Source organism: Poecilia formosa, unplaced genomic scaffold, assembly GCF_000485575.1.
Source record: "Poecilia formosa unplaced genomic scaffold, Poecilia_formosa-5.1.2 Scaffold209, whole genome shotgun sequence".
In the NCBI taxonomy this organism is placed as follows: domain Eukaryota; kingdom Metazoa; phylum Chordata; class Actinopteri; order Cyprinodontiformes; family Poeciliidae; genus Poecilia; species Poecilia formosa.
In genome coordinates this window covers 1-56,869 of record NW_006800148.1, presented here as the reverse complement: position 1 = coordinate 56,869, position 56,869 = coordinate 1, and the positions used below count along the sequence as shown (strand labels likewise).

At 38.3% G+C, this 56,869-nt stretch overlaps 6 protein-coding genes and 1 long non-coding RNA gene across 8 annotated transcripts in view; 5 read left to right on the top strand and 2 right to left on the bottom strand.

Annotated features, from left to right (window-relative positions):
* The window catches only part of LOC103148621 (uncharacterized), a 7,433-nt gene extending 3,253 nt beyond the window's left edge, over positions 1-4,180 (top strand). The window contains exons 4-6 of one of the 2 annotated variants that reach the window (XR_001664142.1): positions 303-600; positions 1,854-3,607; positions 3,690-4,180. Coding sequence is in view for 1 of the 2 variants with exons in the window: in XM_007567467.2 (XP_007567529.1) it covers positions 303-600; positions 1,854-2,224 (669 nt within the window). In the remaining variant the exon portion in view is untranslated. Of the gene's footprint in view, positions 1-302; positions 601-1,853 lie in introns of both variants that reach the window. The other variant, XM_007567467.2, reaches the window with a different exon arrangement.
* Positions 4,181-4,736: 556 nt separating this feature from the next.
* On the top strand, positions 4,737-12,317 carry prdm11 (PR domain containing 11). Its single transcript, XM_007567466.2, has 7 exons — positions 4,737-5,394; positions 6,539-6,702; positions 6,772-7,031; positions 7,112-7,179; positions 7,799-7,986; positions 8,300-8,713; positions 9,180-12,317. Exons 2-7 carry the CDS (start codon positions 6,675-6,677, stop codon positions 11,321-11,323), a joined length of 3,102 nt encoding a protein of 1,033 aa, XP_007567528.1. The 5' UTR covers positions 4,737-5,394; positions 6,539-6,674; the 3' UTR covers positions 11,324-12,317.
* Positions 12,318-16,039: 3,722 nt separating this feature from the next.
* Positions 16,040-19,533, top strand: cd59b (CD59 molecule (CD59 blood group) b). The gene is made up of 3 exons (XM_007567465.2): positions 16,040-16,241; positions 18,106-18,207; positions 19,165-19,533. The coding sequence occupies exons 1-3, from the start codon at positions 16,187-16,189 to the stop codon at positions 19,362-19,364; spliced, it is 357 nt and encodes a 118-aa protein (XP_007567527.1). The 5' UTR covers positions 16,040-16,186; the 3' UTR covers positions 19,365-19,533.
* A 2,057-nt stretch (positions 19,534-21,590) lies between these two features.
* Positions 21,591-27,245, bottom strand: kcnj11l (potassium inwardly rectifying channel subfamily J member 11, like). Its single transcript, XM_007567463.2, has 6 exons — positions 26,902-27,245; positions 25,741-25,903; positions 24,428-24,667; positions 23,277-23,546; positions 22,997-23,204; positions 21,591-22,147 (listed from the first exon to the last, which is right to left on the bottom strand). The coding sequence occupies exons 2-6, from the start codon at positions 25,897-25,899 to the stop codon at positions 21,717-21,719; spliced, it is 1,308 nt and encodes a 435-aa protein (XP_007567525.1). The 5' UTR covers positions 25,900-25,903; positions 26,902-27,245; the 3' UTR covers positions 21,591-21,716.
* A 1,121-nt stretch (positions 27,246-28,366) lies between these two features.
* Positions 28,367-42,331, top strand: LOC103148616 (uncharacterized). The gene is made up of 13 exons (XM_007567462.2): positions 28,367-28,827; positions 28,898-28,991; positions 29,593-29,680; positions 33,490-33,826; positions 34,588-34,681; positions 34,752-34,839; positions 35,225-35,531; positions 35,625-35,718; positions 36,029-36,116; positions 36,811-37,123; positions 39,271-39,364; positions 40,113-40,200; positions 41,368-42,331. The coding sequence occupies exons 1-13, from the start codon at positions 28,761-28,763 to the stop codon at positions 41,860-41,862; spliced, it is 2,247 nt and encodes a 748-aa protein (XP_007567524.1). The 5' UTR covers positions 28,367-28,760; the 3' UTR covers positions 41,863-42,331.
* Positions 32,249-33,118, bottom strand: LOC107838079 (uncharacterized). The gene is made up of 2 exons (XR_001664141.1): positions 33,026-33,118; positions 32,249-32,585 (listed from the first exon to the last, which is right to left on the bottom strand). It is a non-coding gene; the product is annotated as an uncharacterized LOC107838079 (long non-coding RNA).
* Positions 42,332-44,817: 2,486 nt separating the features above from the next.
* LOC103148615 (protein FAM3C-like) lies at positions 44,818-51,622 on the top strand. Its single transcript, XM_007567461.2, has 10 exons — positions 44,818-44,924; positions 47,081-47,119; positions 47,635-47,718; positions 48,522-48,578; positions 48,653-48,761; positions 48,942-49,000; positions 49,797-49,847; positions 49,918-50,002; positions 50,826-50,952; positions 51,044-51,622. The coding sequence occupies exons 1-10, from the start codon at positions 44,906-44,908 to the stop codon at positions 51,131-51,133; spliced, it is 720 nt and encodes a 239-aa protein (XP_007567523.1). The 5' UTR covers positions 44,818-44,905; the 3' UTR covers positions 51,134-51,622.
* The last annotated feature ends 5,247 nt before the right edge of the window (positions 51,623-56,869 follow it).

Genomic DNA, 56,869 nt, shown 5'->3' with positions numbered 1-56,869 from the left:
GATATCTGATAGTAACACCGGTATTATGCCAGATTTACCAATATTTCATTTTATAATTTTTTTTAATCCGATTACTCGATTAATCGTAAGAATAATCGATAGATTCCTCGATTACTAAAATATTCGTTTACAACAGCCCTACTTTGCTGTCTCTTTGGTTTGTAAAGGTTGCAGAGCCCAGCGGACGATATTAGTTAATCGATTTGCAACTAATCTTTATTATCTAATAATTTGCATTTCTATTTTAAACTGATATTTGGGGTTCTGTGAAAGAGAAGAATTAATCCTGCATTTTTTTGCAGGACTTCTTCAGGAACACTCTGGAGTCGTCTCTGGAGGCCTCCATCCAGGCCAGAGCTCTCTCTAAGAGTCGGCCGCCGTCCACAGAGTACGAAGTGGAGCTGAACTTCAAGCTTCCATCCCTGGAAAAGCCGTCCTCCTCTTCACCGGCGTGTGCGAACTGCTCCACCATGCTGCAGAGGATTCGAGAGCTGGAGGAGAAACTGTTTGAAGTCGCCAGCAGACATAAGATCAAAGTGCTGAACAGACCAAGGCAAGCGATCACAGAGGAGACCAGAACCTCTGGGGAAGAGGGTGAGGGTAAGTTTCAGGAAGCTGAAGAGCTGGAAGTCTTTATTTTCTCTCTTTTATAATTTTAACATACAGGCAGAAACTAATTCAGCTGTTGGAATTAGAATCTGGACCAAATATTTCCCAGAACCTGCAACAACAAATGCAGACTTTAACAGTTTTTTTTTTTTAGTTTTTTTTATTCATGAAATAATTCCTGCATTGACTTTTCACAACACAGTGACCATGACAGTATCCAAGATATTATTTCTTTCTTGTCATTTTGTTAGAAATTTAGTGTTTTTGTTTACATTATTTTGCACAAACATCAACATCCAATAGACACTAATTTAAACATATGGTTTCTGTTGATATTTTGTTTACATTTATTATAAAACCTAAAAAAATAAATGAAATGGTGGTTCTTCAAAAATAAGCATACATTTCGTAAAGCAGATTAGAGCTGAAATAATTATAGCTGGATTGTTGTTTTAACCTAAAGAGGGGCAAAAGTCTAATTTTTCTGGAGAAAAAGTTCTGACTTTATTATTATATTTTCTAAAAAACAAAAAAAGTTTGTTTTTTTTGTTCAATACTAAAACAACGCAGAATATTAACGTTGTCATTCTCCACCTCTTCTGTTCACTGATTCAGTAAAAATTCTACAGAGAAATCCAGCTCAATGGGAGAAATCCCAGATGGGAGTTCTGAAGCGAGATGAGAATCCAGTGGCAAAAGCCAAGCTAGTCGTATTCCAAATTAATATTTCCTCAAAATTCTCCATTCAAATACCTCATTATGATTTTCTATCCAATTATTAATCGGTTAATCCAGCAAATTATTAACATATTAGTCCTACACTGTATTGATGTTAAGCAGAAAGGGATAAACTTCTCGCACATTAGAAGTTCTTTTTATCTGGAGATGCATCTGTTGCTACAAATGACCAAAACATTAACTAAAGGCAATAAAATGTTTATTTTCTCATGTGAAGAGAAATTTAATTATTTGCTTAACATTTTTTAATGTATTCCTAATATTATGTAAAAATTCTTAAGCAGTTAAGTAAAAAATGTGAAGGATGTACCAATTTTATACGATTAATCGATTAACCGTGAGAATAATTGATTAATCGATAACTAAAACACTATTTCCAGCCCTACAATAGACAGTTGTGTGCCTTTCGGGTCAAGGATGAATGATCAGTGGAAACGGCTCACGTTTGAGTAATAAACCCATTTTCCAGTTCCAGTCTCATGATTCTGATGGTTCTGTCTCCGCAGCAACGGCTCACGTCGGACCAGTTCAAGGTGAACCGGACCCTGAAGCCACTCCTTCCACCTCCCGCCCTCCTCGTCCTCCTCAGCGCCGCCGCCACTACTTCAGGAAGGAGTGGCTCAACGTCTTCCCGTTCCTCCGGTACTCCCCAAGGCTCAATGTCATGTGGTGCCACGTCTGCCGCGTTCACGCGGACTCATTCTGCCAGAACCACCGTCTGATCAAAGGCTCCGATCATTTCACCAAGTCCAACATCAGGAAGCACACCAACTCCGTCTACCACCAGCAGAACATGCAGCGCTTCCTGTGGAGCAGCCGCCCGCCGTCCGAGGAGCCGTGGGATCTGTCGGATCCATCCGCTGAGCCACAATCATAACAAGAAGCGAAAACAAAGGCTGCCGATAAGTTTTTACTGAATAAGCTCATCAGAATAATAGACAAAGTGTTAAAAATGGCTCCTACGTTGGTTTGCAATTGTTGTGCGTTACATTGGTGAATGTTTTTCCTGTCATATCAGAACCTTTTGGAGGCCTGAAACGTCTACGCCCCGAAACAACATGGCCTCCATCGATTCGCTACTTTCTGATCTTTCTGGTGGCTCTACAACTTCTGAAAGAGAGAAACTGGAGCTGGGTGGCTTTTGACGATTGAAGTTTTGGAAAATATGTTTGTGTTTTTTCACCAACACACTCCTTTGTTTACATATTCTAGAGTGATGTCAGCGGACCTAGAGCCGCCATCTTGTTTGAGGAGCGTGTTTGACAGCTCTGTTTTTATTTGGACATTGAATTCAGGTCAACTTTACAACAGAATATTAGTATGAGGCTAAGATTATTTTTGTTTTAATTATGATAATGCCATAATATTATAGGATTCCCATATTTTTGAGTAACGTCAGCGCGCCATGAGCCGCCATCTTGTTTGTTAAAAGATGCAGCTTCTCTTTATTTGGACTTTGAATTCAGGTCAATTCTACGTCAAAATATTTTAGGTCAGGCTATGATATTTTTATTTTAGTTATGAGAATAAATATTACAAAAATACAGTCAAAATAATACAAAAATGTCATGCTACCATAATAAAGTTGTAATTTTATGAGAACTCCAACACGATAACAAAAAGTTAAAATGACGAATGTTGAGTATCTTGAGAAGTTGTACTTTAGCATCGGTTTTGCAGATAAGAACAGAGGCGGTCTTAGCCTGCCTGGCTCCCCCCAAGATGTCGCCCGTATCAGAAACCTCCACTGGATAAGATAATACTTCACTTTTTAACGCATCAGCGTCAAATTGTTGGGACTTTGAAACAATTGTACAATGACTGAGTCTAAGAAGAAAGAATAACAAACTGCATTGGTCACGTCAGATAACTAAGCTAATTTTTGTCATTTTAAGAATTTGTTTCTTTTAAACTTGTCTTTTTCTGCTAATATTATGACTATATTATTATTAAACAAAATCCCTCGTAGATGGCCCTGATGTTCGTAGTACACTCAAAGAAGAAAATATATTTTCTATCATTTGTAAGTTTTTTTTTTCTTCTTTTTAGAAAAGAAAGCAGTCATTAAAAAAATCAAGTGAAATCGGATCTGGTATGAAAAAATGTGGAGATATTATTTTTAAACCACAGAAACATTCCTGAAATCGATCAGATCAACTTTTGAAACGTCACCAACTCTGGGCCAGTTACCATGGTAACAAACCCGATAGGAGCCGAAGCAGGTTGTTACGATACTGCTGAGCAGGTATCGCTTCTCGTCGTCTTAGCCGGGAAGCTAAAGCACCCGTGGAAATATACATTTTGATCAAATCAATGGAGATTAAAAGAACCGTATCCAAAAGGCAAAACAAATGGTTCCGATTGGAGCCGCCTGTGTTACGAGCTAGTAAAGCTAACTTCTGTTTCTCACAATGACGGCTACTGCTGCCGTTTTTCAGTTGCATCCCCGACTTTCGTCTTCTTTATGACTGTTTTTGTTTTGTTCCGGAAATAAATTTCCCACTTCCGCTTATGATCCTAGATTGGTACAATCTGTGAACTGCTGCTGTTTTGGTGAGAAAGTTTATATTTTCTGACTAAATCTGTGAAATACGGAAGCATTCAACTGTCAGAGCTTAGAAATAAATTCTGGAGCACTAAGAATAAGAATGGTAGTAACAGTAAAACAGAAATACCTCCTGTGACATTTTTTTAACAAGTTACTTCAAGATACTTCACCTGAATTTATTTCTAAGCTCTGGCAGTTAAAACTGTTAAGCTGTGTATATATGACACTAAACCATTTATTTTTTTATTTTAAAAGTGCATTAAAGAAAGGCCTTAATGAAGTTGATATTTGTGTTGCCTTCCTCTTTGTGTCAATTTCTGATTTTTATCACTACTAAGAGTTAAGAAAATTGTTCTTGAGCTCAGATTAGTTCTTGTGGATCAGTTCGGATGAGTCAAAGTGAGCCAAGTTTAAATTAAGAGAACCAAACCAATCAGAAACCACAAGCTCACACTTTTGCTTTTGCTACATGATCAAACTGATGATTCATTTGAAACACCAGCAGGGGGCGCAAAGAGTCAGGATATATCTGCACTGACATCGGTATCGGTCCAATAAATAAAATTGGTCCAATATTAACAAACGATACTTATTACCATCTTGTTGCCGTTTGTCATGTGGAGTTTGGTCATGTGACACTATCTGGGTTTACTTAAATTGGAAATACAAAAATACATTTCCTTTATAGAAACACACTAATCTCCTTGAGGAGGAGCTTTTTCTTTGAGGGGGGGGTTGGTTCCCCCCGGTTTTTTTGCCCGGTTGGTTGTTTTCCTTGGGGTTTGGTTTTTTTCTCCATGCTTGATGGAATCATGGCGGCACTCCTGGTGTTCTTTTTTGATGGGGTCGTATTATAACATGATGTGAAGCTTAAAAAAGTCAATTTTGCATCATTTTAATGCAAACAATAAATTTATGTTTGAGGGGCCCCTAAACCAAGTTCTGCCCTGGGGCAGACATTCTCCTAATTCCGGCCCTGCAGAAGTGCTAACATGATCAAATAGGATATTTATTACTGTACCTAGAGGCTCCTTTTCAGTTTTATAAATCATAGAAGGGCTGCAGGGAAAAATCCAGATGTGTTTATCTACCCCAGATGATCAGGAAACCTCAGCATAGTTTGGGGAAATTTACAGATAATTTTCTTGCTGCAGATCAGTTTAGAGTCTATATTTAACCTGCAGGATATAAATCTGTTTAATGTCCATTCACAGCGGGCGTTGGAGCCTCGTCCAGCCGCCGCCCGGTGCTCTCCGACAGGACTCTGCATCGGATTCTCCCCGTTAACTTTAATATTCGCGCAGCTGCTTTCTTCCGCCTCTCCATGTCATTTCCTGTGATAAAAATGGTGGCCACAGCTAAAGAAGGCGACTGAGTCGGTGCAAACAATTTAACGCAAACTTTGCCACCGCAGAGCCAGCGGCCGGAGGAGGAAGAGGAGCAGTGAGGAGCTTCAGCCCGGGGAGAGGCTCGGCGTCCCCGCAGCTTGTCTGGTCCAGGTGGGTCCGGGTCTGTGGCCACAGTGGCCACCGAAAATGGCTTCCGAAAACAGCAGGCAGATCGCCAGCAGCCTGCAGGTCCTCTGGTGTAGGGGGGGAGAAAGAGTGGCGCAGATCTGCGCTCAGCACAGCCGCAAAGTACGCAGTTGTCCGTGGATTTGACCGGAGGTGACGCACAAAGTTAAAGAGAAGTTTTAGTTTGGGAATGTTTTATGCTGCAGAGATTATTTCATCTCTCACAGCTTCACACAGGGGAGTAAAACTCGTTTTCATTTTGGGCCATTTTGAGATCCTGGATGTCATTAAATGGCCGGTTGAACAAAAATATATCTATAAAAACCCTTAAACAGACTTAAAATATTAATAAATCACTGCTTCTGCATTAGATAAGTTCTTAAAATAAAAACAATGATTAATGTCTTTTCACATTAATCAGACCGTTCATTTCGTGATTGTTTTTGTGTGTGTGTTTTTTTTTTGCAATCAGAATCACATTTTTGTGATCATTTTTAAAAAAGGAATTTCGCAATTTTTGCACTTATGGGTAGCAATAAATCTGACTTTATAACTCAAATTATTAATCACCACTTGTACTAGGGCCATTGTGAAAAGGCAATTTTTAGATAAAGGTCTGACATTTTCATAAAAATAAAGGTAAGTTTATTTTTGTTTATTCAATGATTTGTTTGTTAGAAACTCCTCTTTTTTTTTTTTTGATTCTTCCTATGTTTTTTTTAGACAACCACCTTTCTTTCTTTGCTTGGTCAGTCCATTTTTTTTGTGGGAAAACTAATTTTTTTTTTTTTTTTAAAAAATTGCAATTGCAGTTGATTTTGTAGATTTTTCTGTACAAAATCTCAGAAATTTTGTAGAGAAAACAAGAACATTTCTGAGCTTCCAAAGTCGAATGAAATGAAAATTGACGTCATCGTAGAAAGTCGCGGAGAAATCGACTTTAATGGGAGGAAGTCCAGAGGAATTGCATCAGTCCGGCTGACTAAAACCCAATATTACTGACCACAGTGTGTATTTATCTGTAGTGTCTAAACTTATCTTTGAAATCTGACCAGCAGGGGTCGCTGTTTATCCACTTTACCATTCTCGTAAATGTTTCCTCATCTGTGTTTATTTTCTTAATTTGCAGATTCAGGTTTCTGTACCAGAAACCAGGAAGACGTTTCCTGTGATGAAGATGAAAAATCAGTTTTCAGCAGGAGTAGCAGTCCTCAGATGTCTAACACCTGAACCATGAGCTGGATTTCTACCAACATGGTTCCATCATGAACGAACAGCCATCGGACCTCTGGTGTGAGTGTCTTCATCCTCTCTTCCCTTCAGTGTTTAGGTTCTTCTTCTGATGATGTTTTCGTCCTCCAGTCTGTGAGGACTGTTGGACGTATTTCCAGGAGGAGTGTCCGTCCCACGGGCCGCCACTCTTCGTCCCCGATTCACCAGTGGCCCCTGGACTGGCCAACAGGGCGGCTCTCACGGTCCCATCGGGCTTGGAAGTCGTCACTGAGGGAGGCCAGGTAGATGTTCGCTGCGTGGATGCAATCTTCCCAAAGGGGGCGCTGTTTGGTCCGTATCAGGGTGAGCTGGTGTCCAAGGAGGAACCAGCCAGTTCCTTCTCCTGGATTGTAAGTTCAAACCAGTCTAGCTCCAGTTTGTGACCAGTTTAGGATAAAATGAAGCCTAAAGTAGCTGTTTGGTGTTCCAGATTGTTGGTCTGAACAATTCGTCTCAGTCCATCGATGGCGGCGATGAGACCAAAGCCAACTGGATGAGGTAAACATTTCTCTGAATGTATAAAATGACTCCATATTAGGGCTGGGCAATAAATCAGTTTTGACGATTAATGAAATTTTTGGTTTTTGAAGATTTAATATTTTGAACATTTGAATTATTATTATTATTTTTTTTTTTTTTTTATTTTTTTTTTTTAACAAATGCACTCCTTGGGTTTCCATAGTTGATGTCAATGCGCCCAGAGCCGCCAGCTTGTTTAACGAGCTTATTTTTATCTTACAGCTTCTGTTTATTTACACTTTGAATTCAGGTCAACTTTACAACAGAATATTAGGGGCAGGCTAATATTTTATCTTTTTAAATTACGAGAATAAAGTCGTAATTTAAATAGTAACTTTATGAGAATCCCAACATAAAAAATAACAAAATTTTATTATGAAGAATATGTCATGTTTTAATATCGGTTTTACAGATAAGGAAATTAATTATCAGAATGGAAATTATTGAGCTTATTTTCATTTATCATGCGGTTAATTGATTAATTGTTTAGAGATTTTGTCCCTCTTGGATAAAACCTGGGAGCTGTTTCCACAGGAGAGTCTGATAACTCAAGCCTCCCATTTTACATCTTAAATAATCATTTTGGGCTGATCCACAGGTTTGTTCGTACCTCATCTGAGGACAGTGACAGGAACCTGACGGCCTTCCAGCACAACGGAAACATCTACTTCAGAGTCTGCAGGAGGCTGGAGGCCGGAGAGATACTCAGGGTTTGGTACAGCGACGACTACATCCAGAAACTCCAGTGCGTCTCTCAAGACAGCATCAATCGCAACCTGGACACAGGTAGGACTCCAGCTAATGATTAATTTAGTAGTCAGTTATTCTGATGATTAATTTGATTTTTAGATTAGCCCTAGACAAAGGAGAAGCACGCAGCAGATGAATAAGAACTGAAACTTTGGTCCCTCTTGTGACCTATGAACGTATTTGTCCACCAGATGGTGCTGTTTTACCGATTCTTTGGGGGATTTCAAACCATTTTGTACCATTACAGCACTCTGCCCACATGTACTGTAGTTTGCCTTTTGTCCCCTATATGAACAGCTGAAGACCTTCAGACTTTTATCTGAAAACAATGGATCTGGTTCTGTTTCAGGTCCTGAGACGTCAACAGTCCCCCAAAGTTTTCATAAGGAGCTTTCAGTTCCTAAACTGTGCACCGGCAAGCAGTCCTGTGAAGAACCAGACGGTCAGCCTCCTGCCAAGAAGAAGAAGATTGACCTGATTTTCAAAGACGTTCTAGAAGCTTCTCTGGAGGACTGCACTAAGCCCAGGTCTGGATCCAGTGTTCCCAACTTAAAGGTGGAGAAGGCTGAGGATAACCTGACCAGCGGAGGACCGTCCACCTCCTTCTGCCCCAACTGCGTCAAACTGAAGAGGAGGATTCTGGAGCTGGAGGAGGAGCTGTCTCATCTCAGAAAACAGCAGGGGAACTCGGTTGGTCCATCAAGTTCTGAACTCCAACCGGATCTGCCTCATCCCGAACAGGCTCCCATTGAGGACTCTCAAGGTGGGTTCATGTACATGTGCTGTACGATGCAGCTGGTGAGCCACAAATTATTTAGACGTGGGAAGAAGTTTAGGCTTTAGAGGTGAAGATAACTGAGCAGCAGTTTGATTTCGTACAAAGTTCTCTACAAACATCAAGTCTGAGATATGGACAAGAAGAAACTTCCTGGCTCAGTATGTCAGTTTCTATTAACCATAAAATTATGCAAATTGGAATTGTAAAAATAAATTTCCTAACTGGAAATACCAATTAAAAAATTAAAAAACACACACATTTTTCAATGTGTTCATTGTGCAATGAATATATTTGTCCACCAGATGGTGCTGTTTTGCACTGGGATCTGGTGTTTTGTTTTTTATTTGTATGTTTCATACGGAGTCGTTGGATCAGATGCTAAAACGGGTCCAGTGTGTTTTGGCCTTGACACTTTTTTTTCAGCAACGGTTAAACAAGTTTGTGTTTACAGGGATGGAACCCTTGACGCCCACCCAGATTATCCTGGATGAAGATGAGCAGGAAGTGGACTCGGCTGATGAGTCGGTTTCAGCCGACCTTGTGATTTCCCCAGAGGATTCATCAAAGCCTTACTCTGGATCAAGCAGACGAATTCGCCGCTTCAAGCAGGAATGGCTGAAGAAATTCTGGTTTCTTCGGTACTCATCAACCCTTAATGAAATGTGGTGCCACGTCTGCCGCCAGTACACCGTCCAGTCATCTCGAACGTCAGCCTTCATCATCGGCTCCAAGCAGTTCAAGATCCACACCATCAAGCTCCACAGCCAGAGCAACCTCCACAAAAAGTGTCTGCAGCTCTACAAGCTGCGGATGCATCCTGAGAAGACGGAGGAGATGTGCAAGAACATGACGCTTCTGTTCAACGCGGCGTACCACCTCGCTCTCGAGGGACGGGCCTTTTCCGACCTACGTCCTCTGGCTGAACTACTGAAGAAGTGCGAACTCAAAATTGTAGATCAGTACATGAATGAGGGTGACTGTAAGATTTTGGTCCACCACATCGCTCGAGCTCTGAAGGAAGAATTGGCTGAGAAAATGCGTCTGTCTCCTTTTCTAAGCGTCATTATGGATGCTCAAAATGACGACCTTTTCTCAGATTTGGTGGCAGTTTATGTCCAGTTCACAACCAGTGACAGTTCCCCACAAATGGAGTTCCTGTCCTTAGAGAGAGTGAGCATGCCTAATGTGGATGGATACCTCCAGCTTCTGGATCGGGCCTTCAGCGTACTGGGACTCCGGTTTCAGGACTTGCTGGTTGTAGGTCTCGGAGTGGATGGCACCAACATCTCCTCAGGGATTAGAGGAAGCCTGTACATATCTGTCCAAAAGACTTTTCCTTGGATCCTCTGTCTTCCCATATTGATCCACCGGCCTCATCTGGAGGTACTGGACGCCATAAGTGGGAAGGAGCTCTCCTGTCTTGAGGATCTGGAAAACAACCTGAAGCAGCTCCTCAGTTTCTACCGCTACTCTCCACGCATGATGGCCGAGCTGCGATCCACCGCTCCGACTCTGTCCGAGGAGACGGAGTTCCTGGGTGACATCAGAGCCGTACGATGGATCATAGGAGAACCAAACGTTCTGAATGCACTCATCAAGGATTACCTGGAGGTTTTGGCACACCTGAAGGAGATCAGCAGCCAAACACAGAGGGCTGACGCTGCAGCCATAGCCCTCACACTCCTCCAGTTCCTCATGGACTATCAGTCTGTGAAACTCATCTACTTCTTGCTGGACATCATAGCTGTTCTCTCGCGACTGGCCCTCACCTTCCAGGGGGAGCACCTGCTGGTGTCGCAGGTGGAAGCCAGGCTAGAGGAGGCGATTCAGGAAATTGGCCAGTTGGTGGATTGTCCTGGTGAATATCTCCAGGAGTTTGAGGAAAACTTCAGGGAAAGCTTCAATGGTGTCGCTTTGAAGAACCTTCGTGTTGCAGAGTCCAAGTTTCAGTCCATCCGGAAAAAGATCTGCAGCAGAAGTCAGGGGATCCTGTCACAAAGGCTGGACCTGCAGAGCCGCTCCTTCACCAAAGCCTGCCAGGTGTTGGACCTGGACAGCTGGCCCAGCAACCATGAAGACCTGAAGACGTTCGGCGAGGAGGAAATCCAGGTCATATTCAACCACCTGGACTCCATTCCTTCTGCAGGTCAGGACGACCGGATGGAGACCAGGAGCAACCTCCTGGTGGAATGGAAGGAGCTGAAGGTGGACTACTTCAGCATGAACAGCTTCAAAGACATTCTGATTCACATCTGCAGGTACAAGCAACGTTTCCCGCTGCTGAACCAGATTTTGCAGGTCGTCAGGGTCCTGCCCAGCTCAACGGCCTGCTGCGATAAAGGTAGAGGCGCTTTGCAGAGGATTTGTAAGAACAACCGCTCCCGGTTGACCCTGGAGCAGATGAACGACCTGCTCACCGTGGCCGTCAACGGACCGCCCGTCGCAAACTTTGACGCAAAGCGAGCGCTGGACAGCTGGTTTGAGGAGAAGTCTGGGAGCAGCTACTCTCTTTCTGCCGAGGTGTTGAACAGGATGTCGGATGCTGATCCAAAGTCAGGCCTGCACAGCGGTGACATCAACACAGAGTATCTATAGCAAACAGGATAGCAAACCACAAAAAACTAGAAGAAAAGTTCAGGAAAACCTTTATGCACTGGAAAGTGATGAGAGGAAAAGAATTTATCTCAGATCAGGAAACAGCTGTGAAAGCTGTTAAGGTTCTAATTAGGGATGCAAGTTATCGACTTATGAGTTAGTATGAAGTTGATTGATTTTATGTATCAATTTATGATTAATTTTGAATTCAAAGTCCAAATAAATAGAAGCTGTAAAAAACAAACAAGATGGCGGCTCTGGGGGTGAAGAGTGGTGAAAAAACCATCCAGATTTTCCAAAAATTAAATCTTCAAAAACCAAAAATAATTAATATAATCAATTTATCGACCATCCCTGCCTGGAGGCAGCTGTAGATTCTCCTCTTGCTCCTCTTCTAGATTCTCCTGTGTCCTTTTCTGGATCTTACTGGATTTTTCTTGGGGGTTTTTCCCCACTGTTTCCTCCTGTTGGTTCTCCTTTGGATTCTGCTCTGTTTTCTGGATCCTCCTTTGGATCGCTGAAGTTTTGCTCCGAGCGGCACGTGTTGGCAGAATAACACGGTCACACATGAGGAACAATGAGTTGGTGTCAGAGTGAATGTCTGCCTCTGTTTCGGCTGATTTAACAGCAGGACGCTCAGTCTCAGTGACTGACAATAACACAGTGTATGGATGTATAAAGGCTTTATAATTCTGCATAAAAACGGTGCAACTGCTGCCGTCTCTCGTTTTTAAAGAGAGTATTTTTCTCTGCTTTGTAAAGATTGTCCAACTGAATGAATGCTAAAGCTGCACTGAGTGTCTTCTGCATATTTGTTTAAATTTTCACAGCAGTGAATGATTTGAATTAAAGCTTTTTCTTTCAGTGATGCAAAGGCTTCCCAGCTGCATGATCAACATGTTTAATGCATCAGTGAATGTTGGAATAGAGGGTTTATTTTTCATTAAATATCAGTGATTTCTTTTGGTCAAATAAAGGAATAATGTGACATTTTTTCAATTCATTCTGAAGTTTTTTCAGATGTGAAGCGCTGTTTGTGTTTCTACTGCTTCTAAAAAAAATACAGCCATTTGGTTTTTGGCAATAAGTTAATGCACTGTTTCAAAACCTCCCAACCTCCGCTACCTAGCAATCCCAGCCAAGCCCAGTTCATTGCTTAGCAACCCAACCAGAGCTCCAGCACATTTGGTCAGCAGGTCTTACCGCTGTGTGGAGTGTACAATTGCTGCAGGAAAAGACAACTGTTTTGTTGACTTACCGTTCTTGTTTGTTGTTTTGCATCAGTTGGCAGCCATTTTGTGAGTGTAAATGTTGAGTTTGTGGGCGTGGCCAGAAGCAGCTTCTTTAGATTTAAAGTGACAGGAGGCCCTAAAACAGATCATTCTGAGAGGAGCTCTCTCTGAAACCTCATTATCTAAGAATGATTTTGTGCAATAAATGTAATAAACATGTATTTTATGGCCCATAGATGTATCCTAACCTGTTCAACGAAGCATAATAGATCACCTTTAAGACGTTGGTTTTCTGGCTTAGACTCAGATTTTAACAAAGTTCACAGCTTAAGGTTGGAGCTTTAGCTAATCTGTCCCATAAACCTGTCATTCTGTTTCATCCATTCAAAAACCAGTTTGGGATCCTTTCCCTGTTGGAAAACTGGTTAGGATGTTTGGGATCATTAACTCAGAGTCACATGTTGTTCTGCTCCTTTGCAGTGCAGGCTTTAGTGGAACCCAGTGGGAGGGCAATGGGCCCAATTGGGTCAGAGGTTCTGAACCCTGCCACCATTCAACAAACAGTTTACCCATCAGCATGTCAGACCACAGCTACAGAAATGAAATTAATACAAGGAGTTGTTTGTCGCCAGGAGACGGCGACCAGAGGAGATTTAATGAGAGCACAAAACGACTTCCTGCCAAGTTTTCCAACCATCTGGACTCCAGTCTGCAAGAGAAAAAGGAAGTGGAAGCACTGGGGAGAATGGGTCAACAAAAAGAGACAATGGACAAGAAGTTCTGTGTCACAATGTTCTCATATGAAATATGAAAGAGACGTTTATTAGCTTAAAACACCAACAGAATAATTTATTTTGCTCAAATATCAGAAAGGAACTTCTCTTGTATTTACAGCTCGTTTGCATGTGTAACTGGTTAGAAACTAGTTACATTTACTCAGTTACATGTACTTAAGTAACTTTTTGGGAAAAAATTATTATACTATTTACTTTTAGTGGAATAATATTTTTATACATGTTATTGTTACATGAGTAAACGTTTTGAATCTTCTTCACATTGAGAGCAAATTCACTGAATAAAGAAAAAAGCAGGAGATACAAACAGCTAAATTTAAAGCTAAAGCTTCTGGTTTGTTGACAAGGTTTGTTTTTCTAAAGTTATTTTCTGCCTGTTGATCCATTTGGCAAATACTTCACCCTGTTGTTTTTTTCCCCCGTTTCACTTCTTTTTACCCCCTTTTTCCATTTTTCTTTTTCTTATTTTCCCTTTTTGTCTTTATTCCATTTTTTCTTTTCCCTTTCTTCCTTTTTTCTCTTTCTTTTGTTTTCCCTTTTCTTTCCATTTTTTTCTTTTCCTCCTTTTTTAATTTTCCCTGTTTTTCTTTTTTCCCTTTTCCTTTCTTTTTCTCTTCCTTTCTTCTGTTTCTTTTCCTCTTTCTTTTTCTTTTTCTCTTAGTTTTTAATTTTTTCTTTTCTTTTTTCTCTTTTTTCCTTTCCCCTTTTCTTTTTCTTCTTCCCTTTTCCTTTTTTGTTTTTTTCCTTTCTTCTCTTCACCCTGTTCTAACAGACATGCATTTGAGTTATAGATTATAAGCATAATAAGATTTTTTTTTACAGATTTATAAAAGTGTTGCCTGAATCTGTTATCTTTTAATCATGTCATTTATTTGTATTCTTTTTTTTAAATATAATTTTAGTCCTTAAAATACCAAAAATTTGGACATAACTTTAGATTTTGTCAGTTTGATTTTTAAATATTATTTTAGACAGTTCAGATTTGTTTCCTAGAATCAAATCTGAACTGATTTCATGTAACTGGTGGGATATCAGGGATTAAATGAAACAGAATCCATTTGTATCCATCAGATTATTTCTCCTCTTTTAGCTGCCGGGACGTTTTTACAGTAAAAGGAAAATGTTGTGAGTTTGTCTGCAGCAGCAGCTGGAGAACAACAGTCGCCTTTCTGTGAGCTGCTGCAGACGGTCCCGTCTGTCTCCAGACCGGACCTCCATCCTGAACAGAGCTGGGCCAAAATGAGAGCACAAATAATTAGCAATAATAATTATAATTCATTATAATTATAATAATTCAGATTAGCAAAATCTGAGTAATTAGATTTTGCTAATTACTCAGAGGAAATCAGATTTCTGTTAATCTGATTTCTGTTAATCTGATTTCCTCTCAGATTAACAGAAAACCATAAGACTTTATAGATTGACAGCTCAGGTATTTGACCCTTGTACATTAATTAATGGGGATTAATAATGTTAAACATAAGTTTACTTTTTGTCTTGGTGTATAGTGATTGCAGCAGTGGTGTTAAAACTGCAGCGCATGGGCCACTTTAAGCCCTTTGGATTATTTTCTGGGGCCAGCAGTCACAGTGCAAGAGTCCTACAAGTCGGACATTTTTTTAAATGAGCTGATTCAAAACCTCAGTATTCAGGATTCAGTTCAGCTGACAGAAATCAGATATTTACTTTCTGACTTATGACTGCCTTTTAATGTCAAAGTTAACAATATATTTTTTAGTTGAAAATTTCAAATAAAATAAACATAAAACATTAGGTGATTTCCTAGGGAATTTAGAACTATAAACCCAAATCAGTCCCACGTTCCTGGAGAAACCTTTAGACGGCGTCTGGACGTCTGCAGAAACACAAAGCCCTCATACGGAAGCAGAGCCAGTTTCTCCCACGTCACAGACTGACTGCAGACTGGCAGTCCGTTCTCTCTCAAAACAAACCCACTCAGTTCTGATGACACAAAACCCTGAACTTCTCCTGCCAAATACAGACACTTTGACCACCAGCAAGTCCGTCTCAAACTTTTTAACACGTGGGCCAAAATCGTCAAGTGAAAGGTACAAATAAATAAATAAATAAATAAATAAATAAATAAATAAATAAATAAATAAATAAATAAATAAATAAAATCAAGTAAATAAAAGGAAAAAAAACAAATAAAACTCTTTTTTTTATTTAGGTGTAGTAGTTTTTTAATTAGAGCAGTTCTAATATGAAAGAGATGCAAAAAAGGGTGAAAATCGAATTTTATTGAGTTTTCACAAATCAGAAAAATGTTTCACAAATCCCAAACATGGTTTTGAATATCCAGCTTGAAGAGGAGAATAATCTAGTCCAGGTTTCAAGTGTCCAGGTGTAGTAGTTTTTAAACTAGAGACGATTAAAAATGCGGAATGTAGTGAAAAATTAGGTGGAATCGCCCTTTAGCTATTAGAAGCTAGACATGGAAACCAACTTCAGCTTCGTTTGTATAATTTGACACAGTGCAGTGTGGAAAAATGAACCGTACCAGTTGAAAATGTGACAAAATCACAGTTTTGGACCGTAATCGAACCGAGTCTAGTGGACTACCAGGTGTAAAAACAAAAAACCCAGTTGGAGCAGGACCTGGGTCAGTATGAACGCAGATAAACAGTCTGACCAGCTGCAGAGTGGTTGTTTCAGAGGAGGAGGAGGTTTCTGAACACAGGAGGAGGTTTCTGAACACAGCAGTTCTTTGTCCAGCGGACAAAGAACTGTTGTTCGGCATCCTCTGCGGGTCACAGCCGAACAGACCGACACCGAGCCGGACGCTCCGCTAACAACTGCTTCACTTCAGCTGCGACATGAAGCGCTGCTTCGGACTGGTTCTGCTGCTCTGGTCCGGGATGCTGCATGTGGGTGAGTGGAACTGAACCCGGCAGAACCTGATATTTAGAGAGAGAGAAGGAAATGCTTTAAGGGAGATGTTCACAGTAGAATATCAGTTTTGGATCAACTACCTTTAATTTTGTGATTTTGTCTCTAAGAGAGAAGCTGTGAAGAGATTCTTCTTGCCACAAATTCACACATTTCTGACTTTGAGGTTGAGCACACTGCAAAAACACAAGTATTTTTGTTTAGTGGAGGTATCTTTACACACTTGAAATAAGACAAAACTAACATAATTAACTTTTCAGCAAGATATAGGAACTTGTTTTAAGTCAATAATTCTTTAATATGGATTTTAAAAAGTCATTATTTTGACTTTTTCACTCCTATAGAAACTTTTAAGTAAAGGGAAAAGGTGTGTGTGAGCGAAGCGGCTTTCACACCTGGCTCAGGTAAACCGGTTCTGTCAGGAGGAATGGGATAAAATCCCAGCAAACCCAAAAGAGTTTGACTTAATTGAATGTAGTTGAGAGGTAATATTGTCCACTACTAGAGAAAAGTGTCATAATCTATAAGTGTTTGGACTTTTAGTTTCATCTGTTTATTCAGTTTTTTTTTGTTTTTTTTTACAATTTCTGTGTTGCTTATTTTGGTTTTAGATTTTAGTTCTTTATTTTATCTCATTGTGTGTTTCTTTAGGTTTTAGTGTGTCGTTTTTGTTTATGATTCTGTTTGGATTATTTACTTTCTGTTCATTCACTTCCATTGTGCCGTCATTATTGCGTAATTAGCTTTAGCTTCTCTTAATGTCAGGGTTTCCCATCGCGTCATTGCTCTCTCTTTTCCAGCTGCCTCCACTCACCTCTGATTAGCTGAGTCATTTGAGGACAGTTTTATTCAAAAATATAAAAAAACACACCTGTCTCAGGTGTAATGTGCCAGAAAAAAAGAGAGAATCTCTCAATATTATTCTGGCTTTAGGCAGATATAAACAAATGTGTTAATACCAGCTGAAACAGGAAACATTTTATCTAATTTAACATCAGAGAAATGAAAAGCTCACAATTTAATTTTGCTATTGATTATTGTGTCAATAATGGATCTGAAACATAGCTCCCCTGAAATAAAACTTTTTAAGATTTATAAGACGCTATGACTCGTAGCTGGAAGTTTATTCAGATTATATAAAAAATCTGAATCAACTTTAAAATTTTCTGTTCAGGGCTGGAATTACCTATCAGTTAATCTATTGATTATTCTGACGATTAATCGGATAATAAATTTGGCAGATTCTGCAGATTTTTCATTCAGCCGTTTAAGCCTTTTAATACAAGATTAAAAATACATTAGAAGACGCGAATAAACAAATAATTCACTTCATTGTTTAAATGAGAAAGTAAACATTTCAGTGCCTAAAGTGCAATAAAATCCTTCCTTTAGTGAACGGTTGATCATCTGCAGCTAAAACATATTTCCACATGACAGAAGCTGAGCTCTTTCTGCTGGACTAACTTCAGCTCAGTGTTTGTATGATCTGCTTTTGGATTAGTTGATTAATAATTGAATAGCAATTTGGTGCTGAACAGGAGATTTTTTTTTATCTTTAATGCAAAATGTTTATATTTTTTCCACAGCTTAGTCTCAATTACTGCTCTGAGTATGTTGCTTTTCAAGAAATTGACTTTTTTTTGAGCCTGAATTTTAACTGATTAACGATTAATCAATTATTAGTTGATGATTATGTCAATAATCGATTCATTAATCTGAGTAATCGTTTCTGCTCTGCTAGTCAGTCTGATCATTCAGATTTTTTTCTAAAAATCACATCAGATCTATGAACAATGGGAACCATCACCTTCGATCTTCCTCCTGACTCTCTGCTCCTCTTCCTCAGGTTCTGGGCTTCGCTGCTACAAGTGTGCTGATTACACGGGGCGCTGCGAGAACGTGCAGGAGTGCACATTTGAAGACTCGTGCATCTCTCTGATCGATCAAGGTCAGTTTAACTAGACTGTACTGACATGAACTTTCATATCACAGAGCCTTCATACCTCAGAGGGGATGTTGGGGTTTTGGAGACTTTTCTCAGAATCCTGTGGTCTGATTTAAAGGGGAACTTCCTTAAATGACCAACCTGGGCTCTTCGGCAGCTGTTTGTAACGTTTAACCTTCTTAAAATCCTTTATCAGACGAATAAGATTCTACAATTCATTTTCTTCAAATAGCTTTTTGGATCATATTCACTCTGACTTCACACCAACTTAAATTTGAAAGTATTTTCAAATACAGTTTTTAAACCTACAATCTCATATTAAGACCAGAAAAGAAGCAACCAGAACAAAAAAATGAAGCTTAAATTTCATCCAAAAAAATCAAGACATTTTCTGGAAAAAAAAAAAAAAAAAAAAAAAAAAAAAAAAAAAAAAAAAAAAAAAAGGAAATTTTTGAGTTCCAAAAGCCAGAAATTTGCTAGAAAAAAATCTGAAATTTTAATCCTAATTCCAGAAATTTTCCAGATCCTGGTCCTGGTTCTGCTGTGAAAAGTTTAAAATTTGACAGACAAAACTCAGAAATTTTGAGATATTAGAAATTTTCTAGAAAAAATAGGAAATTTCTGACTTTTAAAAGTTGCCAGTCTTGACTTTTGAGATTCTGAAAATTTGCAAAAGTAAAACATTTGTCACTTTCAAAACTCAGATGTTTCTGAGTTTTTCCTAGAAAATTTCTGAAATTCATATTAAAACTTCAGATTTTTTTTCCTAGCAAGTTTTAAAGTTTTTTGGCAAAAAGTTTACTCCTTTATCTACTGTGGCCCTATAAGCCATCATACAAACCTCCACCAGAATGTTCCCATCAGGATTTTATGACTTTTCTTTTCTTTTTTTCCTCTCGTTTAAGTTTAATATTCGGACTCTTTCCAGGCTCTCGGGTTCTCAGGTGTTCTGTGTTGCAGGTGGGAAGACGATCCGGCAGTGTATCCGGTACACAGAGTGTGATGTGTCCCGCCTCACCCAGATGTTCCCGTCCATCTCCAGATTCACATACAGGTGCTGCAACAGTAACCTGTGTAACTCGGGCTCCACAGCCCCCGCGGCCGGCCCGGTCCTGGTTCTGCTGTGGTCCCTGTTGAGCTTTTGGTGGTTCTGGTTCTGAATCGCTGCAGCTGTTCTGGATGTAAACGTTAAGTTGAACTAATCTTTGGCTCGCTGGTTGTTTTCAGGCTCCTGTGGCTCCTCAGGTCTCTTCTGTAAATCTGATTTTACTCATTTAAAATGTGATTTTCTGTTGGTTTAGCAGGAAATAAAATGTTCTGGCTTTTAAATTCTGGTTCTGTTTTTTTGTTTGGATCTCGGGACCATGAAGTTGTTGCATCCTTGAATCTGGTTCAGGTCAAATTAGGTCAAGTCGGGTTTTTCTATGGTGCTGTAATTCCCCAAAAAATTTTTAAGCTGAAAAAAGAAAAATTGAAATGTGCAAAAAAATTGCAACTAAAAATAAAAAGATTTGAAACAAAGAAAAAAATAAATATGAAAAATAACTTGGAACTTTTTTTTTTTTTGCAAACAAAAACTTAAATGTGAAAAATAAATTGAAAATAAAAATATCCAAAACTGTGGGAAAATATAAACATGACAAATAGTTTTGAACTCTTTTAGTTTCAAATCTTTTTTTCAGGATTAAAATTGTTTTTCAGTTTCAAAAAAAAAAAAAATCACAAAAAAACAAAACAAAACAAAACAAAAAAACCAACTACAAACATTTGAGCAAACTTTTTGGCCCCAATTTAGCACCATAAATCTCCTGATAAAAACCTTAATTTGACCTAGTTATAAAAGCAGGCTGCTGAGTTACATTTAAAGGACTATTAATTCTGGTCATAAAAAACACTTTAACACCAACAAATGTTATATAAACTTTGATGATATTTTAGTGATTATAGTTCTTCCATAGGGTCGAAGTCTGTGTTGACCTTTGGTCCACTCTCTGACCAGTCATTACCTTCTGCTACTAAGGTCTAGACTGGAATCAAACTAATAAAAATACAAGTAGATATCTAGTGCAGTGATGATATTAACTATTTATAACCTTTCAACAGAACTTTCCTTCAAAAATCCTGAAGTACAAGAAGAGGCAGCAGCTCCCCCTGCTGGACGAACATCTGATCTGTCCACAGAGATCACAGATCACTCAAAGAAAACCTGCTTGCTTACAAATATCCTCTATCTCCCTTAAAACTTTTTTTCTGTATGGATGTCCATTCCTGCCATGAAAGAAAAAATAAAACCCAACAGGAAATCATGATTTATACTTTCAGAGACATAATTATGAGATATAAAGCCAAAATTTCAACTGGATTTATCTCAAGACAGCAGATGTTTTAAAGTGGATAAGTTATACAAAGAAGGTGCAGACAAAAAAATACAAAACTAATTTATTTATACATTATAAATAACAAGAACAACAAAGACTATTTTTAATCTACAGAAGGTAAAATATCCACAGCAGTCCTCTGGATGTCCTTTATTTATTCAGTAAGTAATCTGGATATATGAAAGTCATCAATAATTTACAAAAACAAGAGAAAAGCACCACAAAAACATGACAAATCAACAATAAAACAGTTAAAGGTGACCTATCATGCTTCCTTGAAATGGTTAGGATAGATTTATCAGCTATATAAAACATGTTCCTTTAATTTTTTTGAACAAAATGATTCTTAATTTATTAGATCTTAGTCTAGTCAGTTCTGCCTATTTTGAGCTGTTTCGCAGCTTTCTGTCACTTTAAATCCAAATAAGCTGCTGCTGGCCACGCCCCCCCAACTCAACGTTTACACACGCACATGAAAATGGCTGCAAACAGATGTGCATTATACAACCATACATCTTTGAAAAGCAGACGTGGAGCCTCCTGCACAACCAACAAGAATGGTGCAAGTGGTTTGTGGATGGTAAGTTAAGAAACAAACACTTGTTTTTTCCAGCAGCCATTGTACAGCACATACAGGGGTAAAGCCATCTGACCAAACGGACTGGGGCTCTGCTTGGGTTGCTAGGTTACAGGTGGAACAGGGTTGCTAGGTAACCCTCGGTGCCCATGGAATCTGACCTAATCTAAGGTTTTTAAAATGACTCATTTTCCAAACAAAATACCCACTAACTTTGCTTGGAAAGTGTTTTTTTTAAACAGTTGGGCTGTTTTAGAAGTAGGAGAAACCCAAATTGAAAATAAAAATGTGAATTTTGTATAATAAGTCCCCTTCAAAGAGAGGAATCAGAAGCAGGATAGAGTCTGTTCTAACTGCCAGTGAGGATTCACAGATGAAGTCTGGTTTCATCTCTTTGGACCTTCTCCGTCAGACTGATGCTCTCTGTCTTATTTTTTACGTCTCTTTGGTCCTTATGGGTCTCAGAGGATGTTTGAACTTTGAACAGCTGGAATTAATCTAAATTTAAAGACACATTTGAGTATGAACACACTGAATCAGGAATCAGTTCTGTTCGTTCAGTCGCTCACGTCTCCGGGTCCTTCCTCCTCAATCTGCCGTCCAATCACCTCCAGCTGCACTTTCTTCTTCTGCCCCTTCTGCTCTGCATCCTTCTCCTGCTTCTCTGATTGGGCGTACCACGGCTGGGGGGTGGAGCCGTCGCAGGCGCGCCCTCCTCTGCGGAAACCCCCCCTGCCGGCTCTGACCAGTCCCCAGCCCTGCAGGTGAGTCTCGGACGTCCCCTCCTGGACGCCCCGGGTCTGGTCCAGCTCCTTGGCGCTGAGCGACGACATCCGGACCGGGACCGTGTTTCCGAACTTGGAGTAGTCCACGCAGTAGCGGCCATCTTCCTCTGTGATGATGGAGACGAAGCGCCGCCCCCACAGGATCTCCTCGGGAGTGTAGGAGGTGCGAGCCTGCATGGTGATGCCCGTCGTCTCCACCACACCTGAAAGAACAAAAATATCAGAACCGGTCTGTGAAATCAGAGATATAAACCCCCAAATGCTGCATCAGAACCACGTGGGTCAAGAGTCTGCAACCTTTAGATATAAAAAAGTAAGGAGTTAATTTCCACTCAAAAAAAACTTGGAAATGTTCAGCTTGGTAATTTCTGAATTTGAAAAGTTGAAAATGTGTTAGAAAAAACTCTGAAATTTTTAGATTAACCTCAAAAATATCCTAGAAAAAACACTGAAATTTCTGAGTTAGACATTTCCGTCAAACAATTTCCAAAAGTCAAAATTTTGCAACTTTTCAAACTCAGAAACATCCATTTTTCTAGACATTTTTTCCAGAAATTTTCTGATTTTTTTCTAACAATTTTCCAACTTTTCAAGTTAGAAGGCAAAAATTAACTAGAAGAGCTCTGAGTTTGAAAAGTCAAATATGTTCAACTTTTAGCACATTTCTGAGTGTGAAAAGTTGAAAATTTGCTAGAAAACCTTAGAAATTTTTAGATTCATCTTAGAAATTATCTAGAAAAAATTTGGAATTTTTAGTTTAAAAGTGGAAAATTTAAAACTTTTCAAACTGAACAAAGTTCTAATGGTCTAACATTTTTGACTTTTCAAACAGAAAAAATTCTGACATTCCCAAGTTATTTCTAGAAAATTTCTGAGATTAATCTATACATTTCTGTTTTTTGTTCCCGTTTCTTAAATTTTACTCTTACATAGTACTGCCCCTTTAAGAGCCATTGTGAAAGGTCCAAAGAGCCACTTGTGGCTCAGGAGCCTCAGGTTGTAGACCCCGGATGTACTGTGTCAGGTGGAACCAGGTGAGGGCGGGGCCTGACCTTCCAGGATGACGATGATCTCCAGGTCCTCTGCGGACAGAGACTGGGCGGACAGGTCGTACAGCGGACTCCCTCTCTCGATGGTGTGGCTGATGATCAGAGGAGAAACCAGGAAGATGCCGTTGCTCCTCAGAGGGTTCTCCACCTGGATGTCCAGCTGGCACACCGGGATCACCTCCCCTTCAGTCGTCACGGTGCGTCGGATCACCTGCGGGAAACAGCGGCGCTCCGATTAGCATCATATCCGGTGTTGGTGGTTCGAGAGGAACTGAAGTTTCACCTGCAGCTGTATGGTGGCGGAGATGATCATACTCTTCCTCAGGTCTCCGACTCGGAACATGAAGGTGGGTCGGCCGTTTCGAGTGGCGATGACGGCGTTCCTGGAGAAGATGAGCGTCTCCGCCCTGCGGTTGGCCTGCGCCGTCTTCATGAAGACGCAGCCGAGCATCACGGCGTTGATGATCAGGCCCAGAATGTTCTGGATGATCAGCGTGATGATGGCGACGGGACACTCCTCCGTCACCATCCTGCCGCCGAATCCGATGGTCACCTGGAGTCGGAAGGAGGGCGTTACCAAATAAGGACCAATTAATGGTTTATTAGATTAAAATTAGTTATATTAACGTCTGCTAGACTGTCTTTTAGTGTTGTGGTTCGGCCACCATCCAGTAGAGGGCGCCGCTGGTCATTCTTAAGTGAGCCGTTAGTATAGAAACAAAGATGGCGGAGCCATATCAGAACGGTAAAGAGAAACGGTCCACAAGAGTCCAATTTGGGGTACAAAAAGTATTTTATACGACTTTGTTTTGAAATATAAACGCTCGACAAGCTCATTTGTTACCACTTTAATATTCTAATATTCTGCTGAGCTACATGACGGAGCAGCGACAACTTCTCATTCAAAAATTACTGATGCGCTGTGAAGGTGAGAATGTAAGAAATGTAAGATGAAAGAAAAGTGGAGGCATAACGGAAAAGTTGTAACATTATGGAAAATCACATGATCCCAAAAAGTAAGGTTAAGTTTATCAGTTGTCATAAGTTAAACTTTCTGGAGCAAAGTTTTAACATTCTTTCAAGAGAAAACACAGACGATACTTCAACATGAACATCTCTCTGTAAATGGGGAGTTTAATGTTTAACATAATTTATTCTTTTCAACTTTTATTTTTCTATTCAGCAGTGTTTCCTGTTTTGTTATTTTGTTACATAATGTGAGAAAACCACAAGTTTCTCTTTACTCATCCAGTATTAAATACAAATGACACAAACTGTTAAAATTCTAGGATGTCTTGTTTAAATTCAGCATATTATGACAATCAACTCAAATTTTTAAGAAAGCAGACTTTTATCAAGCTTAGTTGATCGTTAAGATCAGTCAACTTTAGATCAGATCATTAATCGATGCCTTGCAGCAGCAGAGACGCTCACCTGGACTTCGATGGAGAAGAGGAAGGCTGAAGTGAAGGAGTGGATGGCGGTGACGCAGGGCACCGGACCCGGGTTGTTGTCTGGGTCACGGGGCTCCAGGTCTCCATGAGCGAAGGCCAGGAGCCACCAGATCATCGCGAAGAGCATCCAGGAGCAGAGGAAGGCCGAGGTGAAGATGAGGAGGGAGTGCTGCCACTTCAGGTCCACCATGGTGGTGAAGACGTCCTGCAGGAAGCGACCCTGTGAAAGAAAACAACCAGAAAACATCAAAACATGGCTGACCTCTGACCCCGCTGAAGGCTCATCTGTCTTCTTCGTCATCATCATCTGTTGGAGGAGGATGTGGAGTCATCATTTAGCAGAAACACAAAGAAACGGAGGAAAATCAGGGCAAAAATGTGCAGATGAATGAGGTTCTGGTTAACATCAGGCTAACAGAACCCTGTTGATGGACTGAAGCTCAAACCTCCATTAGTAAAGTTACACAGTCAAAAATTAATGGCAACATTTTCACTCATGTAGAACTGTCAAGAGGGAAAAATGGGGATTCATTTTTCAAAGTCATATTTTCACCACGTTATTCATAAATGTTAGTTTCACACTAAATATTTAGTTAAAGCCATATTTTTAGTTTGAAGCTAAATATTTAATTTATCAACTAAATATTTTTGCTCCAAAATCAATATTTAGTTAGTAAACTAAACTAAATCTTTAGCTTGAAACAAGAAAGTTAGCAGCTGCTAGCCAGAACTATATGTTTAGCTTGCTAAGTAGTTAGTTTGGAGCAAAATATTATAAACAATATTTTTTATAAAGCTAAAGATTTTGTTCGCAAAGCTACTAAATATCTAGTTAGCAAGCTCAATATTTAGTTTGCAAATAAAATATTTAGATCCAAACTAAATCATTAACTTTAAATTACATTTAGTTATGTTTAGTTAGCAGCAACATATGTCTGTAGAGACTGGAACTAAATGTTTAGCTTTCTAATGAAGTAGTTAGTTTGGAGCTAAACATTTACTTTATGAACTAAATATTTCGCTTAAGCTAAATTTTTAGCTTGCAAGCCACTATATGAGCGACATGGACAACCGCCCACGGTGGCATCTTGTGGGGGGCACCATAAAGGCAATTTGCCCAGAGCACCAAACAGGCTAGGACCGCCTCTGCATCGAGTCCAATCTGGTTGCATCTTTATAACAGAACTATTATTATCATGATTTCAGAAGTACGTTAACCTTTTTAACCAGAACTGACCCGCATCCCGGGTCCACACCTCAGACTGAACACAGAAACAGACTCGGCCCGTCTACCTGCTCCCTGATGTTCTTGTGAGCCACGTTGCAGGATCCAGTTTTGGTGATGAAGCGAGCTTTGAGGGACCTGGTGCGGCTGCGGTTCGGCTGGTTCTGGTCCTCGGCCAGCCGGGTCAGCAGGAACCCGTCCGGCAGGAGGCCCTTCCTGGCCAACATGGTGCTACAGTAACAGAACAACATGCGATATTTACTTTATCTGATGGGACAGAAGTTCATCTAAAGCAAGTTTTTAAAGCTGCTTTTCTTGCACACAAAACATTTTTTTCTTTTTTCCTTTTTATTAAATGTTCAGGTTTGGTTTAATAAGTTGTGTTGCTAAAATAAAACAGTTTAATTAAAGCAGAAATAATTCATCATGAACTGCTCGGTTCTGGATCTCTTTTCCTTTGTGATGTTAATTAATGTGAACCCAACATGCAGCGTGTCACTTCCTGAAAGATTGCCAGCAGGTTTTATAAGTAACAACATCCAGAACCGAACCCTCTGACTTCATTAGTTACAGAAAGGCTGCAACTAAAGATAATTTCAGTAATGATTATTCTGACTATTAATTGATTAATCAGTTTTAAAAATTGGCACATTCTGCAGTTTTGTCAATTAACCACTTCTCTTTTTACACAATATCAGAAATACATTAAAAGATGCAAATAAGGAAATAATTAAATTACTTTTTAAATAATTTTATTGCCTAAAACACTAAACCAGCATTCATTTAGCTTCAGATGTATTTATTTCTGTTGGTCCTAAATGCATCTATTGGTCTATTGATTTGTTGATTTATTTTTTATTAATAATTGGAGAGCAAAAGTCAGAACGTGGACCAGGTGAAACTAAAAATGCCACTTGAATTCTGGGTAGAACAGATTTACAGGCAAAGAAAGTTTTTAATCTGAAATGTAAAATCTAAATATTTTTTGTTCAGTTTTGATTTAATCACTGCTCTGATTTTCTTGTTTAATCTAACGGCCATTTTTATTTTTATGTCTATTATTTTAGTTTCTAAAGGAACAATTTGATCTCCCTGGCCTGGTGCAGGAACAGTAAATAAGGTCACAGAGATCCGCTTTCTGCAGGTAGCGCTCCTTCAGAATATTTCTGTGCTGTTGTTTCTGTTTTAGGATCTGATCTCATCCTGCGCCCCGGTTTTCCCAGATTTACCTGATAGATCCTGGAAAATCCTGGAAAAATAGCCGATAACGAGGAAACGACGCTCACGTTAACGCGACTCCTTCACCGGGACACGTCGTTTCACCTTCATCCCCATCCTCATCATCATTGAGTAGATAAACATCAGCACCTGCAGACGCGCGCACAGGAGTCCGAGCGCGCGCGCACAAGGTTGCGATGTCACGTGGTGTTACCTGTTGAGGTGGGAAACGGATCAAAGGTGATCGGGGGAAGTTTTCAGGACGTGATCCGCGACACGGACTCCATCATTCCCATCAGGATGTTCTGAGACAGGGAGAACCGAGTCAGGGTGGAACAGGTGGGAATACAGTTTCCGGTTCCACCCTTCAAAATAAGACAACACGCATTTAGTTTTTTAAAGGTCAAAAACAGAGATATATGGAAGCGCACTGCTTTTTTCCCCTGCGTGATGGCATTGCGCTTCCGTACAATGCGCTTCCGTAGAATTAAACTGTGACATTAGATTTCCTGCCTTTTTAGTGTGTGAATATCTTAAACTTCACTTTATTCTTCAGGATCATAACAGGTTCACTGTGCAGAAACTTCCTGCAGCCTGCAGGGGGCAGAAGAGCAGAGTTTATATCCATAGAAACAGTAAACGTCGTCATTGTCACAATTTTATTGTCTCGGATTATCAACTTCACCACCGAAGTTTGAACAAATTACAAGTTACATGTTTCAGATCAGCCATAATATTATGACCATTAATGTTTAGCAGATTTATTCCTTCCCACTAAACTGATAACTTGAGAGGGAGAAACAAAAAAATATCATCCCAGTTTACGGACAACAAAGTCAGTAAAGTCAAAAGTTGTGTGTGACCAACGTGGTCTTCACTTGTTTTGTCTGCCAACATTCAATAAAAAAAGATACATAAAAATCTATAAAATATTCGGTCTATAATTATTATGGTATTGACCAAAGATAAATAACTTGAGCAACGCTTACTGACCTACAAAAAAATTGTAGTCGGATTTTATGTCAGAAAAAATGTTATGCAATTAATGTAAATATCTGGTTTATATATGTACATATTTGAGTTGAAATTAATTGTTTCTGTTATTATAGTTTTTATTTACAGTAAAAGAGGCTCATCACAGTATATAATATAATATAATATAATATAATATAATATAATATAATATAATATAATATAATATATGCTGCTCAAAAAAATAAAGGGAACATTTCACTTTAATTTTGTGTGTGGCTCCAAATCCAGGCCTCCATTGGTTAATAAATTTGATTTCCATTGATGATTTTTGTGTGATTTTGTTGTCAGCACATTCAACTTTGTACAGAACAAAGTATTCAATGAGAATATTTCATTCATTCAGATCTAGGATGTGTTATTTGAGTGTTCCCTTTATTTTTTTGAGCAGTGTATAATATGTGTTTGTAACTCCGCCCTCTCCAGATTTCGGTCACATGACTTCGGGGAGGTTTGGGCGGAGGTATCGAGCGCTCCTTTCCTCAGCACCAGCAGCAGCAGCTAGCTCTGGTACCTCCAACGGGTTTATTTACGGTTCTGCCCGATGATTCTGCGGTGGTGTCATTAAGTTCTGACACATGCCGGACATCGGAACCTGTCCCAGCTGTCTGTAACCGGACTCCCAGCTCGGCAGGAAGCTCGGATCTGTTTGGTTTGTTGTGTTGTGTTAGCCGGAAAAAAGCTAACGGACGGTTTAACCATTCGGAGCTCTGCCGAACCGAACTGGACCCAACTTGCTGAATGGACCGAAGCTGGAGGAAACTGGAGGAACCGAACTACACGATGAGCTAACTTGTAGGAAGCGGGCCCGAACACCAGAACGAGTCCCCGCTCTCCCATGATCACCATGGAGCCGACCCTCCAACCGAGCCTGCAGCCGAACCTCCAGGAGAACTCCTACAAGAGTGAGTATCTTCAGCCCCTGTGGGTCGTGTCCTGTTGATGCACCCGTGACCTTTGACCTCTGACCTACAGTGACGGAGGAGGACGTGAAGAGGCTGATCCAATTCCGGGCCTCCAACGAGGTTCTGTTCACTGGGAAGAGGAATTCGGCTAAGATCGCCTGGAGGTGAGGAGGTCTCAGCATGGTTTGGGCCGAGTCAGGGTTGGTTCTGTGGTCCAGATCAGGGTCCTAGCCTGGTTCTGTTGAAGACACCAGACACACACCTGCAGTTTTTGTTAAAGTTTCATCTGTTTTTTTTTTTTAATTGAGAAAAACTGATTTGGAAAAACGTTTCTTTGCCTGATTTTGTTATTTTTTTGTTACTAAAATTAATTGTCGTCATTTTCGTCCTTTAAAATACAAAAATTTCCACTTAGCTTTATACTTTGGTTCATCTGATGATGTCATTTTTGTTTGGATCATTTATTTAGTACTTGAGTTGATTTTTTACCAAATACTTTTTATTTTTACTTGAGTAAAAATATGTTGAAGTCGTGCTGCTCTTACTGGAGTCTAATTTTTGGAAACTCTGCCCACATCTGGTAATAAATCAGATTAAAACCAGAGACTCCTGCTTTAGAACAAATGAATCCAGAGTTTTGGCCTCGTTTTAAATCATCTCGTTGGACGTCTGCTGCCCGTTTCATCATTCTCCACACATGGAGTCTATAAACTCTACATTCTTGGGTTATCTCTGTCTCAGATGTTGTCCTCTGTCACTCCTCAGCACCATCCTGAAGGGTTTGGGTCTGGAGGGGAAGCTGACGGCTGACCAGATCGCCAAGAAATGGGACAACCTGCGGACCAAATATAAGGTGAGTTCAGGTTACAGAGGGATGATCGGCAATTTATAAACTGTTTTTCACATCACCACAAACTGCTGTTCAAGATAAAACATAAAATAATTACATTTAAAGAAAAGTGCATGAGTAAGATAATTGGGTCTGTAATGATCAATTGAATTAATCAAGATAAATCAGTTATTCAAATGATTGTCAACTTATTTAGTAATTGATTAATATAGATATAACTAGAGTATATAGACTCGAAAAAGGCCATTTGCTGAAAGAACAGCATATTCAGAGTAGTAATTTAACCAAAACTGTGCAAAAAAAAATTACAGTTTACATTTAAGACAAAAAAATTAAACACCTTCGTGTGTAAAAATGTTCTACAAAATTCTGTAAAAACAAAACTAATCTCATGTTATCTTTCAGCTGCAGATGCATCATTTGCCACAAATCATTTTATTGCATTTAGGAAATAAAATGTTTATTTTCTTATCTAAAAGATTAATTAAAATATTTGTAATATAAAGTATATTTCTAATATTGTATAAAGTAAGCATAAGGGGTTAAAAGAAAAATCTGTGAAATGTGCCAGGTTTATTCTTTCCCGATTAAATCGTTTAGAATAATTATTTCATGAAGTAATCTTTAGTTGCAACCCTAATTTATAACAGGAATCACTGATGTGAAAATTTGGACTGATATCAATATATTATGACCGATAACTGATATTTGTTGGTATATGTTTATACACTGATTAATCAACAAAATAATCAACAAAATAATCAATTAGTAAAATAAACATTAGTTACAGCTCTGAAGATAATAGATATTGACATTAATAATGGCAAATTAAATGGATGCATCTGGATTTATTTTAAAACAAAAAGAGCAGCTGTGGAGGAAAGTTGTCCTGCAGCCTTTTGGCCACAACTTGAAGACTTTTATCTTTTTAGTTTTCTGGTTCAGGAAAAAAATAACAAATTCATAATTTTAGCATAAACAGAACAAAACCTATTTTTAGGCAGATAAACTGGACCGAACCGGTCACTGCTTTATATGAAAGGTCTGATCTTTTAAAGTGAATTCTCAGCCCAGTAGGAGGACATGGTGATTAATATAAAACTGGTTTGTTTCAGGGTCAAACCTGAACATTACGGTTTGATTTCTTCAGGTTTAACTCACCGTCCCAGAAGATTTTGGTTGATTGTAGCCAGAAAAAAAGCTGGTTTTTCTCAACATTTTGTTATTTTTGTGTCACATGTTGAACTCAACATGTTTAATGTTCAGGGTTCCTACCCAGTCAGGATAAGTGTAGGAAAAGACACTCAGTACCAGACTGCCATTGTCTAAAGGGGGCAGGGAATGCTGTGTCACTGCTTCCTTCCTTCCTGCCTCGTATCCTGTGACCTGTCTTTCCTTTCTTTCTTCCTTCCTCTCTCATGTCCCTTTGTCCCCGTCTTACATTCTTGTTGCCTTTTTCCCTCCATGTGACCTTCCTTTCTTCTTTGTTGTCTTTGATTTTTTGCGTTATACTTCCATTCCTGTGATACTTCCCTCTTTCCTGATTTTCTTCTTTCTTTTCTTGTGCCTTTTCCATCTCTGTTCTTTCCCTGTCAGCTCTTCCATCTGTGTTGATCTGACTCTGAATCAGAAAGGAAAGCACATTTCTGCACCTATGGCGTGCTAAAAAACAGATTCAAACTTAAGTTCACTTTAACTGGTTGATAAAGGTGTTAGATTATAAATATAAACCATTGTTTTATAAAAAAAAAAACTGGAAGTGGAACAAGTAAGAAATTTGTCTGACCTTGATGAACTCTACTTTACTTCCTTCTCTCCTGTCTGTCTTTTTTTCTTTCCTTATGTCCTTCCTTATTTAGTTTTTGTGTAAATTATGTAAATTGTGTAATAATATTTTTGCTTCTGTTTTACTGAATCCAGTGATCAATTTAGATAACTTTTCAAAACACACATACAGCTAGATATGTAAAAATGGTGAAGGATGTGAATAAAATACTGAATAATATCGACTAGTTATCAGAATACAGGATGAAAATAGGAAAGTACCCAGTATTGAGCCATGGGGAACCCCAATAATTTAAATTGTGTTAACAAATGGAGCAGTTTTAGCATTTACAGAATAATTACTATCAGCAGCTGCTACATTAATAAGGATTTTGATGGGTTCTTTTATCTTTTTGGGTCTTTTTTTAATCAACTCCTCTAAATATTCCTGCATTAAACCCTCTGCTGTAACAGCTGGATCTCTCAAAGAACCAGCCCTGCTGTGAGGACGCAGTCAGACTATAAACCAGCTTTAGCTCATCATTTATTTATCCCTCCTTCAGATGTTTGAGTTCTGTTCGTGTAGCTCAGCAGGACGGGATGTGATCAGGGAATCTGCACCACACAACACCGAGCTGCAGGGGTTTTTAATAACACAGCAGTGGAGTTGGTTCTGGGTTTGCTTCATCTGATGCTGCAGCCTTTTTAAAGCTCTGGTGTTAGGATTCAGCTGAACTTCTGCAGGAGTTCATAAAGAAAAATAGAAATTGAGAGTAATTTCAATAAAAAAATGAGAACACTGTTTTCTTTACCAATTCAAAACTTTGGTGAAAATCTCCTACATCTTTCCAGATATCTGGATTATTTAGGGTGCATTCACACCTGTCATGTTTAGTCCGCTTTAATCCAACTCTACTTCATTTGTCTAGAAAGTCAGGTTTGTTTGGGGAAGCAATTGAATCAAAAAAGTGAACTCTGGTCTGCCTAAAAACCTCGGTCTTGGTTTTGATTAAGTGAATTCTGGTACAAATGCATATGTGGATGTCAAACTGACTGGAAACTGCTACAAAAGTAGGAAGTTGACTCAAACACAAGGCATTCTGGGTAAATATGACCAAAACAAAAGCGAGAGTGCTGTTAAAATCTGATGCTACTCTAGGTCTGGACAATAAATCAATAACGACTGGACATATATCAATAGATAACATGTCCAACAGAATATTCAATAATTTCACTGAACTCAGAATCACAAAGCATTCTGGGGGATGTAGGCGGAGGAAAGACTTTAGCCACTTAAACTTTCATGGTTAGCTAAGATAGATTTGTGGAATCAACTAACTCTCTCAGTCTTTGGTTACCTAGCAACTCTCTCAGTCTTTGGTTACCTAGCAACACCCTGTTGAGTAACTTGTGCAGCAGCAGTTTCAAGTTTCACCACTGTGCCTCAAAACTACTTAAAAATAAAAGACACAAAGGCGTGGAACGAAAACTGTGGATAAAACAGGAAAGGTCAAGCCAACAGTTTGGAAATTTTTCAGAAATTTAAAACAAAAAACTAATCAATAACTAAAAATATCGACTGACATGAAAGGTTTACGTCATGACGCGTTTTTCAGCCGTATCATCCAAACCTACTCTACTCTGTTCTGGTTTACATTTCGTGAAGAAGGGAGTGTCGCTAAGGCGAACCACAGCTCTTGTGGTTCCATGGGGCCGGGTGGAACCGGTCGCAAGTTGTAATGTGAACACGCTCGGAACCGTTCCGTTCCGTGCAGTGCGAAAGCGCCTTAAGTGTCTTCTTCAGATGTTTTTGTGTCGTTTCCTTCAGTGGTTCTTGGTGCAGCGCCCCCACAGGCGAGGAGAGGAACATGTTTTTCAATTAGTTTGGATTGTTTGGCCCAGTGCAATGTGAAAGGGAATTACAGTAGCTGAAAATGTAGCAAATGTTGCAGTTTTGGTCCAGTCAGGTGTGAAACCCCCCTGACTGCTTCTACCAGCTAGTGAAGTTCACATCTGAGCCTGCTGGGGTCACTGTGCTCCTCTTTCAGGACCTGAAACAGCCCTACCAGGGCCAGGAGCACCTTGGGGTCGTGGTGGAGTCTTGGCCCTGGTTCCACATCATGGACGAAGCGATGCAGGGCCGCCTGTTTAACAGCAGCCTGGTTCTGAGTCCGGACAGTTCTGGCAACACAGCCCACCCCACCGACTGCCAGCCCTGCCAGAACCAGGAGAACACGGACATCCTGGAGTTCCTCATCAAGACGGAGATGGACGAGACGGTGACGGGCGAGCCGGTGGAGGAAGACGAGCCGGTCCACGCCGAGGTCCCGCCCACCGGAGGCGTTCCCATGGGATGGCGGAGGATGACAGAGTGCACGTATAAAAGTAGGTGAACCTTCCTGAGATCATTACATCAAAGTAATGATTTGGAAAACTTCTACTTTTAGAAATATTTGTACTTGAGTTGTTTTATTATGAAGTATTGCTACTCTTACTTGAGTAAAATTTCTGGACGGATTCTCTGCCCTCTTGAGCAACTTCACTGAATGAAAACAAGTTTTAGTCAAAATTCAGACACACAAACCTGCAGTTTTTGTTAAAGTTTTATATTGAAAGAAACTGATTTGGAAAAATCAGTTTCCAAATCTGATTTTTGCTTGATTTTGTTACAAACATCTTTCAGGGATGAAAATCTAACAGTAACATAGAAATGAACTTCACTCTTTAGCTGGATTTCCATTCACCATAAAATTGTGAAAAAACAAAAAACTTAATAGAAACACGGCAGTTTTGACAAAAGGTTTTTCTCTTGGTTGAGGTGGTTTTTCAGCTGTTTTAAAATTATGTAAATTTAATAAAATTGCTATGGAAACACTTTACCAGTCATGTGATGAACAGCTTTCTGTTACTACTGGTGGAAAAGGCGGAGACGACAGGAGCTGGTTGGAGGATGATGGTGCAGCTTGTCTTTTTTTTATTTTTGTGACTTATTACATGAACAAACTTACTCATGTGATTTTATTTAATTGCGTTTCTTACTAACTGGAAACAGAAAAACAGAATTGTGAATTGTGTTTTGTAGACATTAGCATATCATCATAGTTTTGTGCCCATTGTAATGGAAACCTGATTCTTCTGTCCAACAGTGACCGAGGCCGAAACCGAGAGGATGATCAAACTCCGAGCTGCAAACGAAGCTCTGTTCACGGGCAGAAAACACTCGGCCAAGCCAGCCTGGAGGTGAGATTCCCTCACGTTATATTATAACTACCTAAGTTAGAAATGAAAACGTTCTCTTTGTTTTCCTCAGAGCCATCCTGTTTGAGCTCGGTCTGCAGGGGCGGCTGACCACAGAGCAGCTGGCCAAGAAGTGGGACAACCTGAAGAGGAGGTATAAGGTACATAAACCGCCTGAACCCCCAGAATGCCCTGCAGCGATGCTGTACGGAGAGAAATCTGCTCCAATATTACTGCAAGCAAAGAACATGCTTCAAAAATAAAAACTGGGGATGCACCAATATGGAAATTGCTGTTAGAGCCGGTAACAGATATGACCAAACAAATACATGTCCAGCCTCCTCCACTTCCCCCCACAGAGGCAAACGGCAACAAGATGAACATAAATACTATCTGCTATTAGTAGAACAGTTTTATTTATCAAACTGATACAAATATGTAAAAAAAAACAAAAAAAAAACTTGTCCAATATTGTACATTATCTAAAAAAAAAAATTAAAATAATTTCCAAACTGAATCACTGAAAACTGTTTGCGTCTCCTCCAGGAGCTGAAGTTTCCGTCCCGCGGAGTGGAGGCCAACCCAAACTCCTGGCCCTGGTTCTACCGGATGAACGACGCCATGGAGGGCCGACTGGCCAACGCCGCGCCCATCCTCGCTCCCATCGTGGAGGATGGAGACGAGGAGTGCGAGGCTCTTTTACCGACGCCGAAGAAACGGGCGCGGCGAAGCCGGGGAGGGATGGCCGAGTTCCTGACGGAGTCTGAGATGGATCTGTTGGTCGATAACGAAGAGAAGATCGGATCGTCGGCTCTGGGTGATCTGCACCGGATCACAGAGTTCACCTACAAACGTAAGAGACCGGAAACAGGAAGGTGTTGTTGTTCTACTTCTCTGTGATGAGTTCTCTCAGATTAATGTGCCGGTGAAACTTAAATGTCCACAGTAACAGAAGAAGACACGAGGCGACTGATTGAGCTGCGAGCTGCTAATGAGGCTCTGTTCACCGGCAGGAGGAACACGGCAAAACCCGCCTGGAGGTCAGGAATATCAACACCGACGTCACTGACGGAGACCAGGGGTCCCTTAGAAAACAGAATTATTTTATTATGTTGTGTTTAATTGATTTAACTGCGACATTTAATTGACCATCCTTCCAGTACAGCAAGAATGTGGTAAAAAAATATCAATACAACTGAAATAAAGGACATTTTGTCTGCAAATCAATTAAACACAATATCAATAATCCTCTTTTATCAGTGATGGAGCCCTGGTCTCCATCACAATCACAGTTAATATTCATGATTCCAGCTAAGCTTCCTGTTTAAAAAGGTTCTGGTTCTGATTCAGGGGGATTGTGAAGGAAATGGGTCTGACTGGGAGGATAACTCCAGACCAGGTGGCCAAGAAATGGGACAACCTGAAGACTAAATTCAAGGTTTGTTCTAAAGTATCGACTGTTTTACTGTGAAAAATTTCTTTTTTTTCCCCCCCGCAAATTCACAAGAAACCTCATAAAGTTAGTAAGTTCATTTATCTGACACAGAAATTAACAATTAAAACATGATTAAAAATGTCAAGGAAAAACTAAATAGCACAGATAATTAAGGCTGAAATGATTAATCATGAAAGTTGATTATTTAAATAATCATCAACTAGTTTAGTTATCAATAATCATTATTATGACTCTATGAGCCTATTATGACCGACGTATCTGCACTGCAAAAACATAAAATCTTACCAATTAATTTTGGCCTTATATATAATGCAAACATCTTAGTTCACTTGAAATAAGGCAAAACTAACAAACAAGTAACTTTTCAGAAACATATAGGAGTTTGTTTTAAGTAAAATTTTCCCATGTTATAAGTGAAATAATCTAGTACTTTTTCACCAACTTTAAGGAATTATTGACCCAAACAAGCTCTTCTTTGTTGTTGAAAAGTTACTTGTAAGTTAGTTTTGTCTTACTTGGTAATATTTTGTGTTTTTACAGTGTGTTTCTTATAATTACTCCCAGCTTCTCTGGAAACTGTTGCGAAGGTCATTAAATGATAAATTGTGTAAATTTATCAGAATGAATCCGTCTCTTTGGCGCTGCTGGTTCTGAATCTTGTGTCCTGCCTGTGAAGGACCTGAAGTTTCCTCCTCGCGGTATGGAGGCCCAGACCAACCCGGCCTCCTGGCCCTGGTTCCAGCTGATGAGCGACGCTCTGGAGGGCCGGCTGGCCGATAAAGCCCCCAGAGTGACGCCGGTGTGGACCAGCGAGGAGGACGCCGTGTTCGGGTCGTCTCCGCCCCCCGACTGCCTGATGGGGGAGCGGAGCGGCATGTCGGAGCTGGACAGCATGGCGGGCGGAGACCACGGCGAGGCCGACGCCGCCGTCACCTACATCGACGCCAGCGGAGAGGAGTGCGCCACGCCGTCAGAGCTCTCCTACAAAAGTAAGTACAAGTACTTTCCTGGACAAACTAAAAAGTCAAAACCAACACAGAGTCCACACTCTATGATTTTCTTCATCGTTGTGTCTTTACTGTTAATCAATAGGCCTGTCAGGATAACACGTTTTGTTGGACAATAAATTGTCCCAGAAGTTATTGTGATAAATATAATAATATTGTTGTTTTGAGACCATTTTAATGTAATGTCATGATAATGGAATAATAATGCAAGAACACATTCTCAGAGATAATTAAACATTAAATTTTAATGAATATTTAACATTGGAACTGAAAGACATTTTTTATTACCCAAAATAAAATCAACAAAACAGCAGAAACAATAAATAAAATGAATTATGGTATTGCTGTAAACCAATTTGTCCTTCAAACTAAGGACTTGTTGAGACCAAAACATCAGATTGAAGACATTTGTCATACAGTTTTAGAGAAAAATAGTAAATCCTGCAAATGGAAATTGAGCTTATTTTAATTTATCATTCTATTAATCGATTATTTAATTTTGTCTGTACATTACACAACTTTGCATAGCTTCTATTAAGGTAACCTAAAGAGCATGTGTTTTACAAAAATTTAATAATTTCCACTAATTTTAAAATATTCTTTTGTTATGAATGAAATCATTTTATGTGTAAATATTGCAGTACCACATTGCATCAACAGGGGGCGCAAATGTTTAATTTATTACTATTAATCTGAACTAAGATATTCTTAATCAAAATCAACTATTTAGCTTAAAATCTTATTCACGTTAGAATATAGCTTAGCAGGAAGTCAAGATTTAATATTTATTTCATAAACTGGCCAGTGTTCCGGTTTATCTGCACTATCTTGGTCCGGTTTGTTTTGGATTTCTTATTAACTCTAAAACTGACTGAGACCAAATCAGTCTATATTCAAAACCCCTTCGATGGAGCTGCAGGAAATGTTTTCTCTGCTGTAATGATGTGGACACAAGCTGCTTATCTGATCTGAACTCATCCTGAATCCGTCTCATCTGTTTGTTCAGGAAGAAGGAAAATATGGGTCGATGCTTCAAAACCTCCAAAATACGGGACACATCCACCACAGCACCAGGCTTAACAATGATAATGTGTTATTGTGATGTCAATGCACAACATTTTTATTTCACCAACATTTGAGTTGTATTCACCTGAACAAGATTTAATTTGATTCTGCTCTTTCCAGAGGTGAAGTATCCAAAAACTTTTACTCAAGTAAGAGTAAAAAGTAGCTGCCCAAAGAAATATTCAAGACTAAAAAGTATCTGATAAAAAGTCGACTCAAGTAGTGAGTAATTGATCAAAACATTAACCATTTAATCTTTTAAAAATTACATCATCAAATGGACCAAAATGTAAAGTTATGTGGAAATTTTGGGTATTTTATGAACCAAAATGAAAATAATTCATATAAATTGCGTAATTAGAAAAATAACAAAAGCAGACAAAAGAAAAAAAAATTCTTTCAATATAAAATTTATGAAACTTAGACAAAAACTGCAGGTGTGTGTCTGTGTCTGGTGAATTATTGGTTTAAACAAAGTTAAAACAGTGAGGTTACTCACTGAGTAGAGTAGCGATACCTCATAATAAAATCACACAAGTAAAAGTAAATAATACAGTGTAGTAAAATACTCCAAAATGTAAATTTTTAAAAAAAACTAAATTTAAAAAAAATGTTACTTTAGTAAATGTAACTAGTTGCTGCCACCTCTGGTTATTTCCATGTGACATGACAGATTAAAAAGAGGTATTTAATCAACATAATATTTTAATTTATTTCTTACTTAAATCTTTTCTTTGTACATTTCTCCATATAGGTCTATAAAATACATTTTTCGAAGTCGCTGCGACTTTTGACGGATTACAGACGAAAAACAGTTGCGCCACGATTTCTACGTTGACATGATATTTTATCATGTAAGGGGAGGGAGTGCCATCTAGTGTTTGTAAATATAAATTGCAGGCTAAAGTCAACATCGGGCTACTGTGGACCATTGGCAACGGTATCAGTGATTCAGAGGTAAAACGAACCCAGACTCACCAGAGATCAGGGATCTTGCAGATAAACAGCGAGTAATTTCCAGAAACGCGTGACTGCAGCGGGTCTCTGCTGTGTCTGCTTCCCAGTGAGCGACCAGGACACCAGGAGGATGATCAAACTCCGAGCTTCCAACGAGATGCTCTTCACCGGGAGGAGGAACGCTGCCAAAGCTGCCTGGAGGTGAGGAGGAGATGCTTTCGGCTGCAAAAAATTAACGATTAGTGGTTCGTTAGATTAAAACTGGTTCCAGTCGGTTAGCTAATAACTAATTAATTAATAACTTAGAACTTTTAGTGTTGTAGTTTCGTCGCCATCCAGCAGAGGGCGCCGCTGGTCATCCTTAGTAAGTAGAGCCGTTGATATAAAAACAAAAATGGCGGAGGTTTCCAGAATGGGTAAAGAGAAACAAACATTATCCGATTTGGGAAGCAAAATGCACTTTGCGCGATGACAGAAAAGCGGTGGGTATAATGTAGAAAAAAATAATAAAACAAAATATAAAAAACATAAGGACGGTTGATTTTGATGGCTGTCTGAGGTAATGCGCTTCAGGGAGCGAAGTTTTAACATTCCTTCAAGGCGGTATTTCTGCATTTCTTTCTTTTCATGGGTATTTAAGTTTTTCACATTTTATTCATTTTATCTTTTATATTTTTATTCATCATTAAAGAGGTTCCTGTTTTATATTTTGTTAAATATGTATGTTTAATAATGTGAGAAAACCACAATTTTCTGTTTATCCAGTCAGTATTTAATACAGCTGACACAAAAACGTTTAATTCAGCCCTTATAAATTAGCCCTTTTATGTGATGGATAGACAGCTGGCCCTCTTGAAAGAAGAGAAAACTCAGGAAGCTCAGTCAACTTTAGATTAACTCATTAATGCACAACTTGCATCTGTTGATGACGTATGACCTGCTTCCTCAGAGCCATCTTGAAGGAGCTCGGCCTGCAGGGAAAAGTCTCCACCTACCAGATGGCAAAGAAGTGGGACAATCTAAAGAGGAGGTACAAGGTGAGACATTCCCACCATCCTATCAATGCTTTCATGATTCCTGCTCCAATTTCACAGGGAATGGCGAGGCTTAGTCCACCCATAGCTGGATGTCTTTGGAAATTAATACATTTTTATGTATTATGGCATTTCATCCTCATGAAAACTGACATTTTTTTTAAACACTAAAAGTTATTATTTATAGAAACTCTCATTTAAAAATCGCAAAAAAATATCCATATTGGCTTTGACAAGATTCCCAGTCAACATTGTCTTGTGTTTTATTAATTTGGGGAGTTCTGGTTAGAACATATTTATAAACAAAAGAGTTTATTTAATCTGAAATGCAAAATATGTATATTTTTGTACAGCTGTGGCTAAATCTTTGCTCTGAGTGTGTTGCTTCAGCAAATGGCTTTTTTCGAATTTGTATACTCCAGTTTTTGACTATTCGATTACTAAAGTAGTTGATGATTATTTCAATAATCATGATTTATTCAATTAATTGTTTGAACCCCATTTCTGTTGTGATACAGGTCTTAAAGGAGCAGTAGACTGTAAAAATCGACTTTTTTGAGCTGTACATCATGTTATAATGTTATTACCCCATCAAAACAAACCTGGAGTGTTCCTTTGAATCTTTAATGCATGTTTGAGAAATGCTTTAATCTCCATGGGAACCATTCAGCTGTGCAAAATGCGTGAGTGGACCTAGCCCTTCCTATGAGACACAGCTCCTCCTCAGAGTTGCAGTTTACAAGCATCCAAGCTCCTTGCAACTCCCTCACTCAGCTCCTTCAGACTAGCCAGCACCAATTAACAAACAGCTGGTGTAACTGTGTGTCTGCTGAGCTCATTATAGGAGCTACTTCTCAGTGAAACACTGGTAAAAACGTTGTTAAAGGGTTAATAGAGCAGTCATTTTGTGAAGAAGGAGGAGTTTCAGAAAGAGCAGAAGTTCTTAAAGCGACAGAGGCACAATTTTAAAACGTTAAGATGTGAAGTCAAATTCCTTTTAAGTCATATCTAATATAGCATTTTTCTAACAACTGAAAGTAACATAGTTACTTAATTATGCTATAAAATGGCACTATGCGCCACATAATACTGCCTCTTTAAATGTAATCCATAATGGTCTTGAACTCAATTTGGTGAAAGCTGCAGAAACCATGTCTACCTTCTGTTCAGGACCTGAAGTATCCTCCTGTTGGGATGGAGAGTGCAGCTGACAGCGCCTCCTCCTGGCCGTGGTTCCACCTGATGAACGACGCCATGGAGGGCCGTCTGGCCGGTAGCGCTCCCCTCCTCACGCCTCTAACTCAGGATGACGACCAGCACCCAGACCCCGCCCCCAGACACAGGCTCCGCCTCCCTCCGGTGCAGCAGCCGTCCTCGTCCACGGACTTCCAGGAGCCGTGCGGCGGGTCGCTGGGAGGACTGGAGCGGGAGTGGGAGGCGGTGGAGCGGGAGCGAGCGGTGCTGGACCGGGAGCGGGAGATGGTGGAGCGGGACCGGGCGACGGTGCAGGTGGAGCGGCTGTGGTTGGACCGGGAGCGGGCGGCCGTGGAGCAGGACCGCGCCCTGGTGGAGCAGGAGAGGGCGGCGCTGGTCCGGGACAGGGAGGCGCTGAACCAGCGAGCCCTGATGATGAACCCTGTGGGACATCTGAACAGCCTGATGTAGGCGGGACGATGTGGGGACGCAGAGCGTCATTCTGCTGTGGATCCAGACTGATGCTGCTGGGGGAAAAAGGCTGGTCCTGGCTCAGGTTCAGATCCTGGTTCTGCAGGTCCACCGGGTTTATCAGGGAGTTATCTTCTCCTTCTTACTGCTCATCATCTCTGAGTCAAACCGACTCAAAACACAAAATCTTACCAAGTACGTTTGGTCTAGTTCCTAGTGCAAGTATCTCAGTATACTTCAAATAAGACAAAGATAACATAAATGCACCATTTCAGCAAGATATGAGAGAGTGGTGTCCTAACATTTTTTGGGCCTGCCAATATCTGCGTCCCCTATCTATTGTACTCAGGGGCCATATTGTTTTTGTGACTTTAAATGAAAAATAATTCTGATATGAATTTTTTTTTTAAGTGCTCAGTACAACAGCATATTAAGGCCATTTCAGATATAAGAAATGAGTACATTTCTGCCAAAAAAAAAAAAAAAACAGAAATTTTGAGATTAAGCCCAGAAATTTTCTGAAAAAACAACTTAAAAAAAAAAAAGAAAAAGTCCAAAAATGTTGAGTTGGGGGGTCCACAAAAATTATTCCAGGGACCACAGTTTAGACATCCCTTATATAGTAGCTTGTTTTCGGTCATTCATTCATTAATATTGATTTTAAAAAGTTACAGTTTTGCTGGCAGATTATTCCACTTTATAACGGCATCGTTTCTCCATGTTGAATATGAAACGTTTCACTTTATCAACTTAAAAGAAACTCCTCTGTCTGAAGTTACTTGCAAGTTAGTTTTGTTTTATTTCAAGTCTATTACAATATTTGCACTAGAAACTAGACAGAAATACTTTGTAAGATTTTGTATTTTTAGTGTTTTTGTTATTGTTTTTTTTATTTAAGACAGCTTTCCTGGTAAGAAACGGCGTAATCAGGTGAAACGGCGCCCTCTTTGGGTGAACTCTGGAACTGAGTTCACCCAACTCCTCATCAACTCACATCTGCATCAACTGTGTGAGTCCGTCACTGGTTAAAAGAAATAAGTTTGTTTTATTTTTATAATCTCCGATGTTCTGCTCTGTAACTTATGACCCGAGTTGAAGAAGAAGAGGAGAGATGCAGCTGTTTCCGTTCTGAAGTGCTTTCACAGAAGCAGCGCCCCCTGCTGTTGGAACAGACATTTTAAAAACGTTTGAATGTTTTATACCATGTTGTAAAAACTGCCTTTTAATTTTCTGTCCTGACATCTGTCTGTTCATGTGTCAAGTTTCTGTGGAGGATTAAAACTCTGAGTCTTTATCAATTTGATAATATGATCAAATCATCCACTTTGTCTTATTTGGTTTCTTATGAATTTGGTCAGGTTAGTGAATGAAATTGAGCAAAATTTTACGTTTAAACACTGCAATAAGCCTTCTAACTATCTATCTAATGCAGTTTGTGCAAGGTCAAGAATTTTGTGTTTGTCGGGCCCCAAAGCTGTAGCCCAGGGCCCCAGATCCTTCTAAATCCGGCCCTGTATACTGAGTATGGCTGAAACAAATAGTAGTGATGAATTAGTTATTAGTAATCAATCAATCGTGGAGTATAAAGACTAAAGACCAATTGGTGAAAAAATCTAAGAGTAGTATACAAGTCAATTATATAAAATACATTTTGCATTTAAGAATGGATGGAAAAAAAAGAGCAAGGTTACATTCTAAAATCTATTAGGATCTTAAAAATGGATTTGAGCAAAAATATATTTAACATGATTAAATATAAGTGATAAGTTCCGTAATAAAGTAAAATAACATTTTTAAACAAAAAATATTTTATGAAATTCACAACAAATCCCTATTAGTTTATAATCCCATTTAAAAACAACTACCAGTGACTAAAATTTTTATTACACAAAGTAATAAAAACCATAAAAGTAACAATTATTTATAGGATATTGAAGTAGCCCCTGAGTGAAAAGATTAAATATTAGTTTCCTTTCAACTCACAGCAGTAACATTCCTACAGTGAAAATCAGCGTGAAAGTTCACCAATCAGCAGCTCTGATTTAAATGTGTCATCAGCTCCCGTATTCACAAAAGTAAAGCCTGTTTTTTCTGACAGTTTCCCAAAGGCTGAATGTAGGTATCAAAAGAAAAGGACCTAAAACTGAGCCTTGTGGAACACCGTATTTAAATGATTTAGTGCTTACAGAAACAAACATCTTTTTATCAGCTGTTTATCATCCTGATAAACAGGATGTTTATCAGGATGAGCAAAAATATCATCCTGATGATAAACAGGATGTTTATTATCCTGATAAACATCCTGTTTATCAGGATGTTTAAGTCAACCGCGTCAGAATTATGACTGATCAGTATTTTGAGTTAGGTGAAAATGAATATCTGACATGATGATGGATGAATTGAAGCTTTCACAGCCTGAAGGAAACGAGAAAAACAGGCTCAGGAAAAGACAAACGTGGATGCTGAGACACTCCCTGAGCACACCACAGGGCGGTTTGACCAGAACAATCAGCTGCAGACCCAGACGAACAACTTCTTAACAGAGGCCATGAACCTGAAACTTCAGGTTGACGTTCAGATCCGTTTCAAACTGAACAACCGTGTGGTTTCCTCAAACTTCAGATCCTCTGTGGGGTTTAAACCTGCACACTGTTTGGATTAATAACAACAAAGATGGTTTACATTGATTTTGAAACAAATAACACAAAATAATCATGACTAATAAACATAAGTAAATAAAAAGGGTTATTTTTACAGTATTAAAGTGTTAAATTTTGATAGATCACTAATTATGAAACTCAAAGAACCGATCCAAACTAAAAAATAAACTCCTTCTGTAAATTAATATATAAAACTTTCCTAACTCTATAGTTGATTTGAATGTAATTATTCAGGAAACTCCTCTGGCGTCTGCAGCCGGACTGTGACACTGCAGCTGCTGATTGGCTGTTGCTAGGCAGCAGGGGGCGGAGCAAGTCCAACCTGTTCCTCCTGGATTCCACCTGAGGCCGCTCACAGTGAACGGCAGCCGGACATAAGAAACATGTTCACCTTCAGAGTCGGTCAGTTTTACCTTATTTCTTCATGATTTTGATTTATTTCTCTGCTCTGTTTGAAGGTCTGCTGGCTTACCTGTACAGGTGTTTACAGTAGAGCAAATTATCTGTACAGGTGTTTGTTGTTAGCAATAGAGAAAACATACCTGTACAGGTTTTAGTAATAGAGCAAAGTTACCTGTACAGATATTAGCTGTTATCAGTAAAGCAGAAGTATACAGGCGTTAATAATAGAGTAGAAATAATTTTATAGGTGTTAATAGTAGAGTAAATATCCTGTACAGGTGTTAGTTGTTAGTATTGGAGCAGAATCACCTGTTCAGGTGTTAATGATGCAACTAGTTTACCTGTCCAGGTGCAGCTCGTGATTCAGGTACAATCCTGCCTCACCTGTTTAACAGTTAATATTTCAGGTATTTCTTTCCGACAGTCTGGATTTGATTCATTTCACCTGCTAAAGATTTTAATTTCCGATGTTTTAAAGTGAATCATGAACCAGAGTTTCATTTAAAATGTCTAATCTTATCTTCCTACAATCTCAGGGAGTAAAGTTCAGATTTTTATCTTGATCAAACTTTAAGAGAAAGAGGAGTGAATAAGAAGAATCTAAAGACTAAACCAACCGGAAAGCCCGGCTTCTTGTCTCCCAGGGCTCACTGCGTTTCTTCTGTTAAAGTACATAAAGTATTTCAGTGGTTTTGCTGCTTTGTTTTTGAAACCTTCTGGATGCTGATCAGCAAATAATCTTTGTTGCATCAGCGATGGAAAGATGTTGTGGATCCTGATGAAGTTTCCCTCACAGCATCCAGAAGAAAACAGTTTCTAATGTTTCATTTCTGACAGAGAAAAAATGAAGATAAAACTTCAAACAATCCGGAGAGGATTTTTTTTTAATGCTGTTCTGTGTGAGAAGAGCACAAATTTGTCACAAAATGATCACAGTGTCCTTATTTCTTATCTGATTTCTAGAAAATATGTGCCTTAAATCAAAGCTGAGAAAATTACTAAGGTTAACGTAAAAATATATGTTCTACCTACATATATGTTTATAAACAGTTTGGTTTCTCTAATTTCTGTCAAAATGCAAGAAATTACTAAAAGAATTTTTCTTTTATTGGATAATTAAGTAAATTTGACAAAATTACTGTTGTATTAGTTTGTTATAGATTTTATTAAATATTTTATCCTATTTGAAGATTGTTATGAATTGAGACTTTCTATGAACTAAAGAGTCAATAAGTCCAGCTTCTGTCCTTTATTGAACTTTAAGGAATTACAATGGCTGCAATGCGCCACAACAGGAAAATGATGCTAAAAAACAAATGATGAACAACTCAAAACGTCCTTTTTCTCGCTGTCGACTTTACGCCTAACGGAGCCGTTGCCGTGGTGACCAAATGTGAACAACTCCGCTAACCAGAAGAGCAGAGAAGACAGTCTGACAGCCTCATAAAAGCTCAGAACTAGCCGTAATTTTGTTGATTTCATGATCAATCTTTCTTCATACGGTCATAAAAGTTCCACCATCATTATTTCCGGTAAGAACTGGATGGTTCACATTTTTATTTTCTTATTTTGATTCATGTGAATCCTGGTGGAACAGGAAACCCAGGAAATCCCAAACAGAACCGTCCGGTAAAGTTTCAGTTTATTTCTCCTCATGTCTGTTCAGGAAGTGCTTAGCACTTATTTTACTCCATTTATTTTATTAGCTTTATTTATATCTGAACATGAAACAAAGCATAAAAATGACTCTGTCCGTACAGAGCCTCTGAGTAAACCCCTGCAGCCATCCTCTGTGTTCGATCCTCACTCTCTCTTCAAGACGCTCCTGCTTTTCCTTTATCATTAGTTATTTGCAGAAAGTCACTATTTTATATCTGATTGTAAAAATCAATTTGAATTGTCGACTTGTTAAAATGTTTGGACAGTAATCTTGGGCCGAAGCTGATTTGTTCACAGATTATTGATGTGTTTTAACTCTAATCCAGTCAGTTTTTCTGAGTTTGTGCTGAAACTCGTTTTAAATCCTTTAATCTTTGGTATAATCCTGAAAACACTCGGAGGATTTACCTGCCGCAGACGATGATTCATCCTCTCACCTGTCTGACCTATTTGTCCTGAAAAACTCAACATTCACAGCATCACTTTTTATATTTCAGGGAAAAAAAACATTGGGAATCAATGCAACGTCATCAGATGTAAGTTTCAAACCTTTCTGATTTTATTAGTTTGATAAAACTGCAAAAACACAAAATCCCTACCAAGTTTTTTTCACTATTCTGGTGCAAACATCTTAATATACTTGAAATAAGACAAAAATAACTTATAAGTAACTTTTTGCGAGATATAGGAGCTTGTTTTAAGTAAACAATTCCTTATTATTGCTGAAAAAGATTGTTTCACTTATGGGAAAATGTCTTTTTATAAGTTAAATAATATTTTTCGTCAGTATTAAAGTATTATTGCTTAATAAAAATCCTTTATATTTTGCTAAAGACTTGTCTTATTTCTAGTGTACTAAGATACTTCCTCCAGAAGCTAAACAAACATACTTGGTAAGATTTAGTGTTTTTTGTGGTGACCGTCCCGGTTGTATCGTTCCTGCTGCAGAAATAACCTGACCGGATCAGAACCTGATCAGAAAATCTTCATCCTTACTCTCCTGTTGTTTCTCTAAAGCTGATTTTTTTTCATTGATGTTTTTGTCTGTCAGGGTTTCTCCAGGCGCTGCTGTTCTTCATCCTCCTGCTGTTCATCGTCGTCATCTTCCTGAAGCTCTACAACGACCCGATCACAGGTCAGAACCTCCAGATTCTGCTGGTGGAGACCGTTTCTGTGTCACAGTGATGATGATGATGATGATGAAGTCCTGCAGACGTTCTTGTTTTCTCCATAAAAGTGACTCATTTCAGGTTTCCTGGACGATAAACTGATTTTATCGATTAAAGAAATTTTTTGTTTTTGAAAATTAAATTTCTGAAAAATCTGGATTTTTTTTCACCAATGTGGTTACGTGTGATGATGTCACTGCACCCAGATCCGCCATCTTGTTTGACAAGAAGGTTTTTCATCTTCGATTTATTTGGACTTTTAATTCAGATCAACTCTACAAGGAATACTAGGGATCAAATTTTTTATTTTTTTTAATTACAAGAATAAAGTCATAATTTTACCAGAATACAGTCATAATATTAGAAAAATAAAGTAGTAATTTATGAGAACTCCAACACGGAAAATGCAAATTAAATGAGAAGTGTTGAGCATCTCGTGTAGTTATACTTTGGTATAAGTTTTACAGATAATACTCAATAGAAACACTTAATCTTTTTTCTGCTAAAATTGTTCGTGAATATTATGATCACTCTCTCATAATAAAACAAAAATCATTATAGTTTGGCCTCAGTACTCTGTTGTCCAACTCACAGAAGGGATGTTTGGAGAAAAAAAAGGCATTTTTTTGAAAATATTTTCTGTAATTTTTAATTTTTTTCTTTTTTTTTTTAGAAAAGAAAGCAAACAAAAACCGATTAAAATCTGGCCTGGTTTGAATAAAATCAGAGATTTTATTTTATTTTTACTGAATGGTTTCTTCTCTTGCAGATATAACTAAAAATGCGCTGCTCACCGGTCGGATCTCCAGGATGGACGCCAACGCAGGTGAGTCTGGACCCGGTCAGAACGGACCGGATCTCCTGGGTTTGTTGGGACCTGATTTGTGTTTTTTCCTGCAGAAGGGCCATGCTTCAGGAAGAACGTCTGTCCAGCGAATCACATCGGCTTCTTCGTCCAGAGCGGAGCTGCAAACGTTGTTCCTCCAAAGATCTGCGTCAACAACAACCTGTAGGATCTCCGTTCTCTTCTTTCTGTCGGCTGTTTGTCTCTTTATAGACGTTTAATTCTGTCTGTTTGGACCTTTTCCTGGTTTTTCAGCCTGTTTTCTGTCTCTCTGGACCTTCTGCTTCATTTCAGTCATGTTGTTGATCAGATGATGTTTGTTGACTCAGTGTTTTGTTGCTTCAGGGCTTTAGGAACCGTTATGAACAACGCTGGCAGCGGCATCAACATCGTGGTGGTAAACGGTGAGTGTCTGGGATTAAATCTGGGTTTTTACATTTTAATTTAGAGGGTAATTGTAACTCATTTTGCATTTATTTAACTTAACTTGTATTTTTTATTTACTTCTAAAACTTTTTTCATCATAAAAGCAGCTGTTTTTATGATATGCGTATCAGGGCTATTGTAGAAAGAAACAAAAAAAGGAAAAGTAAATTTCTGCCAAAAAAAATTCAGACATTTTTCGACTAACCTCAGACATTTTCTGAATAAAAATTCGAAATTTCTGAGCTTGAAAAGTAAAAATAATTGCTTGAAAATAAAAATTTAGATAAATTTTAGAAATCTTATTGAAAATTCTTGGAAATTTCTGAGTTTCAAAAGTTTAAAATTTGCTAGAAGAAATCTGAAATTTTAAGATTTAATCTTATAAATCATTTAGGAAAAACTAAGAAATTTCAGAATTTCAAAAGTTGAACATTTTTGACAATTTTTTTTCTTCATCATTGTAATTACTCTCTTTTTCTCAACATTTTAAGTTTTAATTTTCAATTATTTAGATATTTTTCTTATGAGTTCAACATTTTCGTCATCATTTTGACTCCAATCTTAAAACAGGTGATCAACACAGGAAGAAAAATACATAAAAAATAATTATTTCACATCTTTTGTTTGTTCTCTAAGTGACCCTATATTCTGTTTCAGTTTTTCATACAAATGAGAAGCTAAATAAAATTATTTTCAGTATTTTCTAATAATAAGCGGTAACAGTAGAACGCGCCCTGAGCTCCATGCTGATCTCACCTGGTTTGTGTCCGGCAGGTAAATCCGGAGAGGTCGTGAAGACGGATCACTTCAACATGTACAGCGGCAGTAAGTCGCCGTCATGAGGCCGGATTCTGTCGGATCCGAACGGATCCTGATGCTGAGGTTTGTGTTGCAGGTGTGGAGCCGCTCATCGAGTTCCTGAAGGGCGTCGAGACGGGTTCTGTGGTTCTGATGGCTGTGTACGACGAGGGATCCACAAAGTCAGTTCTCCCTGAAGACGCTTCATGTTTACGGAGAAAAACTTAAATCTGCCCCGAGGAGAAAAGATAAAGTTTCTCCTGAGCTTCTGAAAAAATACCAGAAATAATTTGATCCCAGATTGTTTTAACTTCATCAAAATGAAAATTTGACATTAATTTTAACTTGATCACATAAATACAGTAAAGCTGTAATCAAACTTTCTTCATAAATTTATCCACAAATCACATCAGAAATCTCATAATTAAAGATTTTTACTGTCAGATTATTTATCAGATACATAAAGAAATTTGGTTTATTTCAGAATAATGATGAATTTATTCGTTTACTTATAGTTTCCAATTATTAATTTATAAATTTTTATTTATTCACTTCTACTTATTGTTTTATCCATTTATTTCAATCATTTCATTTACCAGCAAATATTTTACTATTTTTTTTATTTACATATTGATTTATTTTTAGTTTTTATTTATTACATAATTATTTGTATTCAGTCAATTTCTTTTCATATTATCTGTATTCCTCTTTACTTATTATTTTTTCACTAATATTTATTAATCAATATCATTCATTTTATTTTTTAATTAATATAATTAATTAATTTACTTACCAACATTTATTAATTTATTCATTAATACAGTAATTAATATATTACTGTATAACTGTTTTTATAATAAACAATTATATACAGTTTCATATTTCAATTTATATAAATTTTTACATAAACAATAATTTTTATAAATCATTATTTATTTATTTATTTATTTATTTATTTATTTATTCCTGTATCAGACCCATCATCCAATGTTTTTGTCCCGTCAGGTTAAATGAGGAGGCCCGGACTCTGATCTCGGACCTGGGAAGCTCCACCATCCATTCCCTGGGATATCGGGATAACTGGGTGTTTGTTGGTGGGAAAGGAACGACAGGGAAAAGCAACTTTGAGAAGGTAAAGTCATCAAATTAAACTAATTTAACCCAGATTTGCTGACTAATTAATTTGCTGTGAAACTAAAATCTGATCCATTCGTGTGTTCCAGCACATGAAGAGCGACGATTCCAAAAACAAGTACGACAACTGGCCTGAGATGGTGGAGGTGGAGGGCTGTGTTCCCAAATACGTGGAATAATCCCGGAAAAATCAGCAGGAAGCTGCAGGAGGGGACTTTTAGGACTTAAACTGATCTGGATGAGTCCATGAGATCCTCCACATCCTGCAGATAAACCTGGATCTGATGCTGTGACTCAGATCCAGGTTCAATTAAAATAATCCGGTCAATTTTGGGTGGAATAATGGATTTTTATTCAAGGAAAACTGAGGAAACGTCCCAACATCTCCACTGATTCAGGATCCTAATCCATTTGGAATAATCCTGCTGCTGCAGATGTTGAACTTCCCTCAAAGTTTAGCTTCACCTGCAGGAGCTTCTGAAGACAATTTCACCAACAAAACTTCCAGACGTCTGCAGATTAAACGCAGATTAGCAGATTATTAGGGCATCATGAGGACACACAGTGTTTTTATAGGAAGGGGATTTGATGAATTTTCGTTGTCAGATAGAAAAAGTGGGAAAAAGTAAAAATATTATAAATATTTCTATTAAAAGGAGACATTTAAATTCTTGTTTTTAACTTATTTTTTGTTTTTTTATTAAATAAATCCTGTTTTTACTTTATTGTCTTTGTTTTAAATTTTCATTTGAACCCAAAATAAACCAAATAAACAGAAAAAGTAGACGTTAGTTAGTTAGTTAGTTAGTTAGTTAGTGACAGACACAATAATGTGGACAAATTCCAGAATTCTTATTAAAGTCAGAATATTAAAATTAAAGTCAGAAATCTGAGATTAAAGTTAGAAATCCGAGATTAATGTTGGTTTCTTCTTTTTTCTGGTGACCCTAATTTTCTTCTGAATGTTTCTGACTCAGCCGGAGTTCAGTTTGTTTTTTTCAACATATTGAATCTGGTCTTAAACTTTAAATTGATAGTGAGTTCCAAATTGAGAGAGCAGTTTGAGATAAAAGCGGTTCTACAATAAGGAACCTTACATTCATTACAGCTGCTCTGGTAGATCTGCTGTCGCCCTGCAGTTACTAAAACAGAGAAGACGGGAATAAATTCATGTTGGTAGAAAAACAGGAAGGACCAGAGGAACAAAGGCAACTCTAAAACGCTCCAACCCAGTTAAGGAACAAACACAACGATTGTTTTGTTGAGGAAGAAGGTGGAAATCTATCAGATCTGATCGGATTGATCCCTCTGACCCCAAAACAGATCCAGAACTTTCAGTAGGAACCGTATAGTTCATCTAGAGAAGAACTGTTTCTGTTCTGGTCTGAACTGTCAGCCCTTTTTTCTCATCACAGCATTTCCTACTCTACCAAGAATATGTAGAGCAGAACGATTAATTTGTGTGGATAATTACAGGATTTTTTGTTGTGAAATGTAATTTCTAAGCAATGGAGCAACAAAAATACAGCAAAGTGACTCAGTTTACAGCTCTACATGAACTCTGCTGCCAACTAGTGGTTAAATGTAAAACAACAACAAAAAACTGCAAAAGCACAGAATCTTACCACGTATTTTTGGTCTAGTTTCTATTGAAAATATCTCATTACACTTGAAATGAGACAAAACTAACTTACAAGCAACTTTTTAGCAAGATATACCAACTTGTTTTAAGTAAATAATTCCTTAATATTAATATTAAAAAGTACTAGTTTCACTGGCAGATTATTTCACTTATAAGATGGGAAAACTGTCTTGATGAAAGGAAAATAATCTAACAGTGGACCCAGTAGTGTTTTGTCAATTTTAAGCAATTATTTACTTAAAACAAGCTCCTATATCTTGCTGAAGTTATTTGTTAGTTTTGTCTTATTTCAAGTGCATTAAGAGTTTTGCACTTTAAGATTTTGTGTTTTTGCAGTGAAGTTATAGCATATCAACTCTGAGTATTAAAAAGTATCCACATATAAAACTTTTTGAGATGGATGAATTTAAATGTCAATAAATGTTGCATTCATTTTTGTAAATAGAGTCCAACAGCCCCAGTTCATGTGTCAATTTTAAATAGTGAGGCAATCCAAACAATTAACATGTGGTTTAATGGTTTAAACCACATTAACCACATTAATAACCTTTTTTTTAATGGAGGCTATTACAAAAGGCTATTATAAAGTCATAGGGTTCCCAACAATAAATTGACAAACTATTTTCTTATGAAGTTTAAACATATTTAGCATTGTTTAAGACTGCAGAATAAGCAGCTGTGTTTACTTAGGAAGGACATGGCTTATTTGCTTTTCTCAAGGAATTTCGCATGAAGTTCACTGTTTAATTTTGATTGCTCAAATAAAACAGAAGAAACTCGAAATAAGGGGACAAACAGTGACAACTGAAGACAAACAGAGAGAGGACTGGTCCTACAGGATTTAAAGTTCCTGTGAATCCGATCATGTCAGATTTCTTGGTTAACTTCTAATTATATTCAGTGTTGTCTGAACAAATACTTCACATCCTGCAGAGCTCCTGTTCTGAGAGCAGTTAAACCCGGAAGCAACAGAAATGACTTTTTAAAGATCGAAAATTTCACATTTCTTCCGCTTCACTTAATTTGTTGAAAATCATCCATAATTGCTCAAGGAAAGCTCCAAAAATGTAGAATATTATTAAAAATACCATGAAAAAGTGAAATTTTTTTGTCATGCATTTCAGAAACAGTCTAGTTCTTTACCTCTCAAACATTTACCTTTCTCTCAACGTTTTCTGAATGTGCTACAGCGTTTTCCGAGACATTAAATTTTGAGTTTTCATAATTTGTTTATCCTTAATCGTCGCACTTTCTTTGTTTCTTTATTTCACCCGTATGATTGAGTACATTTCTGGTGCAATACCAGTTTCCGCCAGAAGATGGCAGTAGCGGCAAATACGAGAGAGGCTAACTTCAAGCCTAGAAGAAGCTCAGAGTCAGCGTCGCTGCGAAGCCATATTTATTTTTTAAAAAGCTGATTTCTGTTTTAACGGGTGGGTGAAGTCTACATTTAACCGATAAGGTACCATTATTGTAAGTGTTTGTGAGTGGAGAACAGTATTTTATTGGGACACATTGTATTTTGAGAAATTTCTGTGTGTATTTTATTAGAAGTGACTCTTAACTGCCGCTAGCCTAGAGGCTAACTACCGTTGGTGAAACTGACTTTACTAAAAGTGCTTTCAGTTACCATCTTCGAAGAAAAAGTTGGTTGGTTTTACGGTTATTTACCCCGTAATTTTTGGTTAGAGGGAAATTACAATGTGTCTTTTGTTTTTTAAAAGGTTTTGTCGGCTCTAGTGACCTTTATTTGGCAGTTGTCAAACAGAAAGCGATTTATGAGAAAGAGAGAAGACATTTGTTCAAACACGAGTCCACACATTCTAAGAAAATAACAATAAATAAACAAATTACGAGAATATACTAATGACATTATGAGAATAAAGTCGTAGTACTACAAAGCATCCATAATATTACGACTTTTTTCTGGTAATAATGGCACCAATTCTTGTAATTGTATAATTTTATTTTTGTAATTTTATTTTTTCTTAGTTTGTCTCTAAATACTTAAAGTATAACATTGGAAATGTATTTCTATTAGTAATGTTATGTAAGCTGAGTTCATGATTGTCTGCTAATTAATATGTTTTACATAATATAACAGACTGTACAAACAACTGTGCAATTATTAAAATCTAAGTCTACCTTGCATAAAAGCAGTGTAAGCGTAATCGCAGCGAAGCCATTACTAAAGAAACTGATTTCTATTTTCACAGAATAAAAACACAAATCATCTGCTGTCACATTCACATGAAACCTGACACCACGGATTGATAATTGAAATTAAATATGGAGTCCAGCAGCAGAGCAGATGGAAAAGGTAAGAAAACTGAAAACATGATGTTAATCAGCAGTTTTTTTTGTTTTTGTTTTTTTTTTTTACCTGAAACCAGTTGAACTGTTTCTGTTGCGCTGAGAGCTGAAGGATGTCTCAAAAATCTGCAAACAGCGCCACCTTGTGGAGTTTTAGAGCTGTAGCAGGCTGGCAACACCTGATTTCTCTCACTCTAACATTCAGTTTCCCAGCACCCAGTGAACTGACTGCTCAAACAAATGTTTTTCTCACTTCATTTCACAGAAAAAAGTTGCAAAAACATCTGTTGCAGCTTCCAGGGTCCTGCTGCTGGAATAGTCTACTGGTCAAGTCCGATGCGACGGGACTTCAGCTTCTTCTGCTTTCTGCAAGAAAACATGTAGTCATGATGGAGACCTGGATAGAGAGGTAGCAGAACTGATCTTTTTCCTTTATTCTTCTCAGCAGACAGTTTCTGAAGTTTCTTTAATCAGACCTTAATTAAGACCAAAGTGTCTGCTGATATTCAGTGCTCTGATGCAGACGCTGATAATCTTCAGATTGTGGAGGAATGTTCTGCAGACGGTCATGTTTCCTCAAGAGACGCCGACGGTCTGTAGAACGACCTTTTCTCTGAGCATTTTAACAAACTTAAACCTTTCTGTGTATGTATTTAGGGCTGTTGTAAACAATTATTTTAGTAATGAAGTAATCTGTCAGTTATTCTTATGATTAAACAAGTAATCAAATAAAAAAAAATTGATAGATAAAATATTAGTAAATACTGCCATACCAGCAGTAATAACTTTGGATATCAACATTGGCCCAAATTTTCGTATTTGTGCATCCCTAATAATTACTTTTCTGTAGTTTAGAAAATTAACCTGTATCAGCAATGGCTCACTCTTCCTGAACAAAAATTATAGAAAAATCAGAAAAATCACAAGAAAATTAATTAAAATATCAAATGTTCTTTTATGTATTCATTGAGTCAATTTAATAGATGAACTCTCACTTTGCTCAGCCACTGAAAGCTTTTGTGTCCATATTTCTGATTTTGCACCACCGATTTTGGTGTGCAAAATCCAGTAGCGTGTGACAACAAACATATGTTTTTTTGTGTACCGGGCCTGTACACATGTACATTGCTTTATCATACATACATATCATATCATACATCTCTAAGGCTCCACAGGGTGGAGCTGTTTGCAGCCTTTTGAACCTGATCCTTCAGCTCTTAGTGTAGCAGGGACAGTTTCATGTGAAACACCTGCTGATTAAAATCACGTTTCCAGTTTTCTGACATTCTCAATGTTCTGCTGCTGGACCTGAAACTTCCCTTATTTCACTTCAGTTATCAACTTATGTTGTCCAGTTTCATCTGAATGTGATGGGAAACAAACTGATTTGTGAGTAAAAGTGTCTTTATTCTGAAATCAGATTTTTTAATAATGGCTTTGCTGTCATAATGGTTATGCTCCATTTAAACAATGTATTAATTACACAATTGTTTATGCTGATTTATGTCCAAAATCAAAAATGTTAATTAACATAGACAAATAACCATAAACTTAGCTTACATTACATTATGTAATCAATCAGGTTATGATTGTAAATATTAATCATTGACAGCTGTTCAACTGATTGACAGTTAATCCATCCTCAGTTATGCCTTTAACTAATTAGATAAATATCTGCTTATACTGGTAAATATTTTGTTATTCATGTAACATCATAGTTTACTAAGCTGCAGCCAGAACATCACACATATTATCACTGTGTAGAACATCCCATCTTTTGCACTGCTGCTGCAGCTCCAACAATTGCTCCCAGATTAACTCCAATACCGGCTCCAACAGCAACTCCTATCGGTCCTCCTAAAACTCCAATAGCAGCTCCAACACCAGCTCCAGTAGCAGCTCCAGCAGCCGCAGCCCCCAGAGCAACACGCATAAACGAGTTGTCTCTCTCTGCCTGCCT

Bases quoted from the DNA above. Each gene is read 5' to 3' on its own strand.
- prdm11 (XM_007567466.2), top strand. From the start codon at position 6,675: ATGAACGAACAGCCATCGGACCTCTGGT. The intron at 6,703-6,771 runs GTGAGTGTCTTC...TTCGTCCTCCAG, and splicing joins ACAGCCATCGGACCTCTGGT to TCTGTGAGGACTGTTGGACG. The intron at 7,987-8,299 runs GTAGGACTCCAG...GTTCTGTTTCAG, and splicing joins CAATCGCAACCTGGACACAG to GTCCTGAGACGTCAACAGTC.
- cd59b (XM_007567465.2), top strand. From the start codon at position 16,187: ATGAAGCGCTGCTTCGGACTGGTTCTGCTGCTCTGGTCCGGGATGCTG. The intron at 16,242-18,105 runs GTGAGTGGAACT...CCTCTTCCTCAG, and splicing joins GTCCGGGATGCTGCATGTGG to GTTCTGGGCTTCGCTGCTAC. The intron at 18,208-19,164 runs GTCAGTTTAACT...TCTGTGTTGCAG, and splicing joins CATCTCTCTGATCGATCAAG to GTGGGAAGACGATCCGGCAG.
- kcnj11l (XM_007567463.2), bottom strand. From the start codon at position 25,899: ATGTTGGCCAGGAAGGGCCTCCTGCCGGACGGGTTCCTGCTGACCCGG. The intron at 24,668-25,740 runs GTAGACGGGCCG...TTTCTTTCACAG, and splicing joins ACAAGAACATCAGGGAGCAG to GGTCGCTTCCTGCAGGACGT. The intron at 23,205-23,276 runs GTGAAACTTCAG...TGTTTCCCGCAG, and splicing joins CCGCCACCATACAGCTGCAG to GTGATCCGACGCACCGTGAC.
- LOC103148616 (XM_007567462.2), top strand. From the start codon at position 28,761: ATGATCACCATGGAGCCGACCCTCCAACCGAGCCTGCAGCCGAACCTC. The intron at 33,827-34,587 runs GTAGGTGAACCT...TCTGTCCAACAG, and splicing joins GACAGAGTGCACGTATAAAA to TGACCGAGGCCGAAACCGAG. The intron at 36,117-36,810 runs GTTTGTTCTAAA...CTGCCTGTGAAG, and splicing joins ACCTGAAGACTAAATTCAAG to GACCTGAAGTTTCCTCCTCG.
- LOC103148615 (XM_007567461.2), top strand. The intron at 48,579-48,652 runs GTGAGTCTGGAC...TTTTTCCTGCAG, and splicing joins CAGGATGGACGCCAACGCAG to AAGGGCCATGCTTCAGGAAG. The intron at 49,001-49,796 runs GTGAGTGTCTGG...TGTGTCCGGCAG, and splicing joins CAACATCGTGGTGGTAAACG to GTAAATCCGGAGAGGTCGTG.